The sequence below is a fragment of the Fundulus heteroclitus genome, unplaced genomic scaffold (genome assembly GCF_011125445.2).
Source record: "Fundulus heteroclitus isolate FHET01 unplaced genomic scaffold, MU-UCD_Fhet_4.1 scaffold_61, whole genome shotgun sequence".
Classification (NCBI taxonomy): Eukaryota; Metazoa; Chordata; class Actinopteri; order Cyprinodontiformes; family Fundulidae; genus Fundulus; species Fundulus heteroclitus.
This window is the reverse complement of record NW_023397044.1, coordinates 1,293,468-1,365,289: the sequence shown is the minus strand read 5'-3', so window position 1 is coordinate 1,365,289 and position 71,822 is coordinate 1,293,468. Positions and strand designations below refer to the sequence as shown.

The following is a 71,822-nucleotide window of genomic DNA, read 5'->3' as shown; positions in this document are numbered from 1 at the left end:
GATGTACAACAGTTCCACAAACATTTCAGTGGGTCGGAGCGAGCCAAGGATCTGACCGGACCGGTTCGAATCGCTTTGTGATTGTCTGAATGCTAAATGCTGTTTGTGTTTGTGCAGCATGGCGGTCAAGTCGGGAGAGGAGCGGCTGAAGGAGATGGAGGCTGAGATGGCTCTGTGAGTATAACTACCTTACTGTTGCCATTCAGATCTGGCTTTCTGACATGGACCGGTGTTTCATCATTGGCTCGTAGTAAATGCTCTAACACCTTACAGGGTTCTGTGTCCTGCAGCCAAGCAGTGTGTTGCTTGGGTTGTCCCGGTGTGTTACTGATTTCCTCAACGGCAGAGACACACATGATGTGCAGTGATGGCCTAGAACATTAGCAGGGACACGTGTCTTACAGATATTGTAATTTAAAATAAATAACTGTGTAGCCATCAGCAGGGGTGCTGGGTGCCATTAGGCAGGACAGGAAATACCCCCTCCCCGTGAGCATGTGCGTCCGACGTAAACGTGATGTATTTCTGTGTTGGTGATTGGCGGAAAGACGTCGGCAAGGAATATTGTTTGGGCCGCTGATACAACTTTTCTGTTAAAAAAATGAATCAAAGATCTCAAACTTGTTGCTGTAACTGATCACTGTCTCTCCCCTGTCTAGAGAAAGAAACACAAACCAAATGTTTGTGTGTTTTGAAACCAAACAGCATCCGCCTAAACACACAGTAGATCGATTTATTTACTTGTGCAACAAGGTAAGAATTGCCAAATATCACCCCGTCTAGTTAACAGGTCTGCTTGAACGAAGCAGTGCCGGGTTATGTTTAAACAACACACAGTGTTATTCACAAAGACTGCAAATAATTGCGCTCATTATTAGTCATTATCATCCCAAAAGCAGCTGCAATGTGCCACAGCGCTGCGCAGTGCGCACCAATGGCAGGGCGCTATGTGGAGAACATTCAGGCAGATGAAAACAATAGCAATGAGCTTCTATGTTCAGTGAACTTCTTTAAATTAATAGAATAAAACATAACCAGGACCTGTGGAAGCAGCCTGACAAGGTTATCGTTTCATCTTCTGAACGCAATCTCAGTCAGAAACGGCGCCACATAATCTCTGCAGAAACCCAGGATGTACGAAACAGCTTTATTGGACAACTTCTGCTATTTGATGTTATATTTTATTAAATACATTATTTGGTATTATAAAAGAAAAACAGCTGTTTACAACAGCTGAATTAATGTCAACATTAATTCAGCAACAACACAGCAAAGCAAAAGAAAAACCTGTGATATTGTTTTTAATTTTTTTGAATTTGATAAAATATCACAGCTGCTTTACATCGGCAAACAAAGCACCCTGTTTATCATTGTTCTACCGGTTTGTGTGTCAGTGACTGTACTCGTGTCAAACGCATCAGCTGAGTGGAGCTTGTTCAGCCTCCATTGACCAAAAACCTCCCTCTGGTCACCAAACAGCAGCTTAATCAGCGCTTCACATCCACAAACTCCTGCCTGACAGCCCAGTGCCTGACTGCTTTGCCAAAGATGGAAAGAAGGCTTATTATGAAAGATTCTGAGGAGATTTGGACTTGGTAATATAGTTCACAGCTTCATAAGTCACTTCCCACATCAATTAAAAGGCCACATACTTGCAAATGGCACAACCTTACATTAGCACATGTATTTTCTCGCTGTCTTGACGTTTCTGTTGTTTTATATGATCTGAATTGGCTCTGCCCTCTCTGTTGCTCCGCATCTATAAACCTTGCTTACTGGGATGACGTCAGCTACTCTGCTTGTTAACCGCTCAATGGTTAATAAGAAATCAGTTATTGAAATGAGTAAATGCTTGTGTTCATTTCCTTGTTTTTTTCCGTCAAAGTAAACTTTATTGTTAGCCATCTTATTTGAATTTGGTGCGTCTGCAGGATTATATTTGGAAGTGGCGCACAAAGCACTCACACCAACACTACTCCTACGATTAAATGCGTGAAGCGCATAAAAAACATTACATCGAAACGTGATGCAATGTTTTGGTCAGGTTCTCGTTTTTTCTTTGGTCAGACTGAAATTTTACAGGAAGAATGCAGTGCTAAAGATTGACAACCCAGAGTCATTCTCTGTTTGACTGTTTGGGCTTGAAAAAAATGATTTGTCTTCCTGAACTGTGCCAGTAGTGAGTCATCCTGATACAATCTATTTGAGGAACTGGTTCTAATCCAAAGAACTATCCTTACCCATAATCGTGGTCAAGATCACTGATGAATAAGCAACGTGAGCCAAGTATTGTCCAAGAGTAACTTCTTCCAGAAACACAAGAACAGTTTGGTTTTGGTCTGGGGAATCTGTGTGTCCCAAAGTGATAACTACTCAGCTTAAAGATCCCAACACAATTGTTAACCTGTGGGTAATTTCAGAGTTTGCAGATCCTATGAAGAAAGATTGACTGTAAAACTATCTTTGAATAGAGGTGGTGATTTGAACTTGCAAACTCTGCATTCTTTGAATTTTTTTAATCATTCTTCAGTAAACTAGATTATGAAGAAAAAGTCTTTGATGAGATTAGTTTTCCTTTTGGTAAATGGCAGACGTTCAATAACAATATAAATGTCCTTTCCTGATTCTGTTCTTTCATTGTGACTTCTGTAGTTTTGAGCAGGAGGTTCTTGGTGGGTCGATACCAGTATCAGGAAGTCCTCCTCTCATCGAGCCTCTACCAGTAGCCTTGGCTGTCCCAGCGGTGCCGATGGTTCGACCCATTATAGGGACCAACACCTACAGACAGGTTTGTACCTGGGTTGTGTCAGATATTTACATCTCTGGTATGTTTAGGATTCACTGCTGGTGGAAGCTGTTCAGTCACAGGTAGCACAAAAACAAAGCAATTATAGATGTGACATCAATTGATTTTATTTATTAACCGAACATCAAAAATTTAATGACATTCTAAAACACTAAATATCCATTTTTTAATCAAACTAAAACATCCCAATATGTCCTTTAACAGGTTCTCTGTCTTTAATGAAAACTTGAATTCTTTGTAGACATCAGCTTTCAACATTGTTATTTAGCAGTTTATAGACTTGGGGTCTCATTTGTAAAGTGTATGTTATGTATCAGCAACACAAGCATGAATAACACTGCAGTTTTTAATGCTGATGATGATGTCGATCTTAAAATCTGGATATGGAGTGAAATTGAACTTCTGAGAGGAATCATGATGCAATTCGGCTGCAATTCATCACTTTACCATCTGTGTCTGCAATTTCTCCTGTCTCAAAAATGAACGTACGCCTGGGTCAGATCCCAACTTTTGCGTGGAAAGTGACGTGTTTAAGGCCCCATTTTGTGCTTACGCAAGCTTTATAAATGAGACCCCAGCTCTCCGAAGAATCATAACGCCGAAGAATCACTGTCAAAAAGAAAAACCCTCCAATGTGTGAGTTTCCTGCTTAGAAAAACACCACCTGCTCTACCCAACATCCAACCCTATGGATTTTTTTCCTTCAGATGATTTTTCTGGTCCAGACACGGATGTTGACCCTTTGTCTGCCATTGTTCTTTGACATCAGGTTGTGCAGTTTTCTTTTTACATGGCACAGTGCTTTGAGGTTTCTGCTTTAACACCTTGCTGAGTTCCTCTGTATGCCATTTTACAACCTGAACAGTGGCTGCTTTTAGATGCAGATTCAGAGGCATCGTTTGGCAGACTCTGTGCTGATTTTATGTTTCCATTGTCTCAGCTCTTATTGGGTACATGTTTCTTGGGAATCAGTCATCTACAAATGGTTCTTTAATTTCTCCAAGCTCTTTTATTTATAGACTTTTTGATAATTGTACTTTTTTTAAAACTATAAAGTAAAACTGACTGAACATCATCCGAAATAGTGATTCTATATTTTTTTATGAACTGTTAAACATACTGTATAAGCTGGCAGCTCAAACTAAATAAAGCCACGTTTTTTAATAAAAGTTTTTAAAAATAACTTTGTTTAAAGCATTCTCCTTGTCCTGTCTCTCCCACATTCTTTCAGGTCCAGCAGACATTAGAGGCCAGAGCAGCTAGTTTTGTTGGTCCTCCACCACCGGCGTTTGTGGGACCAGGTTAGTAAATAAAGATTTGTTAAAAATCATTAAGTCAATAAAGATGGTTAAAACAGTTGAAGCTGTAGACGTTCTACCCATATATATATATATATATATATATATATATGCGCCTACTTGGTGCATATACATTGTATACATTTGTACATACATACATACATGTGGGCTGACTTATGTTCAGGTGGTGATAGCAGCAGAAGTCACTACATCAGGATTATTGCAGGGGTTGTAGGACAATGTATTAAATAGATTATTGCACCTTGGTTATTGCACATTAATTATTACAGTTATGGTCACAGTTGCAGTTACAGTGCAGCATTGTAAAATCTGATAGCAGCAGGAATAAATGACCTGCGGTAGCGCTCCTTTTTACAGACAGGATGTCTAAGTCTTGCACTGAAGGAGCTGCTCAGCTCCTCTACAGTCTGGTGCAGGGGGTGGAAGGTGTTGTCCATGATGGATGTGAACTTGGACAACACCCTCCTCTCAGCCACTTCCTCCACTGAGTCCAGAGTGCAGCCTAGGACAGAAGTGGCCTTCCTCACCAGCTTGTTCAGTATCTTTCTGTCCCGCTCTGCACTGCCAGGAGCCCAGCAGACGACAGCGTAGAGGAGGGCTGAGGCCACCACAGAGTCATAGAAAGTTTTTAGCAGAGGCCGGCTCACTCCAAAGAACCTCAGCCTCCTCAGGAGGTGGAGCCGGCTCTGGCCCTTCTTATACAGGGCGTCGGTGTTATGTGTCCAGTCCAGCTTATTGTTGACGTGAACACCCAGGTATTTGAAACTCTCCACGGTTTCTATGTCCTGCCCCTGGATGTTCACAGGTGAGTGAGGTGGAGGTCTTCTCCTGAAGTCAATCACCATCTCCTTGGTCTTACTGGTGTTTAAGCACAGATGGTTCTTCTCACACCAGTCCACAAAGTCCATGATGACCGACCGGTACTCCACCTCGTTCCCCTCAGACACACAGCCCACAATGGCCGAGTCGTCAGAGAACTTCTGAAGGTGGCAGCTGTCCGTGTTGTAGGTGAAGTCCGAGGTGTAAAGGGTGAAGAGAAACGGAGATAGAACGGTGCCCTGGGGGGCCCCGGTGCTGCAAAGTGCCACCTCTGACTGACAGCCGTGCAGCCGCACGTACTGAGGGCGGTCAGTGAGGTAGTCCATGGTCCAGTCAGCCAGATGTTTGTCCACCCCAGCGTCCTCCAGCTTCCCCCTCAGTAGCACCGGTCTGATGGTGTTGAAAGCGCTGGAGAAGTCAAAGAACATGACTCTCACAGCGCTCCCAGTGGTCTCCAGGTGGGTTAGCGCCCGCTGCAGCAGGTAGATGATGGCATCCTCTACTCCGATGTTGGGCTGGTAGGCAAACTGCAGCGGGTCCAGGGTGGGGCTCACCACGGTGCGCAGGTGTGCTAGGATGAGGCGCTCCATGGTCTTCATCAGGTGGGAGGTCAGGGAGACTGGTCTGAAGTCGGCCGGTTCCCTGGCGTGCGGCGTTTTGGGAACTGGTACCACACAGGAGGTCTTCCACAGGGTGGGCACCACCCCCAGGCTGAGGCTCAGGTTGTAGATGTAGCTGAGGACCTCACAGAGCTCATCTGCACAGGTCCTCAGTAGCCTGGGGGGGGATGCCGTCCGGTCCTGAGGCTTTCCTTTGTTTCAGCCTCGTCAGCTGTCCTCTCACCTGCATTGGTGTGACTGTGAGGGGGGAGGAAGGTAGGGCTGAAGGTGTGGATGGGTCAGTCGTTGATCGGAGTGGCGGTGGGGGGGATGGTAGGTCTCTGGAGCGCTGGTGGTTGGAGACATGTGGAAGTTGAGGTCAAGGAGGGGGCCAGTGTGGGGGGAGTCGAACCGAGTGAAGAATGTGTTCAACTCATCTGCAGACTTGGTGTCTCCGTCTGCAGCCCTGCTGGTCCTCTGCCCGAAGCCGGAGATGTTCTTCAGACCTCTCCACACATCCCTGACGTTGTTCTGTGCCAGCTGCTCCTCCATCTTCTTCCCATAATCCTTCTTTGCTGCCCTGATCTTCCACTGGAGCTCCCGCTGGACTCTACGCTGCTCCTCTCTGTCCCCTGAGTAGAAAGCCCTCTTCTTCTGGTTCAGGAGGACTTTCAGCTCAGGGGTCACCCAGCGGGGGTTGTTTGGAAAGCATCGTAGCCGTCGTGTTGGCACAATGCTCTCCACACAGAAGTTCATGTAGTCAGTGATGCATTCAGTCAGGCTGTTGATGTCCTCTCCATGAGAGCTTTGGAACATGCTCCAGTCTGTGGTTCTGAAACAGTCCTTCAGTTTCTCACTGGCTTCGTCTGACCAAACTTTCACTGACTTCTTCTGTGCCTTTTGTCTCCTCACCAGTGGAATGTAATGGGGGAGCAGATGGACGAGGTTGTGGTCTGAGCGTCCCAGAGGGGGGAGGGGGGCGGAGGTGTAAGCGTCCTTAACGTTAGCATAAAAAAGGTCCAGCGTTTTATTGTCCCTTGTTTTACACGTGACGTACTGGGTGAGCGTGGGGAGGGTGGAACGGAGGGAGGCATGGTTGAAATCCCCTGTGATCAGCAGGAGAGTGCGGGGGTGCTGTGTTTGCAGATTGTTTACAGCGGCGTGGATCCGCTCACACGCGGCGGCGGCGTCCGCGGAGGGAGGGATGTAAACACAGAGCATGATCACGTGGCCGAACTCTCTCGGCAAGTAATAAGGTCTTAAACTCACTGCGAGAAGTTCAACATCCGAGCAGCATATCTGCTGCTTCACGTGAACATGCGCCGCGTTACACCACCTCTCATTCACAAACACCGCCAGCCCTCCCCCTCTCTTTTTTCCGCTCCCCGCAAAAGTTCTGTCCGCGCGGATAAGTTTAAAGCCGTCCGTGGAGATCACTGAGTCCGGGACAGATCCATCTAACCACGTCTCTGTGAAGCACATAATGCTAGCGTCTCTGTACTTACTCTGGAAACGGGTTAGTGCTGTGAGTTCCTCGGTCTTGTTCCGTAAAGATCTAACGTTTCCAGTGACAACCGATGGTAAATAACCTTTCCTCCGCTTCGTCCTCCCGCCCCGACATCCTCTCCGCCTCCTCCGTATTTCTGCGGGGATGTATAGTTTCTCAGCGTGGTGATGAACGGGGCCGCAGCGCGAGGAGTCACGTAGTCCTAGAAGCTGGTTCCTCGTGTAGATCAAGGGACGCTCGGAGTTGCGGACAAAGGGATCTCCACTCGCGGCATCGAAATGTGCCGAAAGTAACAAAAATATAATCACTAGAGTCCCAAAAGTTGGTTTCTTCAGGGCATCTAGGCTCAGAATACCCGATGCGGTATTCAAAAATATACAAGCAATCCAGAAAACACAATAAAAAGGAGAAAGTAGGAAAAGAAGGGATACCGCCGATGTGACTGGCTGCTGCCTGCGCAGCGCCATCTTGGCTTAAATAGCCTAAAGCTCTCATCATGCTGAACCTCTCACGCTGATGTTCAGAAAACGGTCTTGGGAAGGATGAACAGCTTATCTGGCTCTCTCTTGTCCCCATTTGATAGTTTTACTGGTTAAAGTTGTATAATATACACACTTTTTTTTTTAGTTAGACTCACATTGTCTACCCTCATAACTGGATTACTACTATTGTTACTTTTTGTCCTATTTTTACTTTCAAGATTAACAAAAGCAAGATCAATGCCAGGTATATTGGCAGCATTATACAAAGACTTCAATTGATAGAACAGAGGGTTACTTGGCTGGAGGTAAATATTGAGATCAACACAGGCTTTGGAAATGAAACAACCCTACCGATGTCCCAAAACAACCAACAGCCTTCGAACACCTCAGCAAGCAGCTCACCCAAGTTGAAAAATAAATGTAATCTTTTGGACCTGAGTAGACGTCTAACGGGGCAGACTCCTCACTTAGGTGATACAGTGTGGTCAGCACTAAACCGAGACATCCCCTCGTCAACACCAGCACCAAAGAAAAAACAACAAGCAGCCGGGGCTGACATGATTCCATCTTCCTTAACTCCGGTACCAAGGACTAATCAGCCAGCTTGAGCCATAATACTTCCCGTCATGTCTCCAACTAGAAACCCGCTAAATTTAGCTGGAATTCCTTTGAAAAACAGGTTTGCTGCTCTTCAGCATGAGCCTGCAACGGACACCTCCAAACATCAACAAGAAGCATGAGACAAGATCAACACAACCATCTGTTAAAGTGACCCAGAAACCAAAATCTTTGCCAAATGTTATTGTTGAGGATGCAGTAGTTAATGGAATTGATCATTTCTGCAGTATAAAGACAACAAAGATAATCTGCTTCCCAAATGACACAGTGTCTGATATAACTGAAAATATACCCCCATTAACCACTGATCAGCAGAACGCTGAGGATCTTATAATTATTGGAGCTAATGACCTGGCCAAACAAAAAATTACTTACCTAACCCTAGCCCTTTAAGCAAGACAAGCACAAAGCCAGCAGATGCATTCTGTTCCAAAACAAACCAATAAACAGCTGTCTCCCAGAACCCCAGCTGGAAATGGAGCTGAAAGGAGATGGGGGGGGGGGTGAGGCCCTCTCCCACCCTCCTCACCCCCTACTCTGCATTTTTACCTGATACAACTTAATATTTGTTACTGGACTCACAACCAGTGTTTTTATGTTTTCATGATGTAAACCACCTTGCTGCTGAAATGTACTGTACAAATAAACATGACTTGACAACATTGTTGGCAGCAGTCTGTTGCAATTTAGACCAGTTTGAAGGAAAGTTATAGTTTCACACTTTTCTTTGTCACTCACTATTGCTGGCAGAGGGAGCAAATTATTTCAGTGTATCTGCCCTTTATAGACATCAGTGGTTTCAATTGTGCTGTTGACATGAAGTCAGCTGATCATTTAGTGCCAAGGTAAAATCCAATGAAATTGGGTTTCTGTTATAAAGTCCACTTTTTAATTCTAATATTGTTCTTTGTAATAAATTCATCTGTGTCTGATCAGTCAGATCAGTCCAGTCTGGCTGTGACTTGAACTTTCTGAGCTGCTGCTGTGAGAATCTTGGTCAACGCGTGCCTACATAGAGTAAAAATGTATCTTTTATCCTTTCTGTGCTTTTCACAAGTGCTGCCATCTAGGCATCCAAATAACATGTCACTCAAATCGTGCAAGAATATTCAGAATCATGATGTACCAACTGAACAGGTCCCAATACGTACATGCAATAGATCTAAACATGCCAGAATGTCAGGCATAAGGTTGGAAAAATAAACCACATGAACACAAAGGGAAGTGTTTTCGAAAGACGCAAGTGTGCAAGAACAAGCAGCAGCATGGGTAGGTGGACAGACTGACAGCTTGCAGTATGAAGTGTGTTTCCACTCTACTTGATGCTGTTCGTACATCACTTCTGGGCTTCCGGTTCAGTTAATAATGGGTGCGCTCAATGATTGCTTATAGTATTCTATCACAAAAGTTTTGGGGCGGGCGTCAAGAAGTTATTACGTAGCATGTGTCAATTATAAATGCACCAATGTGTTATACTAAGAATACGGCACATTTTACATGACCATGTTGCATACTTTTGTTTGACTGTAAATTATTGTAGGAATATAATCTGTAATTGTTGTTTAAACACCAAAAATGGATGTGCCTTGAAATAATTTTTTTTAGCTGTGTAGTTATGTGTGATTCAGATGCTGTGTTGTGGAAATGGTTTCAGGGGTTTCCTCATTGTGAATTCTGTCTTTCTCAGTTCCTCCAGTTCGTCCTCCTCCACCTCCCATCATGAGACCAGCCTTTGTCCCACATATTCTACAGAGACCAGGTAGGGTCACCACTACATTTCTCATTTCCAGGTCAGGTTATGTCATTGTTTCTGTGTGGGGCTTTACTCTGAAAAGTGTAAGCAAAATTACAAAACCAAAGTCTGATTGTATCATGACTGTCAATATAAAGAGCAGCCTGCCCAGCATTACCATCAGTATTGTGTGTTTATGTGGCTGTGAATCATAATGCGTGATTGTTAGATAAAGATGAAATAACAGTGATGAGAGAGGGAGTGTGTGGAACTTTGAGGATTCGACACATCATGCACTTCAGAGAAGTTGAAGCTGATTAAAGTTTAAATATCCATCTTAAAATATACATTAGCAATTAAAATGGTTACTGAAGACTGCAGTAAATGATTTTATGCTGCATCAAGTTATTACTTTGTACTGTACACTTTCATCCATCCATCGTCTTCCGCTTATCCGGGGTCGGGTCGCGTCGTGAGGGTAGCAGCTTCAGTAGGGAGGCCCAGACGTCCCTCTCCCCAACCACTTGGGCCAGCTCCTCCGGGGGAATCCCAAGACATTCCCAGGCCAGCTGAGAAACGTAGTCCCTCCAGTGTGTCCTGGGCCTCCTCCCGGTGGGACGTGCCCAGAACACCTCACCATGGAGGCGTCCAGGAGGCATCCTAACCAGATGCCCGAGCCACCTCAACTGGCTCCTCTGGACGTGGAGGAGCAGCGGGTCTACTCTGAGTCCTCCCCGGATGACTGAGCTCCTCACCCTGCCCCTAAGGGAGAGCCCAGACACACTACAGAGAAAACTCATTTCAGCCGCTTGTATCCGGGATCTCGTTCTTTTGGTCACGACCCAAACCTCGTGACCATAGATGAGGGTAGGAACGTATGTCGACCGGTAAATCGAGTGCTTCACCTTTTGGCTCAGCTTTCTCTTCACCACAACGGACCGGTACAGCGCCCGCTTCACAGCAGACGCCGCACCAATCCGCCTGTCGATCTCCCGCTCGGGAGATACTGTACACTTACTCTTTTAAAAAACGTGTTGAAAAGTTGTCTTGCTGTGTCTGTGTGTTATTTTATCTGTGTATTCTGTCCCAGTGTCTATCTCAAAAAGAAATTCAATAACTTATGGTGACGATAAAGATTCTTGATTCTTACACTACCTAATAAACGGCAAAAGTATTTGCTCACCTGTCCAAATTATTGTAATCAGGTGTTCCAATCACTTCCATGGCCACAGGTGTATAAAATCAAGCACCTATGCATGCAGACAGTTTTTACAAACAATTGTGAAAGAATGGGTCGCTCTCAGGAACTCCAGCGTGGAACTGTGATCGGATGCCACCTGTGCAACAAATCCTTTCGTGAAATTTCCTCACTCCAAAATATTTCACGTTTTCAGCTGTATCATAAGAAAATGGAAGTGTTTGGGAACGACAGCAACTCAGCCACGAAGTGGTAGGCCACGTAAACTGACGGAGCGGGGTCAGCAGATGCCGAAGTACATAGTGCTTCAGCATAGAGGTCACCACCTTTCTGCAGTGTCTATCACTACATACCTGTAAACTTGATGTGGCCTTCAGATTGGCTCAAGAACAGTGCACAGAGAACTTTATGGAATGAGTTTCCATGGTCAAGCAGCAGCATCCAAGCATACATCACCAAGTGCAATGCAAAGCGTCGGATGCAGTGGTGTAAAGCACGGCGCCATTTAATGCCAGAGCAGCAGAGACACATTTGCTGGAGTGACGAATTGTGGTTCTCCATCTGGAAGTCTGATGGATGAGTTTGGGTTTGGCAATTGCCAGGAGAACGGTGCTTGTCTGACTTCATTGTGCCAAATGTAAAGTTTGATGGAGGGGGATTATGGTGTGGGGACCTGAATGAAGTTGATTGGTGTCAAAAACACCAATCAAAAAAAATTGGTGTCAATTAACTCGACTCCGTTTGTGCTGGTTTGTGCACCAAAAATTTTCATTTGTGCTCCTATCATTCTAAAGATATGAAGAAAAATGTTCTCCAGGGGTCATCAGAGGTCAACCACTCCCGTGGCCCTGCTCACATTTGCAAAAATAAACTAGAATCGTTCAACTTCTGAATAAGTTGAAGAAGGCGCCCGCCTGGTGGTGCGCGTAACCGTCAAAGGCAAAGCTTTCTTAGTTCCTTGGTCGTAGGCTCTCATCGCTTGGGGATTTTAAATCAAATCTTCTGAATGAAAAGGATTTGTCTTCATCAAAACCTGCCGATCGGGAAAACTTTGTGTCTGCAGAGCTGCAAACTGCGTATATCGATCTGAGACGCAGCTAATGAGCTAATTGGCGACAGCCGACAGTCAACATTTGCCATTCATTTGCTTTGGTAGTCCTAAACCACTACTGACGTAATACACTTTTTGGCCACAAGCGTAATTTTGGGGGCGTTGTTTCCACTTCTTCTCTTAGAGCCGTTTCTAATAGAAGAAAATGCAAAAACGGTCCAAACAAAAGGTTGTAACGTTTACATTTGTAACCTCTGCCTTACATAAACATTAGAATTAAATCTTAATAAATAAAAGTATAGACAATTATTTCAGTAACTCAATTCAGTAAGTGAAATGCACTACATACAGGGGTTGGACAATGAAACTGAAACACCTCTCATTTTAGTGTGGGAGGTTTCATGGCTAAATTGGACCAGCCTGGTGGCCAATCATCATTAATTGCACATTGAACCAATAAGAGCAGAGTGTGAAGGTCCAATTAGCAGGGTAAGAGCACAGTTTTGCTCAAAATATTGCAATGCACACAACATTATGGGTGACATGGGTGAGTTCAAAGGAGAACAAATTGTTGGTGCACATCTTGCTGGATGTGTCAAAACTTTCTTCAATTGAATAAAAACAAAACTAAAGTAATAATATTTGGACCAATAGAGGAGAGATCAAAAGTTAGCACACAGCTTCAGTTGCTTCAGCTAGAAACCACTGATCAGGCCCGAAATCTGGGTGTAGTGATGGACTCAGACCTGAACCTCCAAAAGCATTTACAGACAGTGACAAGGTCGGCTTTCTATCACCTGAGGAACATTTCCAGGATTAAAGGACTAATGTCTCAAAAGGATCTGGAAAAACTAATCCATGCGTTTATATTTAGTAGAATTGATTACTGCAACGGTGTTTTCACAGGTCTGCCTAAAAAGTGGACCAGACAGCTGCAGCTGATCCAGAACGCTGCTGCCCGCGTCCTCACCAAGACTAAGAAAGTAGAGAACATAACCCCAGTTCTAAAGTCCTTACACTGGCTCCCTGTATCTCAGAGAATAGACTTTAAAATACTTCTGTTAGTTTATAAATCCCTAAATGGCTTAGCACCTAAATACATCACAGACTTGTTATCAGTGTATCAACTTTCCAGACCAGTAAGGTCTTCTGGATCCAGCCTGCTCTGCATACCTAGAACCAGAACCAAACACGGAGAAGCAGCATTTAGTTCCTATGCTCCGCTTATCTGGAACAAACTTCCAGAAAATTGTAAAAGTGCGGAAAGCCTGAGTTCTTTTAAATCAAGATTAAAAACACATTTGTTTAAAATTGCCTTTGACTGTTCCAGTTAAACTGTTTTACTGTTTTTAATGTTCTTCTTTGTTTCTACATTCTATCTCTACTTGCTTTTATTCTATTTTCTATCTACATTTTATTCCTACTTGCGTTTATTTTGCTATATTTTAATCATGTAAAGCACTTTGTATTGTCTCTGTACTGAATTGTGCTATATAAATAAATTTCCCTTGCCTTGCCTTGCATCTGTGACCAAGACAGCAAGTGTTTGTGATGTATCAAGAGCCACGGTGTCCAGGGTAATGTCAGCATACCACCAAGAAGGACGAACCACATCTAACAGGATTAACTGTGGACGCATGAGGAAGCTGTCTGAAAGGGATGTTCGGGTGCTAACCCGGATTGTATCCAAAAAACATAAAACCACATAACTCTACTTATAACTATCTGAAATATAAACTAAAGGTCACCAATCAGTTCTAAAACATCTTTAGATGAACCCTTGTTGAGCCCTGGAGAACCAGCGTACCAGATTAGCGCCTTACAAAGAGTTTACAATCATTCTGTTACATTTTATCTGAGTGTCTTTTACTCAGGTGAGCAGCAACTCGTGGTCTTGTCTTACTTTTTATTGATTATTTTTTTAACCTGGACACGAACATTTATTACAGGATCAGCCCGATCCAAATAAACTGAATCATTTAACACACTTACCATAACACAGCAGCTCCCCATCACCGTTTATGACAATGAACTTCCACTTCTTCTTCTGTTTTAAAAGTGGTGCGCCCTTCTTCTTCTTCGTGTTTTAATGGGTGCTGACCACATCCAAAAGAATCATTACCGCCCGTCTAGTGGTGCGCTCTGTTTCTCATCTTTTATATTATCAGCAGCGCAACCAGCTACCGTAACACCTGTTTCTGCGCGCAACAGCTCTACCGTAATAACAGTCAACGCGCAACATTTTCCCCTCGGTAAAATCGGGGACATTTCCGGGGACAGGTTTAGCCGGGGACAGGTGGTCCAAAACGGGGACAGTGCCCGGAAATCGGGGACGTCTGGTCACCCTAGTAAAGATAGCCAGTGTGGTGTTAGCTTTAGCCTAGCACGCATTCCCCTCCGCGGTTACGCCGGCTTTGTTTACGTTCCGGTCGCTGGCTGAGTTGCACTTCCGCCCGGCCGGGAGAAGTCGTCAGGATCCAGTGTTCTGGAGATCTCTAGGATGACGGGAATCTCGGCGATAAATGTATCACTGTTATAGCTCCGAAGGTCCAGAAACTCATGTGTGCTATAGCGCAGCAACGCGGTGCAGTTTTGGAAGAAAAAGTCAGGTGAAAAATAGATTAAAAAAAACTTGAGGAAAACTTTGTCGTTTTTTTGATGTGAGACGCTGCAGAGCTGAAAAGTCCATATTGCGCCTGCTAATGAGCAGTAGTTCTTGCTGTTGCAATTTTTCCATCATTCATTCATTTATATCAGTTGTTCAAATTATTTGTTACTTGTAAAAATAAAAATAAAAAAAAAATAAAAAAAAAATATTGGGTACCCCCAAGCGGGTTGCGAACCTGCGACCTTTGGTGCACCAGCCCAACACCTAAACAGCTGTACCAAAAAAAAGTGACATGCTAAACTCTGCATTATGGAGATGTCAACTGTGTCTAGGAAGTGGTTTTGAGAAGTGTTTGTCACCAAGGTAACTTTAAATGGCGTCAATGGCGTCAAACGTGCGTCTCGACGCGGGGTATAGCCTTTACCTGACTCCGCCAGATGTATTTGCTCTGCATATCCATCTGGAAACCTTCCGTTGAAGTAATTTTGGGAAGGGGCGAAAATACTGGTTAGCTGATTGGCCTATGTTGGTGATAGACGGGCCAAATAAACCAATCAGATCAACGAAGCATATGACGTACTCATCAACATGCTTCGTCGTCGCTCGTAACAGAGCAACGACGAAAACACAACCACAAGCCAAGCTACTCTTGCTGCTGCAGGTAAAGGCTCGTTAGCTCAGCAGAGAAATACTCTGTAATTCCGATAAAACTTGCTCGATAGCCGCGCTAACGCTAGTTTCATCGGCTGAAGCCGCCATATTCTTTAGACTGAACTGTCGCGTCTTCTCGTTGCGTCACTCCTCAACCCGCCTCAAAGCCAACGCTGATTGGACGTTCGTTTGGTGAACGGCTCCAAATTTTCTTTAACGGAGGGTAGCCAGACTGATCTGCGAGTGAAACCTTGAAAGCTCGCGAGATCAGGATGGTCTCACGAGGCTAGTATAGCCTACGGTTCGGGCTGTATTAACGGTGACGGAAGATTAAAAAGGAATAATAATAAAGAACCCCTAATTTGGTGTCAACCAACTGTGCTACGTTTGTGCTGGTTTGTGCAGCAAATATTTTCGTAAGTGCCCCTATCATTATTTTCCAAGTTAAAATTAAATTATTCATATTCATAGGTTAGCAACTTACAATTTATATGAAGTTCACAGTTTCAGCATGAAAACATGTTCACTGACCTTTGATGACCTCTACAAACTATTATTATCATTAATGAAAATGATAGCAGTACAAATAAATTTTTTTGCTATGCAGATATATATATTAGGGCTGGGCAAATTAACGCGTTAATTCCGCGTTAATTCATTAGACTATTAACTGCGATATTTACTTTATCGCGCATTAACGCATGTTGCTCACATGCTTTTATTTTGTGAAGGTCTGTTGCTGCGGTGTAGGGGTTTGAATCAGAACAGCAGGTGCCGATAATGCGCCAATAACCTTGCTGTCAGCCCAGCCTGGGATTCAAACAGGAAGAAAGGTGCTGGCAGGAAAAAGGAAAATGCGGAAAAAAACAAAGCTGACATGGGGAAGGCAGTGTTTCCCGCAGGAATTTGCTTAGGCGAGGCGGTGAGTTGGCGGCAGGAACAAGTTTTGCGCGGATGACTGCTGGCGGAGCGGGGGGCTCTGCATTGACGCCGTCGGTGAAGTCGCTTCTCGCTTCAAAGTATCCATGTATTTTTGCCTGTTTTTTCCCCTGCCATTGACTATATGCACGCGAGAAAGCAACAACAAAAAAAACGCGTGTTAACGTCAAATAAACATGCAGGCATATCGAGTTAGCAAGCATTTCAGCTTAAAGTTCTTCCAGCAATGAATATGACAGAAACAAGTTAGTTGTAACCACTGCCAAGTTAAACTTTCTTATCACCGGAGCACCTTGAGCTTAACATAACACTTAAATGCCAAACACACTGAGTCATTGAATTGTTTGGTGATGTCTACAGAGAGCCTAACTAATGTAATGGCAAAGTGGATAGCTACTGTAGACCTTTTTTTGTGCTTCACACTTTGGTATTGAACATAAAATGGTAATGCTGCTCCCTGCTGTTACCTCAGAAATTGCCTGTTTTTTGGTAGATTTTTTTCCCCATAAAGAGAATTTCCTGTCAGTGGCAATAAGCTTTAATTTATTATTATTGCTATTTTTTGTTTTACATGTTTAAGTTGAGCTTTACACTAAATATGTGTTACTGATAAGTGCTACAAATGTTACAACACTTTTGTTCATATGGCAGCAGAACATTAAAATAAAAGTGCTCCTTACAGCACTTTTGAATTAATTCTTGGAGTTTGCGCATACAATGCGATTAATCATGATTAATCAGGCAAATTATGCGATTAATCGCGATTAAAAATTTTAATCGTTGCCCAGCTATATATATATATATATATATATATATATATATATATATATATATATATATATATATATATATATATATATATATATATTAAAATTAGGGCTGTCAAAATAACGCAGTCATTTTGATTAATTAACTAAAAAAAAAACGGATTAAAAAAAAATAACGCAAATTAATGGTATAAGGTAGTTCACTGCTATTGTTTTCATCCGGGTTTTTCGCGCCTGCGCGCCGGACTGGAAGGCAGAACGCGAACACAGCAGCAGACGCAAACAGAGCGAACAACGGTGTTATGCCGAAACGTGCATCCCTGCCGAGATATGCATCCCCAGTCGCGGGAGCGCGCCTCGCTCTGTATAGCTGAATATCGACAAAGAAAACGGATTAAAATGTGACCAACGGAGTTACTTGTTCTTATATCAGTGATATCAAAACGTTTGAATATACCTCTTGTGTGAAAAAACTGTGTTTATTTGGCAGATTCGTTTACAAAAGTATGGGTGTAATGAACACCATTAAATCCAAAGTTGTTATCTGAGGTACGGCTGATTTATTTGTTGTGGTCTCTTGTCATTCACATACAACAATAAACCGTGAGAACCGACGTGAGTTTTGAAACTGCAAAGCTTTGTCTTAAACGGAAGATCAAACGTGCGTCTACAGTAAACAGCACAGCGTTCATAGACCAGTGTGATGCATTCGTGACTGTCAGAAAGCTATGGTGCATTCAGGAGCATGGGACATTTCAAACTTACAAGGAAAGAGGCATAAAACGGAATAGAACTTAACTCATACAATAATGTATTTTTCCAGATAATAGCGTGACCTTTCTAACAATACTGAATGCTTTATACTTGTATTTATGATTTTTTTTTATTGTGCACACCTGCTAGCTTTTTATTCTTTTTCATTATGTCCCCTATATTTTCATTGTGTCCCCTACGTTACTGTGTGCCACATATGCCACAACGACACGTTAAAACGTCTGAAGGCATGAAATGTGAATAAGAGTTTTTGAACTTTAATGTATCTAATGCTGATTATTCATTGAATCATTTGAATTTAAATATTTAAAATACTTTCACAGCAAAAATGATATGCAATTAATTTAGATTAATTAATTACAGAGTATGTAATTAATTAGATTAATTGTTTTAATCGATTGACAGCCCTAATTAAAATGTATAACATTTTTGTACTGGTATCATTTTAATGATATTAATAGTTTGTATAGGTCATCAAAGGTCAGTGAACATCTGTTCATGCTGAAACTGTGAACTTCATATAAATTATAAATTGCTAACCAATGAATATGAATAATTTAATTTTAACCTGGAAAAAATGATAGCGACACAAACGAAAATTTTTGCTGCACAAGCCAGCACAAACGTAGCACAAACGTTTAACACCAATTTTGTCTGATTTCATAAAAGTGGGGGGGCTGGTTGACCTTTGAAATCTGGAAACATTTCTATATATCTTTAAAATGATAGCGGCACAAACGAAAGTTTTTGCTGCACAAACCAGCACAAACGTTTGACACCAATTTTGTCTGATTTGAAGAGGGTGGGGGGGGGGGGCAACTTCACTCAGGTGGTGTGGAGTTGTTAAGGGGGCTAAACCCAGCTCCTGGGCTAAACCCAGGAGCTGGGTTTAGCCCCCTTAGTTCTAGTGAAAGGAACTCTGAATGCTTCAGTAAATCAAGACATAGGGGTGGGCGATATGAAGAAAATCTAATATCTTTGTGCTACATCAGATACATGATATATATCACGGTATGTTCAAATAACCAAATGATGTTTTTAGCTACATAGTGCCTAAAGTTGCATTGGTATATCTCATATTAACGTGTCAATTTTTTTTGTTTGAAAAATTGATTGCAAAATAAAAATGAATATAAAATGTTATAATTTAGCCATTTTTTTTAACCACATAGAAGCTTTTCACAAATTACAATATTGTCACATTAGAGCTCTTTCGTGATCAACTCTTGACCTTAAAAAACAGAATACATTTTTAAATCTGAAACATGTGCATGTCTCTCCTTAGCGGGACTCCTACTCTAAAATTGAACATACTATACAACTCTCAAAAAAAAAAAAAAAGATTTATGTCTTTTTCATGTAATTGGGCTACATCAGTTGTATCTAAACTTAAGTAATCTAAAAGAAAGTATTGCTGTAATTTGATTCTTTTAGTAATGCTTGTAAGTTGTTATAATGTCAGGTTTTGCACAGGCGTAATGTAGCCTCGTGCATGAAACACTACACAACTATAAGGACTGTAACCCCCCATCCCCCATACAATAATGACATATGGACTGTCCTCACACACACACACACACACACACACACACACACACACACACACACACACACACATACCATGGACTGTTCCCCTCACACACATACACAATTTGTATACAATCTGTATAGATTCTGTAAATCTTATCTGCCATTATTTATCTTGTATTATAAACCTGCTAATACATATATAATCCTTTTCCTAACATTCCTGTATATTCTGTATAATCTGTGCATATAGCGCCCATATTTATATTTATACACAACATTTTACAGTCACCTACTATTACTTTTTACTTATACATACACTTATAAATAATATTTATATCCTGGATAGCACTTCTAGATTGATGCAAACCACATTTCGTTGCTTTGTACTTGAGACAGTGCAATGACAATAAAGTTGAATTCTATTCTATGTGCGGTGTTGCTTACAGAAGTCAAGTGAATGCTCAGGGAGTTTGTGTGTATGCTCAGACACATGAACAATGCGGTACCGCGCACGTGACGTCACCGTCTCAAGAGCAACGCCCCTTTTGCCGCTTAGGTAGGCATACAGGAGAGAACGCACGGATAACAGATATGACCGACTTTACAGCCGTTAAACTTTCCCAAGACGATGTCCCAGACGCACGGATTACTGGTCGCACTGTCGAAGAACACTCCAACCTTCAGCTCAAACGATGGCTTGAGGTTCGAGGGCTTAAAAAGACTGGAAAACTGGCCGAGTTGATGAACGGTAAGCTTTGTTTTTTTTTTTCTGCGCGGCGATCATGGCAGCGTCGGCCGTTTTTTTTTTTTTTTTTTTTTTTTTGTTGTTTGCAATCACCGTCCAGGAATGGGTATATGTTTAATGTTTGTCTCATTTGAAATGTTTTTGAGTAAGCCTGGTAGCAGGCTATCATGTTAGCGCCTGCTACCATGATAGCCTATATGCTGTCATGGTAGCAGGCGCTACTTTATTAACATGTCGGCCACCAAAATACTCTTACCTTGACTTGATGTCGCTGGAATTGGGTCAGGATGTTCTTCGGTTGTGCCCTTTCCTCCGACAAAATGCTTGCTACATATGTACTTGAATTTGGTAACTTTTTCCGGGTTGAACTGTTGTGTAGGCCGACCGCCCTGGTGTTCCAAGCGTACACATTTCTCCTTGGCAGTCTTGAAGAAAACATCCTTCATATACGGCCGATCAGCGTACCTCGAGTCGCTGTTGCACGTTCCATAGCAACAATGTTTAAAAACCATGGTCTTAGATTTGGAAAAAGCAGTCGTTTACCGAGTAAAACCTAGGCTAACGCACGTCTCTTACAGCGAAACAACGGCGGACTATGCAAGCTTGCCCTACTGCGTACCACGTGATGTGACGTCATCGTGACGTTGTGTTTCTAAAAATAGCTTGCGCGCGGTACCGCATTAGGGGGAACATTGCTCCTATGACATCCACTCATAGGGGTTTCTTCAACAAGTTGCTGTAGATGGTGATGGCTGCAGGCAGGAAGGATCTCCTGTAGTGATCTGTCTTAATGAGTTGGATCAGTCTTGGTTTGGCAGTTGTCAGGAGAATAGTTTAGTCTGATTGAACTGGGTCAAGTGCTAAGTTTGGTGCAGGAGGAGTTACAGGATGGGACTTGCCCCCCTCACTGAGAAACTCTTAATGCTGGAAAATAACAAGACAGTTTGTGTCATTTTGTTCTCTCAACTTTGTGGATGGCCCCTCCTGTTCCAGTATTACTGCACACCAATGCACAAAGCTAGGACAATAAGGACATAAATGAGTGAGTTTGGTTGGAAGAGCTTGTCAGGCCTGCACTGAATCCTGATGTCGGTTTAATAAAACACTGTTGGGGTGAATTAGAGCAGGCAGGCCTTCCTGTTAAAAATCAGTTTCCAACCGCACAAAATGTTTTGCAGGAAGAGGAGTTAAATATTCCTATATTATCATGATAAACCCTATGTCATGTAAGTTGATGTGTGTAACAATGAGGGACCCAGTACTTTCAACACTATAGTGCATTTATATTGACTATATAGTATATACACTTTTGTGGGAAATCCTGCATCAGTGTAGTGTAGAATGGAGGTGAGCAGCAGGTGGCTCTGCAGAGCTGTTAATGAATACTCTGGATCAATGAGAAACAGTTCAGTTATTTTCCTCTGTAGCCCAGTGTTACACATTCCTTATGTCAGTTCAGGAATGATTTATCAGGAGTGTTTCACTTAGAGCTTCCAGAGCCACTGCACAAAGAGAGATCCAGATCACAGGCTACGACTAAAGCTAGAGTCCACACCTTGTGAAACTCCCCCAAACCCTTTAACAGCCTTTGCTTAATGTTGCACTCAAGGCTGCAGTTATGTCTGTTATTGGTGCGCCGTTTGAACTAGGGCTGCAACTAACGATTGTTTTAATAATCGATTCATTGGTTGATTATTTTTACAATAAATCAGCGAATTGCATGGAAAAAAAAAAGTTTCATTTCCGTTTTTTATTTTTTTTCCAAAATTGAACATTTGGACTGACAAAGCAAATAAGCGCACAAAACATAAGTTGCTACTTAGGTGTTCTGTTACAATATTATTAGGTAATAAATGATTTAGCTTCAAATAAAGACGTTTATGTTGACTAGATTGCTAGTCAATGATTTAATAGTCAATGTTTTCTACATGAACAGGAATTTAACGCAACAAAACTGAGGCTGTAAAACTGGTGTGTCACATGCAGTTCGTGTTGGATTAATTAATCCTTTACCATTTTATACACTTATGGTCTTGTTGCTCTCTGCTTGTGAACATATTTGTGTGGAGATAAAATGTGCTCATTTGACCCTTGGGGAGAGGAGGTGGCTCATGACTGCTTCATCCACAAAGGAGCATCATGTGCTAGCCAGAAAGGGTTGATTGATTATGATTGGAAGACAGTGGAAAAGAAGCCCAGATAAGGAGTGGACTGTCTCTTATCTCAAATGTAATGTCTTGTGACAATGTAACTGCATCCTGCTGGCATGAAATAAAAAGGCCTGCAAGGAGACGTACCGATGGAGTTGAGCAGAGAAACCTTGGAAATACACTTTGGTGTTCTATTAGATTTCTAATGGCTCTCTGTCTCCCCTTTTGCAAAAGCCTGTAAATTTACACTATCTGCCTGGTGCATCTAGGGAAATATCTGGGCATAAAAATGCAGCCAGTGCAAAACCACCACTTCTGAGAATCAAATAAACCACCAGGTCATTTCATAGACTGTTTCAGCACAAGCTGCATTTTATGTAAATACTACATGCTACATTTGTCCTTATGCATATTTTTACAGCGCCTAGATGTGGTGGATGGAGCTCCAGCGCTGTGCAGCACAGAACATTTTTAATTTCCTCCTGCTCTCTCAACAGCAACAGCCAGAGTTCTCCACCATCTCAGAACCAACTGCTGCACCTGTTGGGTTTTTTTTCCACACGAAGAAGCACAAAACCTCTGCGGTTCTGTCCGTCTGTTTTCTTCCGCTTATCCGGGGTCGGGTCGCGAGGGGTCGCGACCTCTACGGTTGTTTTATGGAATTATCAAATCTGCTAATGTCAAAGAGTTTCTATTTTGAATAAAGCTTGGTGCGAGTAAATGCATGTCATGGTCAGATTATTTGATTTTCAGCACATATCAACTGTGCATTCGGAATATTTTCTTTTAATCCGAATCCATTTTAATCACATCTGGGAAAGTTATGCACGTAAACGGGGTCCTGTCATTAACATTAACGGCATCAACAGCTAACAAGCTGCATTAGACGAGCTACCAGACTGACGTTCAAGCGGCACCTGAAGATTGACTTAGGCTGCGCAGAACTCCGCTCACAGCCCCGAGCCCAGCACTGTTCCCATTTCCTCACTTTGAAAATGAACAAACGTTAGATATTGTAACGACTTACCCTGCTGTTTAGCTCTTTTCACCCTCATCAATGACTCCATGCTATTTTAGGTCCTGTGTCCCTGTGGTGCTATTGTCATTTGTAGAACTTACTACAAAAAAGCAGTATTTTTTTGTAGTAAAAATTTGCCTCCACTCTGCCTCACTGCGTTTACGTCACTCTGCAGCCAGTCAGCTAGCATTTCTTCTTCTTGTTGAGTTATTGGTGGTTAGCAAATATCTTTTCAGTGTGCATTATCGCCACCAACTGGTAAGGAGTGTGCGTCAGCTAGCATTGACGACGGCCTGCATGAGGTAAACAGCTCCACGACATGGCGAGTGATGCATTAATCACGTGACACAATAACGAAATTCGTTGGCAACGCTTTTAACTGTTGATTTTTATTGATTTTATCGATTCCTTGTTGCAGCCCTAGTTTGAACACACTTTTTTCTTCCACAACTTGTACAACTTGCTTCTTTAGCAACACCCGAACTTGGGGAGCATCAGCAGGGTCTGTCACTACCCGATCTGTACCGGTAGCACGATCCGTACCATCAGCTCATTTGCGCACGCACGAACAGAATACCTTCTGGTAGAAAATAATTTGTTTTTCTTACTTTTTTATTCTTTTGTATTTTTTCGAGGCGGGGGTATCTTTATGTATATCTTTGTGTTTGCGTAAGTATTACATATTTTACAAATAAATACAGAAAGATATATATATATATATATATATATATATATATATATATATATATATATATATATATATAAATAAATAAATAATATTAGGTTTTTATATATATAAATATAAATAAATATTAGGTTTTTTTAATTGCAAAAATGTTTCCCAGTTGTGGTTAGGGAAATAAGAATATATACACCATTTCTTAAAGTACATAAAAAACCCGAGCTATAAACACATTTAGGAGTATAGAAACGTATTTTATTTCGAATATTCTTAAGGGTTTTTGATCAATTATTTGATTTGCATATGTATTTGTGTATTTTGTACTTAATAAATGCATTTTAAAAAAGTATGCCTTGGCTTTATGCGTTCTTTGTTCTATTCCCTGTTCGGTTTTTGTAAAAAAAAAAAAAATGATGCGGGTCATTTTATGACGGGGTCTTCTCTTTTTCATGATTTGTACACCAGAGGGCGCTAAACTCGTAATCGATATTTTTAACTTTCTAATAAAACTAATTTTTAGTACAAGATTATTTGTATAACAAAATTCACCTTATAATTAAGGATGAAAATATTTTTCCCAGTCCTGTTTGAACAAATAATAAAACTAATAGAGTACATTCAGACAAAACGTTATGGAATTATATATTCCCGGACTTCTGAGCATATCCGATGATGACATCAGGCAATACAATGGAGAATGTAAAACGCATCAATTTCTTCCAGAAAAATCTTAAATCATTAAAGAATGCTAAACCATATTGTATAGAAAATATTTAAGTATAGAAATAAGTATTTTCAGTTATGTATCTAAAAAGCTTTCTTTTACACGTTTCATTTAAGCTTACTAACCTCTCGTCTGCTGTTAAGGTGGTCAGAGAATGCCAGTGATGCGAGGTCCTCCAGTAGCACCTCCTATGCCACGCCCTCCTCCACCACCCCCCATGATGGTTCCTCCAACAATGCAGGGCCCAATACCTCAGGGGTCTGCACCGCCCATTCAGCACATGTCAGCTGTGCCTCGGGTCAGAGTTCAAGTAAAGAATAATTTTTAAGATAAAAATCTTCGTGTTTGACATTTTCTAGAAGGGCAATGTTTCCTCCCCTAGCTTGTCTTGTGTCAGCAGTTAGTGTTTAAGGAGAGAGAATTTTTGTTGTAGTCTTCTTACCAGAAGGCAAGCATATGGATGTTTTTTTGTCATTACCATGTTTGTTGGTGTATATCTCTCAGGTTGGTGATATGGTCACTGTCCCAATGGTACCCGCTCCTCCTCCAAGACCAGTAAACCCGTCTTTGGTCAAACCAACACCATCAATCATCCAGGCAGCACCAACTGTGTACACGGCTCCTCCAGTCTCTGTTGTCCAGAGAAAACCTGATGTTCAGGCCCAGAGACAAGCCAGAATGGTGTTTAATTCTTTGTAATACTCTGATCAGAAGCTGCTATGTACTTTAGAAAAACAGCAGTGCTGCTGCTTCACTTTGTGAGTTTATGAACCAGTTTATGTGTTATGTGGCTCTTTCAGGAAGAACTCGCAGCAAGAGTGGCGAAGCAGCAGGCTGCCGTAATGGCAGCAGGTCTGCTTGACAAGAAGGAGAGTGATGAGAGCAGCTCTGTCATTGGCCCAAGCATGCCAGAGCCAGAACCCACACACACTGAAGTGACAGTAGGTGGCTCTGTCCTCTCATCACAGAACAGTTCCCTGGGTGGGTCTGGGAGAGAGAAAATTATTACTGTTCTGACTTTGTGTACGTAGCTCTGTGCAGGCAGTAGCAAGATTGTATCTCAGCCTCTGAAATATGGAAGAGATAACAAATATGGAAGGTCCAAAATAATTGGGTTAAGCTATTGCATAATCAAAGGTTGAAAGATTACTATCCTGGCAGCACAGTCAGCCTGCTCCCTCTGTTCATTTCAGGTGATGAGAATACACACATATGTTTGTTTGTTTTCAGCCCATGGAAAGTGTTACAGAGGACAAAAAAAAAGCAAGAAGTGAAAAGGTGAAGAAGTGCATCCGTATTGCTGCAGGAACAACCTGGGAGGACCCCAGTCTTTTGGAGTGGGAGTCAGGTACAAACGCAGCTGGGTACAGAGAACAGCTTGTCTGCAGACTGGAAATGGTTCTGTAATGTAGATTCTGGCATACCTTCCCTCTTTTATAACCAACTTAAACATGGTTATAGTACTGATGTGTTAGTTAATAGTTTGAACCACATTAATCATTGCTAATGCTGTTCTTCTGGAAAACTTGTATTAAAAGCTCCTCAGAAAGAGCAGCGTGTTGAGGATATGTCTGTACTTGTGTGTATGACTATGTAATGTTGGCCCTGTTTTGTTGCAGATGATTTCCGTATATTCTGTGGAGATCTTGGTAATGAGGTCAATGATGACATCCTAGCCAGAGCCTTCAGCAGATACCCATCTTTCCTCAAAGCAAAAGTAGGACTTGTTTAACTTCTACAACCACTTTGGCTAAATGTGACTAATTGGCAAGAAAGGTTGTCTGGCAATCCAAACTTTGAGTTCAGTTAAATTTTTCCCCCACCACATGTCACACTCTGAAATCTGTACCCCTACGTGTGAATATTTAACATTTGTGTGCACAAATGGGTGAATGTGACTATGGCATATCTATGAACACCAATTTATTCCCCAAATATTCTATATATGTAATCTGCATTATTTCCATCAGGTTGTCAGGGATAAACGGACTGGAAAAACAAAAGGCTACGGCTTCGTCAGCTTTAAAGATCCAAATGACTATGTTAGAGCCATGAGAGAAATGAACGGTCAGTCTTCATCCGTCACAACAGAGCCTGTAGTTTGCTTCTGATGATTTTTTATTTTTAATTTTTATTTTTTTACATGATACGCTTTACTTGTATGTGCCATGTTTGTGTTAATACCCATGTTAAGTCAGGATGTAAATATGATTTCCTCTTTCACTCTGTCCATACAGGGAAGTATGTTGGAAGTCGTCCTATCAAACTGAGGAAAAGTATGTGGAAAGACCGCAATATTGATGTGGTCCGGAAGAAACAGAAAGAGAAGAAGAAGCTTGGCCTCAGATAGTGTGTGTGTGTGTGTGTGTGTGTGTGTGTGTGTGGGGAGGGGGGGTGGTGGTGGCTGTGTGTCAGTACAGGTTAGGGTTAGAGTGGCTCAAAAAGGAAATCTCTCTCATTCTTTGTGGAGCAACTGTATGACTTGCTGATTGTTTTAAGCGCTCAAATAAAGCTGTTGTTGTCTTCACTGTCTTAATGTTGTGGCCAGACACCACCATCAGTTTCCATGGTTGGGTACATTTTCTTTTAATCCAGTTCATACAACCACAATCATGTTATTACAGTCAGGTTCCGATTCAATTTGCTGAACAACTTTGCCTTTTTCAACACCAGAACTTTAGGTAAACCATTAATTTGAAGCACACAGCCTAAGTCCATCCCTCCATTTTCTGACCAACTTAATCCCTAATAGGGTCGCAAGTGATTCATTTCAATTGACAACAGTCTCAACATTTGGAGTGCCTTAGCCAGTATCTCCACCTACATGCCATCAACAATCTGTAGAGGGTGCTACAGACCAGAGTGCTGGGTAAACACCAGGGACGTGCAGAGACCGTTGGAGGGGCAGGTGCTCAAAGTTAAAAGTGGGCACATGGGGCACGGATTTAAAACACGATACAGAAACATACCTTGCTATACATCCGGCTGAAATGTACCAACCCATACTATAAAGAATGTAACATGGAATCAAGGGCGTAGGTTTGATTTGAACTTTGATTTGAACTTTAACCCTAGGGACACTTCATTGCTCTGACATCATTGGTCCTACGCAGTATGCATGCTCCTATTTCTTTATGCTTGACTTGAGCGTCAGGGCGCGTTTCTTCTGTCTAAAGAGAAAAGCAGTATTTCTTACTACATTTATACAAATTTTATAAGCACGACACACACTAGATGCTGTTTGTTAATCTGGTGGCCTAGTGGTTAGAGCATTGATCTTGGGTCCCAGAGGTTCTGAGTTCAACTCCCAGAGACTACCATTCTGGGTCCCTGAGCAAGACACTTAACCCCGACTGCTCCCCTGGCGCCGCACAGTGGCAGCCCACTGCTCACCAAGGGGATGGGTAAAGATGCAGAAGTGAATTTCTCCATTGTGAGATCAATAAAGTTCTATTATTATTATAAATTATAAAGCAGCGCCCGATCTGATGAACGTTGAATTGAGACTTTTTTCCCACTTTGAAAAAGTTTGCAATTGAACTTACCAGCAACAGAGACCTATCAATTTTTACCATCTGCAACATTCCAAACACATTTCTTACATCATATATCTGAAGAGTAGATAACAGCTTCTCCTTACCTACATCTTCTCAGACAATTAAATTATTTCCCTAACAATAGTGAGTTGTCGATGTTTAAATGTGCAGTAAATCTTAATACATAAGGAGCATGGAGGACCCAATACTGTACTTTGAGTAAGATTGGTGACACCAAAACTGAATTGTTTCATGAGTGGTTGTCCATTTCATCACTCAAATGAGAACCACATACTATTGGTATATACTAGTAAGACTAATAAAGAACAGCAGATAAAACTTTAAGATATGTTAAGGCCTATATTAAATTAATTTTACGACCATATCAACAGATTAAATACTTTTTACTTTTTTGGTGTACCAAATTACCCTCGTAATGAAGTAATATTTTATGGATTAAGTCCCTGATGATAAGAATGTCTAGCTCCGCCCCTGGTTTGCACTAATTTACTAATAGACAGTGTGGAAATCTTTGTACAATAAAAGCAATGTAAATAGTGTTCCTCGGTTGTATTTGTCGTAATTCTAATTCTAGAAGTAGAAATAGTGAAATAAATAGCACTATCATTTTGTGAAATCCTAATTACGCTATTATAAATAAGTAAAAGTCTAAACAAAATATAGCAGTTGTTTAGGCAGCATATAGTGTTGTTGTGCTGTATATCATATAAAAGAAATATCACCTGCTATTTATACCTGAACTGCATCAGAGGGTCAACAAAAACATTAAACAATAATAGCAACGAAATATTGGTAAAAGGGAAACCCTCACCTTTTCTTTTTCAGGCAGCTGTGGCTAAGAATCAGAATTTTTAATAGTCTACAGTCTTTGCTTTTCCATCTTTCCAGCCGGCTTCAGAACTCCAGCCTGGCACAAAATATTTAGTTTTATAAAACAGATTAGGTTTCTGCTGATAAATGCATTATACTTCAGAATTAGATGCTATTTTGAGATGCTAACGTTGGTTACTTACATTTCTCAAGTTCCATAAATCAAAACTCTCTCGCCTGCTTCTTTACAGAACTGCACTCAGCAGCTTTCACCTATTTTACTGCAGATAATTAGTTTCTTAACTGGGACTAGTTCCGTAGCCTAGTATTAATTGTGGTAACCACAGTATTCCTGTATGACTGAAAACTGAAATCTCCGCTCCAAGCAAGCACGCACACGGACAGACTAGAAAACAGCCAATCAGAAAGAGGGAAGGCGGGATTTAAAGCAGTATAACCAATGACAGTGGAGTTAAACAGCACAGAGCACAGTCAAGTGTGCTGCAGATTTAAAGGGGCAGGACCACTGAGCTATATAATACACTGGAGTGCTGATTTTGCCGAAAAAACTGAAGTCACTAGGCCGCCATCTTGCCTACTCCCTAGCTCTTCACAGAATATCCATAGGATTTGGTTGCACAACAAGCAGTTTTCTGGCTGAGTGAAAATATGTATCACAGGTAATTCTACAGTCAGTTGGATGTACTAACACTATTACTACTAGGTAAGTAGGTTCTGAAATATTTTAGAGGGATGCAGAATAAATATTTATAGAGATGTAGATATATAGATGAGAAGAATGGATAAGAGATAGGAGATAATAAGAGTGTATAAGAGAGATGATAAATATAGATATGAATATAGAATATATAATATATATGAAGATATATAATAATATAAGAATTCTATCTATATATATATAATCTCCTATATATTATATTTAATATATATATAGATATATATATATTATATATATATTTATATATATATATATGTAATGTGTATACTATATTTATTATTATATATATATATATATATAGATGTTATATAGTATGTGTATATGTATATATGTATATATATATATATATATGTATACACATATGTAAATATATTTTTTTGTACATTGTTATTTATATATTTATAAATGTTAAACATATTATTTAAATGAATAAAATGCAAAATATTTCAGCACATGACTTTCTCAGTACTTGATATTTTTAGAACATAACAAAAGTATATGGCATTTGAAATTTTAAAAGTTTTAAGCTCCCCCGAACATGAGAAAATCCTCGTTATTCGATGCTGTAGCGCACATATTCCCTAGTTACTGGGGGGAAATAGGGAGTACCAATATGGCGGCTGGTGGCTTCAAAGCGACTCGTTCAAACAGACGGTGATTAGCACTCCAGTGTATTATATAGCTCAGTGGGCAGGACAGACTGGCCAGCGTGAGGCAGCGGAGCTGGGAGCTGCGAGAGGAAAAGTAGGGCAGAGTGAGGGTATGTTATGTGGATCATGTAACCAGCCACGGTAGATCTAAATTATTATTCTTTTGGACATGCACCATGCACACACACACCAACAAACACGCACACATAAAAAAAAAAAAAAAAAAAAAATGAAAAAAGGGCACTTTGGGCACCAAGGGGAAAAGGGGCAGGTGCTCAAGCCCCCTCCGCCCCCCCCTCTGCACGTCCCTGGTAAACACCCTTGCGACCTCAGATGCAGGAACTGGATGGAGAAAGGATTGAACCTGATGGATTTACGTGAACTGTTCTGACCAAAGCCTTATGAACATCTCACATGTTATAAATAGGGCTGTCAATCGATTACAAAAATGTATCTAATTAATTACATACTCTAATTAATTAATCTAAAGTAATCGCATATAATTTTTGCTGTGAAAGTATTTTAAATATTTATATTCAAACGATTCAATGAATAATCAGCATTAGATACATTAAAGTTCAAAAACTCTTATTCACATTCCATCCTTCAGTCCTTCAGACGTTTTAATGTGTCGTGGCATATGTGGCACACAGTAACGTAGGGGACATAATGAAAAAGAATAAAAAGCTAGCAGATGTGCACAATCAAAAAAGAAATCATAAATACAAGTATAAAGCATTCAGTATTGTTAGAAAGGTCACGCTATTATCTGGAAAAATACATTATTGTATGAGTTAAGTTCTATTCCGTTTTATGCCTCTTTCCTTGTAAGTTTGAAATGTCCCATGCTCCTGAATGCACCATAGCTTTCTGACAGTCGCGAATGCATCACACTGGTCTGTGAACGCTGTGCTGTTTACTGTAGACGCACGTTTGATCTTCCGTTTAAGACAAAGCTTTGCAGTTTCAAAACTCACGTCGGTTCTCACGGTTTATTGCTGTATGTGAATGACAAGAGACCACAACAAATAAATCAGCCGTACCTCAGATAACAACTTTGGATTTAATGGTGTTCATTACACCCGCACTTTTGTAAACGAATCTGCCAAATAAACACCGTTTTTTCACACGAGGTATATTCAAACGTTTTGATATCACTGATATAAGAACAAGTAACTCCGTTGGTCACATTTTAATCCGTTTTCTTTGTCGATATTCAGCTGTACAGAGCGAGGCGCGCTCCCGCGACTGGGGATGCATATCTCGGCAGGGATGCACGTTTCGGCATAACACCGTCGTTCGCTCTGTTTGCGTCTGCCGCTGTGCTCGCGTTCTGCCTTCCAGTCCGGCGCGCAGGTGCGAAAAACCCGGATGAAAACAATAGCAGTGAACTACCCTATACGATTAATTAGGCCCGAGCAGCGAAGTGCTGCGAAGGCCTATTGTATCTGTAGTGTTAATTATTATTATTAGGCCCAAGCAGCTAAGCGCTGCGAAGGCCTATTGTAACTGCAGATTTTATAATTAGGCCCGAGCAGCGAAGCGCTGCAAAGGCCTATTGTTTCTGTGTTGTTTGTTCTTCTTATTATTAGGCCCGAGCAGCTAAGTGCTGCGAAGGCCTATTGTATCTGTAGTGTTAATTAGGCCCGAGCAGCGAAGCGCTGCGAAGGCCTATTGTATCTGTAGTGTTAATTAGGCCCGAGCAGCGAAGCGCTGCGATGGCCTATTGTATCTGTAGTGTTTAATTATTATTATTATTAGGCCCGAGCAGCGAAGTGCTGCGAAGGCCTATTGTATCTGTAGTGTTTAATTATTATTATTAATCTGCCACCCCAAAGAGGGGCCTTTTTGAGGGCTTTATCATATTCAAAAACTCACCAAACTTGGCAGATGCATGAAGACTGCTTAAAAATTTTGTATTTTAAGGTCGTCACAAAAATCAAAAGAAAAATGCCTCAACGGCGCCACCTAGCAATTTTCAAAGGACCCTTTGCTATTCACTTACTTCATCGTAGAGACATGAGATTTGGTACAGTGGTAGAGCTCACCAAGACGCTCAGAATTTACAATTAATGTCATAGTGCAAATATCACAGGAAGTCGGCCATTTTAGATTGAAGGTCTGATTTTGACCCCAATTTTGACGTGTACAGCATTGGTATTTGATCGAACTCCTCCTAGAGATTTTGAGCGAGCGGCTTGAAACTCGGTCAGTCTGATCATAAGGCATGGCCAATTAAAAGTTATCAAAACGGTGAGTTTTTGAGCTTGTTGAAGGGGCATTAGCAGGGGTCAAAGTTCACCTACTTGCCACAAAAAATAAAACTGTTATATCTCCTACACAGAAACACACAGAGGCACCAAACTTTCTGTGATTGATCATCATCGGGTCTTCTTTAATATCCAATGGTCAAATGATGACATCACTTAGGCCATGCTTCCTGACAACAGGAAGTGTCATGTTTTGCTGTAAACGGTCGCTATGTTACCCCTCTGAGCTAATCAACATGAAACTGTGTCCAGAGACAGAAGACATGTTGTTGTGTTGTGGATTCCAGCCCCAAGTGGATTCGATGGAGCAGGAGAGCGTGGCGGCGTGGTGAAGTCACCTCAAACACCGCTGCCATACGTTTGGCTCTGAATTCCACTTTTTTGGGCCGAGCTGCTTAAAACTCACTTGGATGCATCCTTATCCACCCCCCAACAGGAATCCATAACAAACTTTGGTGGGCGTGACCTAATGCCTCAACGGCGCCACCTAGCAATTTTCAAAGGACCCTTTGCTATTCACTTACTTCATCGTAGAGACATGAGATTTGGTACAGTGGTAGAGCTCACCAAGACGCTCAGAATTTACAATTAATGTCATAGTGTAAATATCACAGGAAGTCGGCCATTTTAGATTGAAGGTCTGATTTTGACCCCATTTTTGACGTTTACAGCATTGGCATTTGATCAAACTCCTCCTAGAGATTTTTAGCGAGCGGCTTGAAACTCGGGCAGTCTGATCATAAGGCATGGCCAATTAAAAGTTATCAAAATGGGGAGTTTTTGAGCATGCTGAAGGGGCGTGAGCAGGGGTCAAAGTTCACCTACTCGCCATGAAACACAAAACTGTTATATTTCATACACAAAAACTCACAGAGCCACCAAACTTTGAGTAGTTGATCACCACTAGGTCTCCTACAATATCCAATGGTCAAATGATGACATTGCTTAGGCCACGCCCCCTGACAACAGGAAGTGTCATGTTTTATTGTTAACAGTCGCTATGTTACCCCTCTGAGCTAATCAACATGAAACTGTGTCCACAGACAGAAGACATGTTGCTGTGTTGTGGATTCCAGGCCCAACTGGATTCCATGTAGCAGTGCGGCGTGGCGAAACGCCGCTGCCATATGTCCAGACTTCCATAGGATATTGACAAATTTAATAAAAAGTAACTTAAAATTACCTTAAAAGGAAAACATTTTTAAAAGTCAAAAGGCTTATTTAATGCTTTGAGAACATCTCTTCTATTCGGCTACAAAATCGACCAAAACAGGATGATCTTTTAAGCTATAAGACCATTTTTAAGATGTCAATACATAGATTTTAAGCTGGTGGGTCGCTACTGCCTCCGGTAGCCAAATGCATCGCTGCATCAACTGATCTGCACCAGATTTTTTGCGAGTCGTGGGGGAGCGCTGCTCAATGCCTTCGTGTGTATTGCCCGGTGGACAGGCGGGGAAAATGCGTGACAGCTTCTGCCGTGGCTGGCGGCCGGCGGTGGGCGAACCCCTGCGGTGGCCAATAGGCCGGAGCGGAGCACAATAAAGATTTAAAAAGAATTGTAAAATATTTTTCTGGAGCTTGACTCAAATTAAAACAATGTTTATAATTATTGGTAAACATTTGTATACTCTGTTTATCTTGTTTTTAAGTATTTTATATTTACAATAAAATGCATAATTTATTTTTTAGACTAGTTCCATATGTAAGGTTGCAAGAAATCTTGTAACTATACTGAATTTGCAGCTTAAGAAGATTGGGTTTGACAGACAACACCAACTGTCCCCTCAATCCAGTGCACACAATACCACAACAGACCTCATCACGCTCTACAGTACATCAAGAAAACTAAATCAACTAAAACAAGTTCACGAGTGAACATGAAATAAAGTTAATCCATATTTGTGTGTCAGGGTGTCTAAGCACTCTCCAGAATTTGACATCTCAGCAGAGCCTGTAATAATTATAGAAAGTAACGTTATAGTTGTTCTGCCTTTTGTTAAGACAGCAAGGAATTCATGTCGTGAATACATTACATAAATAAGATATTAATTAATTCTTAGTCAGTGGAAATCCATGGTAAAAACAGTTAGAAACGTTTTGGGTTCATATTTAATCAGAGTGAGACATCACAACTTTGCTAGATCTCTATGTGAATTACGTGAGATAGTGAGTGCTCTCACCTTAAAAAAAGATCTTTGACGTATTTTGCTCTGGTAAAAAGCTGCTTTTCAGCTATGAAGCTAGGGAAACTGCTAATGTTGAAGTTGAATTTGTTCTACACGCTTCTGCCTTGGAAAAATATTTGTCTTTTTACAAAAACAATGTTTAAAGCCAGATTTGGGACCAAAGGTTATTCAGACAACGCAAGAAAAGGAAGCTTTGTGTGGGGAACTTTTGTCCTAGCTGTCTAGCAGCATATGGCCCAAGGACAGCACAATAGTTTTATTGAAGTATAATTTTGGAGAAGTAGAAACAAGTATTAACATAGCTCTCAACTCACGCATTGACCGTGTGACACACGCATTTCACTAACTTCACACGCAACACATGGCATTTCACACGCAAACATTGCATTTTTCACGCATAAAAATCACAAAGCCCATCTGGGCTGCGAGCTGTTTCGGCTTCTTTCACAACTTGTGGCCATCAGTAATTCCTGCTGCAGTTCATGTTAACAGAGCAGCAGGAAGAGTAATCAGAGTTATGAATAATTTTAGTCTTAACCAGTGGTAAAAGTGAGCCGGTGTTATGCTCAAAAGTGCATGCCTGCCGAGATGTGCATCCCCTGTCGCGGGAGCGCGCCTCGCTCTGTACAAATGAATATCGACGGAAAACGAATTAAAATACGACCAACGGAGCGACTTGTTCTTATATCAATTATATAAAAACGTTTAAATGTACTTCTAGTGTGAAAAAAGCTGTGTGTATTTGGCAGATTCGTTTACAAAAGTACGGGTGTTATGAACAACATTAAATCCAAAGTTTTTATCTGCGGTACGGCTGATTTATTTGTTGTGGTCTCTTGTCATTCACACAAAACAATAAACCGTGAGAGCCGACCTGAGTTTTGAAACTGCAAAGCTTTTTCTTAAGCGGAAGATCAAACGTGCAGACACGGAGTGGGACCAATGTGATGCATTTGTGAGCGTCAGAAAGCTATGGTGCATTCAGGAGCATGGGACATTTCAAACTTACAAGCAAAGAGGCATAAAACGGAATAGAACTTAACTCATACAATAATCTATTTATCCAGAAACAGTGTGGGCTTTCTTACAATACTGAATGCTCTATAATTGTATTTCTGTTATGTTTTGATTCTGCACATCTGCTAGCTTTTTATTCTGAAAAATCTATAATATTACAGCAGCAAATTATCAAAGTTTTTCAAAAGCCTGTTTAAAAGCTCCAAATGGGGCTTCAGATCATAGAGCGACAATTGTGCTGTCATTGTTTTACAGGGCAGAATTTGCATTTGCTGACCCTTGTCCTTTAAGTACAGATGGATATACAGGAATACAGTCATACAAGTGTCAACTCCTCTGAGATAGCAGGGGATGCGTTTTTTGGCAATGGGGCTGCCAAAAAACGCATCCCCCTATGTTTTTAATCTAAAAATTGTCCCACACACCTGAAATTCACACTAGTAGTTCGGAACACACGTGTAAACACGTAGAAAATGTTACATCAACTACAAGTGTATATTTCTATGAAACAGCAGGGGATGCGTTTTTTGGCAACGGTGATGCAAAACTGGAGAACAGTAGACTGTAGAACAGTAGAACTAGGTAGAGTGAGAAATATAGGCCCTGATGTCCTCCAGTAGCTTAAGCCTATAGCAGCATAACTATAAAGGTAGCTCAGGGTAACATGAGCCACTCTAACTATAAGCTTTGTCAAAAAGGAAGGTCTCAGAAGCCAGCTTCTAGTGGAGGAGTTCAAGTATTTTGGAGTCTTGTTCACGAATGAGGGGAAGATGGAGCGGGAGATCGACAGGCGGATTGGTGCGACGTCTGCTGTGAAGCGGGCACTGTACCGATCCGTTGTGGTGAAGAGAGAGCTGAGCCAAAAGGCGAAGCTCTCCATTTACCGGCCGATCTACGTTCCTACCCTCATTTATGGTCACGTGCTTTGGGTCATGACCGAAGAAACGAGATCCCTGATACAAGCGGCCGAAATTAGTTTTCTCCGTAGTGTGTCTGGGCTCTCCCTTAGAGATAGGTTGAGGAGCTCAGTCAGCCGGGGAGGACTCAGAGTAGAGCCGCTGCTCCTCCACGTCGAGAGGAGCCAGTTGAGGTGGCTCGGGTATCTGGTCAGGATGCCTCTTGGACGCCTCCCTGGTGAGGTGTTCCGGGCACGTCCCACCGGGAGGAGGTCCATGGGAAGACCCAGGACATGCTGGAGAGACTATGTTTCTAGGCTGGCCTGGGAACACCTTGGGATTCCCCCAGAGGAGCTGGCCCAAGTTGCTGGGGAGAGAGACGTCTGGGCCTCCCTACTGAAGCTGCTACCCCCGCGACCCGACTCCGGATAAGCAGAAGACGATGGATGGATGGAAAAAGGAAAGTTTTAGGATTAGTCTTAAAAGTAGACAGGGTGTCTGCGTCACGGACCAAAACTGGGAGTTGGTTCCACTGGAGAGGAGCATGATAGCTAAAGGATCTGCCTACCATTCTGGTTTTACAGACTTTAGGAACCACCAGCAGACCTGCTTTCTGAGAGTGAAGTGGTCTGTTAGCAATATTCCACGTGTGTATGTTGTGTACAAACTTTAGTAATTTCTAACGTGTTATTTTAGCAATATTCCAATTGCTAAAGTGTTACTTGTACATTATTACTTTTGGGTGTGTATCCACCCATTTAACTGTCAAACTTTCATAAAAGCTGTCTTAATGCAAGAAACGAAACCCTTAAACACATGAAATAATTAACTTTAAATAAAAAGGTTTTGTTAATATTTCACATTAAGCTGGATTAACAGCTAGTAAGATACCTTTGATTAAATTTGTATACTAGTGTTTAAACTAGGGGTGTCAAACGTACGGCCTGCGGGCCGGATCTGGCCCACCAAACGATTTAGTCCGGCCCGGTGGCCAAATGCATTTTCATTATTCAACGGCTGTGTCTCCTCGGTGCATCGACTGATCTGCACCAGATTCTTTGTGAGTCGTGGGGGAGCGATGCCCAACGCATACGTGTGTATCGCATGGTAGACGGGTGAGGAAAATGCATGACAGCTTCTGCGGTGGCTGGCGGCAGGAGGTGCGCGTACCCTAGCGGTGGCCCATAGGCCAGAGCGGCGCTTGGCTGCGAGGGCCGATCATCACCGCTTGCGGTTTTAATTCTCACTCTACTAATTTCTACTGGTCTCCAGTTTTGCATTGCATTGCATTGAAATGACTGTCATTTCAGCTTTTAACTTTTTTTTCTCACTGTTTTTTTTCATAGAAGGTACACCTGGTCTGGCGTTCTGTTAGCTGTGACATCATCCAGGGAAGACAGATCACCCGCTATTACCATCCAATGTAGAAAAGATTACTGGATCAATGTGTGCTTCTGTGCTTTTTTTGTCTGTCTTGTGTCTCTGCTCTGTCTTCTCTAACCCCCAGTCGGTCGAGGCAGATGACCGTTCATACTGAGCCCGGTTCTGCTGGAGGTTTTCCTTCCTGTTAATGAGAAGTTTTTCTTTCCGCTGTCGCTTCATGCTTGTTCAGTATGAGGGATTGCTGCAAAGCCATTGACAAAGCAAACGAATCACCCTGTGGCCCTACGCTTCTCCAGGAGTAAATGATGCTTGTCGGGACTTTGATGCAATCAACTGGTTACCTTAAGTGATTGGTTAAGAAGTTTATTTTTTGAGGACTCTGGCCCAAAGATTACAACTTCGGTCTTGTCAGAATATAGATGCAGGAAATTTAGTCATCCAGCTTTTGATGTCATCAAGACATGACTGCAGTCGAACTAATTAATTGGATTCATCAGGATTTATGGATAAATATAGCTGAGTATCATCAGCATAACAGTGGAAAATAATTCCATGCTGTCTGATAATTTTGCCGATCGGAAGCATATATATAGTAAAGAGAATTGGTCCAAGGACTGAACCCTGTGGTACTCCACAAGTGACCCTAGAGTTTGAGGAAGATTTATTATTAACATGAACAAACTGGAATCTGTGCGACAGATAAGATTTAAACCAGCCTAATGCTTTCCCCTTAATCCCTACAGTATGTTCAAGTCTTTGTAGGAGAATATTGTGATCAACTGTATCAAATGCAGCACTGAGATCTAACAGGACAAGTACAGACACAAGTCCATTATCTGAGGCCATGAGAATATCATTAGTGACCTTCACCAGAGCTGTTTCAGTGCTATGATGAGCTCTGAAGCCTGACTGAAACTCCTCAAGTAGGTCATTGCTTTTCTAAATGTTCACAAAGTTGATTAGCAACTACTTTCTCAAGAATTTTAGATAAGAAAAGAAGATTAGATATAGGTCTGTAGTTTACTAACTCATCTTGATCAAGAGAAGGTTTCTTAAGTAAAGGTTTAATAACAGCTACTTTAAAAACCTGTGGTACATATCCATTTACTAAGGATAGATTAATCATGTCTAAAATAGTGCCACTGATCAAAGGGAATATGTCCTTAAACAACTTGGTTGGGATTGGGTCTAACATACAGGTAGAAGGTTTAGATGAAGCTAAAATTTTAGATAGCTCAGAAAGCTCTACTGCTTCTAAACAGTTCAGACACTGCGCAGGTTCTAAAGATTCCTCCAGTGCTGCCTCACTTACTGAGGACGAGGTAATCATGTTTGGGAGGATGCCAACTATTTTATTTCAATTGCATCAATTTTATTTATGAAGAATCCCATAAAATCGTTACTACTAAGAGCTAAGTGAATGGATGGATCAACAGAGCTGTGGCTCTGGGTAAGTTTGGCAACTGTACTAAAGAAAAATCTGGGATTATTTTTATTCTCTTCAATTAATGATGAAAAATATGCTGCTCTACCTCTGCGAAGGGTCTTGTTATACAACAATAGACTGTCCCTCCAGATTAAGTAGGATTCCTCTTGGTGTGTAGAGCGCCATTTTCTCTCCAATTTCCTAACATTGTGCTTCAAGGAACGCAGCTCTGAATTAAACCAGGGAGCCAGCTTCATGTGAATAATCACCTTCTTTTTCAAGGGAGATACATTGTCTAATGCAGAACGCAATGAGGAAGTCACACTGTTAGCAAAGGTATCGATTTGTGAATGGGAAGAAATAGCATTGCTGCTATCTACAGGGCATTTCTGCAATAATGAGGATATTAAAAAGGGGACAGACTCTTTAAGTTTTGATACAGCATTATCCGATAAAGATCTACTATAATGGAACCCTCTTTTGGGGGTGGAGAACTCAGTTAGATTAAACTCAAATGTCATAAAAAAAATGATCAGACAGGACAGGGTTGTGAGAGAATACTGTTAATTCTTCACAGTCAATGCCATATGTCAGAACAAGGTCTAAAGTATGGAGCCGATAGTGCGTCGGTTTATGCACATTTTGAGCAAAACCAATTGAATCTAGGATAGTTTTAAAGGCTACACTAAGGTTATCACATTCAGTGTCAACATGGATGTTAAAAACACCCACTATGATAACCTTGTCAGTGTTTATCACCAAATCAGATAAGAAATCTGACAACTGATCCAAAAACTGAGTGTAAGGGCCTGGTTGACGATACAAAACAACAAACAGAAGAGGTTTTATTGCTTTGCAGTTTGGATGAGGGAAACTGAGGGTTAAATGTTCAAAAGAACTGTAATTATTAATTGGCCTGGGACTAATTAATAAATCAGACTGAAAGATAGTTGGCACTCCTCCTCCTCTTCCCACAGATCTGGGAATGTGGAAATTTGAATAACTGGAGGGGGTTGACTCATTTATACTAACGTAGTCCTCTTGTAGCCAGGTTTCTGTGAGACAAAACAAATCAATCTGATTATCAGAAATCAATTCATTAACTAACAAAGTCTTTGGAGGGAGAGACCTTATATTTAATAGACCACATTTAATTCTTTTATTTTTTGGTTCAAAGTGATCCGTATGGATTTGTATTAGATTTTTACGATTTGTTCCTTTTAGATCAGTTTTTGATCTGTTAAGTTTTGGCCGTGAGAAAGACACCGTCTCAATAGGATAATGGGTGGGTAACAGTACAGAAGCTGCCGCGAGGTGTGTTAAACTACGGCTCTGCTTCCTGGTCTGGACCCTGGGTTGTCAGCATTTAGGAGAACTAATAAATCCGGCCAGATTCCTAGAAAGAAGAGCTGCACCATCCAAAGTGGGATGAATGCCATCTCTCCTGATCAGACCAGGTTTTCCCCAGAAACTTCACCAGTTATCAATATAGCCCACGTCGTTTTCTGGACACCACCTAGACAACCAGCGGTTTAATGACGACATGCGGCTAAACATGTCATCACTGGTCAGATCAGGCAGGGGACCAGAGAGAATTACAGAGTCCGACATTGTTTTAGCAAACTCACACACCGAAGCAACACCAACTTTGGTGACCTCCGATAGGCGTGACCGGGTGTCATTACCGCCAACGTGAATATACGCGGTATTTACGCTTTTCCGTAGCCAGTAGTTTTAGGTAGGATTCTATGTCGCCCGTTCTGGCCCCTGGTAGGCATTTAACTATGGTCCCTGGTTTCTTTAGTGCCACATTTCTTATTATGGAGCTGCCAATAATTAAGGTCGGCTCCTCAGTGAGACTGTCGCTGAGTGGTGAAAATCTATTAGAAACGCAGACGGACTGGTGATGATCAGGGGGCTGGGATCTAGAGCTATGCTTTCTACGAACCGTCACCCAGCCAGCCTCGTTACCAGGCTGGTCGGGAGCGGCTATCAGCTGGTTTTTCAACAGCACGGGGCCTGGTCTCCAATTTTGACAACCTCGCCTCCAAAGCTACAAAAACACTACATTTATTACATGTACCATTATCACTAAAGGAGGCAGAGGAATAACTGAACATCTGACACAGAGAGCAGCAGATAGGAGACTTAGTCAGAGACGGAGAAGCCATTATGAGGCTAATGCTTGGCTAACGCTAGGCTAAAGCTAGGCTAGCGCCCTGTTATCACGCCAAAGAACAAACCGTGTGGAACACGAGGAGTTCCCAAACGTGATGAGCAGCCACACAAAATGTTTTAAAAGTGCTTATGTTTGGAAACAGATGTTACAGCAAAGAGGTTTAAAGATAAAAGCGAGAGAGCCTGGAGCAAAAATCCGTCGTTCACACAGTAACAACAGGAAGTGACACAATACGCAGTGCTCTCAACTCTCATGCATTGACCGTGTGACACACGCATTTCACTGACTTCACACGCTCACACGCAACACATGGCATTTCACACGCAAACATGGCATTTCTCACGCATAAAAATCACAAAGCCCGTCTGGGCTGCGGACGACAAAACTCTGCCGTCTGCTGAGCTGTTTCGGCTTCATTCACAACTTGTGGCCATCAGTATTTCCTGCTGCAGTACAGAGCAGCAGGAAGAGTGATCAGAGTTATGAATAATTTTAGTCTTAACAGTGGTAAAAGTAAGCTGGTAAGGTCCTGTATCGCGTACACCGGAGGGGAGGGGGCGGGGGTAGAGCTGCTGCCAGATGACCGGTTCATTCAGAACCAGTTAACTGGTTCTGAATGATCCAGCGTGCAGCCATAATTATGGCTGCACGCTGGATCATAAAACAGTTCTGCTAACCAGATGCAGTTTAAAACGCCACTTGGTCAGTTTATAAGTTTCGTTTTTATTAATTCTGCATTTTTTAACTACATGCACCGTATTTCTGTGCCTCCGCGCTTGCTCCTCTCCCCCCCACCCCCCCTTTCCCTCGGACCAAGTGCTTTTATCACCATTCACCATTCAAAACGTGAATCACTATGTTTAATTCCCTCACATCGGTAGCAACGTGTGCCAGTTAAAGTCAATAGGAGAGTTGTAGCTGTGTTTCATGCTCTGATTCTCATAGAATCAGTGGCGCTTCGGTGGGCTGCTGCCTCGCACTTTAATTCAGGTGCGCACTTTTAAGGGTCATTTTAAAGAACTTGTAACATCATTGGCTTCATCTCAGACCTGTCAGTACCCCTGTTCCCTTTATAGGAGCCCTTTACAGTATTTGGTTATGCATTTTCCCCACTGTTTATCTGTCGCACGCAACGCAACAACGGGGGTAAAATCCACCCACCGCACCGCCGCACAGACGAGAGCAATAGAAATTTGTCTGGTCAGCTCGGCGACTGACTGAGAAACCTGTCACTGTGAAAGGTGATAATGGTTATAAACTGTAACAGTCTAGAAGTGCATTGAGCTGAAAAGAGGGAGACATCAGCAGCTGGATCGTGCGTAAAGACGCAGCGCGAACCTCTGTATGCTTCAGTGTTGCTGCTGATGGTAACATGTTGACCATAAAGGCTTGATGAAACTCAGCCTGAATCATCAATCAGGTTATAGATTTACAATGATAAACAAACCCATAGATGAATGTGTAACAGTGTAATAATTCGGTCAATAACTTAAAACTACTTAATTTTATTCAGTATTATTTGAACAATTGTGTATTTTTTATGTTTTAATCCATTAACTGAACAATAAAGTATTAATACGTCTCTTTCTCTTTTTAACAAAAGTAATACATGTCTACTTCGTTGTCTGGTGGGATAAAAATGAGATGGAGTTGACTCCACCGGCTCTTCCAGGGTCCCGTTAGCCCCGCCCCCAAACAAGCCCCGCCCCAAATTAGCATAATCTCACTCTTAATCTCACTCTTAACTTTTGATAAAAGTTGAGAGGTCTGCAATACGCCTTACAGCAAACAGGACTTTTGAGGACTCTGGTCCAAAGATTACAATCTGTATAATCTGACCCAATCTGTATAATATGATTGAATTTGACTTTGTAAAGTGCCTTGAGATGACATGTTTCATGAACTGGCGCTATATAAATAAAATTGAATTGAATTGAATTTGATGCTTACGATGCTGCTTATGACAGCTAGTGCAGATTAAAGTAAGTAAAAAAGTATACATTAAGGACAAACATACTCTTGACATAGAGAGAATTCTTGCTGACTATTTAATAATCATGAGACTTGAAGAATTTTTTTTTAGCTATTGGTAATCATATTGCCATATTATGAGGTTTGAAAAAGGGGTGTAATAAATCAGAAATTACTCAACATACAGACCTAAAATGCAACAAGACTTCGTATCAAATTACTCGTCATTGTGACTTTGAGGAAGACCGGGATGATCTGTACAGTTAGAGTTTGTAATAATAACTGGTGTAAAAGAAAGATTTACATGGAGAATGTTTTGATATCCAATTATATGATAGAACTGTTATATAACATCAGTTCTATCCCAAAAATGTAGCACTGCTATCTTTGTAAAATTAACTGTACAGCAATCTAATCACGAGGCAACAGCTAGTATATTTTTGAATCAGATAATTCATTAGCCTACCTTCCATAAGATTGCCGCTGCATGAATGAAGGACTTCCCCTGGAAACCGCAACACAATAGCACTCTGGCTGTGTCAGTAGTGCCGGTTGATGTAGTCAGGATCCATGCAGAGTGAACGTCAGATTTGCTTTGGCTTGAATGGACATCAGCCTTGATGGATACCAGGTCATTGATGTTGCTATTTATTAACACCGTTGCCAACTTTTCCACTGTGGAGGTACGCCTCGGTAGATTTGCATTGCTGAGCCATCCGCACCAAGTGACAACACAAAATGGTTAAAAATACCCTCATATGTTATAGGAGGCCACTTCTTCATATCATCCTCTCAGTCATGAATAGTTTGAAGGTATTGCACTGACATGCCACTTTGATTGCTCTACAATGTTTGGAAATGTTGCCGTGACAGTTTACCAGTTCAGAAAAGTGAATGGTAGTTGGTCTAAGGTGTATAGTGTGGAATCATATCATGTGTTGTGTTTGAGAATGTTTGTGGTAAGGGGAGTGGGCTCTTATGGAAACAGTATCCCTTTATACTCAGGGCAGCTGCAGGAGGTCAGTTTATATGGCGCTCATAGACAACCTCTTATCAGGCACCAAATTAGGAGCCCAAGGAGAAGGGGAGTGTAGGGTGCATCTGGAAGTTATCTGCAGCAGATGTACAGAGTTTAGGCATAAAAGCGGGTTTGAGGGTAAAGAGATCAGATCGCAGTGGCGGGACTTTCCGCAGTATTGTTGTAAGTGTTGATCTTCAAAGATATCTTTATACTTGGTGCCATATATTAAATGTTTGGTTCATTTAAATGGTCAAAATGGTGTTTGCCCACAACAAAATCCAGAAATATGTAGACATTTGACATTGCGACTGACTGTGGCTCAATGGGTTGGGTAGTTGTCTTGCAGTTAGAAGGTTGTGGGTTTGATTCCCCCTGTCACATGGTGGTGTGACAGGGGGAAAAAAATATTTTTGACAGATTGGTCAAAAAGAATTTCCTTTATAAGGGAACCAGTTGATTGCATCAAAGTCTTGACGAGCAGCATTCACTCCTGGAGAAGCGTAGAGTTACAGGGAGAGTCGTCTGCATTGTCCATGGCTTTGCAGCAATCCCTCATACTAAGCAAGCATGAAGCGACAGCGGAAAAACTCCCCATTAACGGGAAGGGAAAAACCTCCAGCAGAACCGGGCTTAGTATGAACGGTCATCTGCCTCGACCGACTGGGGGTTACAGAAGACAAAGCAGAGACACAACACGAGAGACAAAAAAGTACAGAAGCACACACTGATCTAGTATTCACATTCAGGAAAACGAGCATCCAAGTGATCAAATGAAAAGAATAATTTCACTGGTGTTTATGTCATCAAATGATCCTGGGATCCTCATCAGCTTGTAACGCTTGGGTTGTGTTTAAGGGAGGAGAGGAGGTGGCAGACTTGTCAGGACGGTTATAAACTCACAACCACACTGATACTGGGAATTGCACAGTGTTGTCCTTTAATAAACACTCTCTTCACCAACCTTACAAAGCCCGGTTGAACGGCTGCTATATTATCAAACATGAAAATGAGCAGAGTCCAAGCAACCCGTAACGTTACTATAAGTTAGGGAGCTAACATGTCCGTCTCAGTTCGTGTGTCCATCTGTAGCACGTTTCTCCTACGCTCTCTACAGAGAAGCAGTGGCGCACACTTGTGACATCATTAGCGATACTAAAGTATCTTAAAAAGACACTACACAATTACAGCTGTTACAAGTTCTTTGACACGGTCACTCTACTGCACATCCTTCTCATCCTTCAAGTATTGAGAATGCAGCTTTTCAATCTTTGCTCTTGCAAAGCAGTGTCCTTCCATCACAGTCAGGTTGATTCTTTGGAAAGAAACATAGAGTTGTGCCAGTTCCCCCAAAACATCTCCCAGAGCTGTAATTTTGACCTTTGACTTACTCAACTTTTTGTAGCAGGAATTTGCCACTGGGTCCCTGTTATCAGTGGATTCTCTTTTGCAGTATTCCTCAAGCACAGTTTAGTTGCTCACTTCATTCAGAGGCCTGAATGACAGTGTATCTTCATCGAGAATCTTTGCTAGGTCCTCCATTTTGCCCCTCTTCACAGTGGACCAAGAGAAAGTGGAATATACAGTTCTAAGGAGAGTTTCCACATGTCACATCAAAGGCACATCTTTCCAGGCATCATCAATGCTCAAGTCCTCTCTATAGGCCACACAATGTTGTTCGGTTACGTGTGGTATTTGTCTTTTTGATAATGCTGCGACTTCATTGTGCTTTCCCAGCATTACTGAGGCGCCAACAGATGTCAGCATCACCATATTCTGCAAGTCCATTCCATGGCTGGAGTAGAACGGGGTGATTGCCTGCACAATATCAGCAGCAGTGCATGCTGTTAGCTGGATAATGCCACCAAACACAGTTTTATAGTTGACATAATTTTCCTCCCTGTATTTAATATCCAAGACTAACATTTTGTGCACTGTTATGTCTGTGCTCTCATCTACTATTAGAGTATGCCAGGGTGCATTTTTAACACTGCGCATAGTTTCATTCTGCACATTGACTGAGTTCAGGAATTCAAAGGCATTATTTTTGCTTCACCAGCTTTCTGATACACTCCCATACTTTGTCATGTGATCATGGATTTGCTGAACCGACAGTATTGATGCATTTATTTTGATGGCAAGTAGAATGTCATCGATAAGAACTTTAACTTGCGCAGTGCCAGACTTCTTTTTTGTAACAGTTCGTTCCTTTTTTCTCTATCTTTGGAGCTCTCCTGTAATGTACTTATCTCCATTCCCATCTTGCATCTTTGTACAATTTCAACAGCATTCAAATGAGTTTTATGCTGAATGTGACATTTAAGGTAGTCCAACTTCCATATAGTCCACACTTTTGCCTCTGAAAACTCGCTTGCTACTTTAGCTTCGCAGCATACTTTTCAGCGCAGCCCTTTCTCACTTGAAAAAGAAAAAAACTCACCCAGTTTCACCTCTCGTTGTTCTGTTTGTACATGCTCCAACAGCCATTCCATTTCAAATGTACCACATTTCTTATTTGCTTTCCCTTGATGAGCGGAGGCTCCACAGCCAGGTCATTTTGCTGTAATAAGAGTGCGGATAGCAGGATTTACCTCCATCATATACCGGCATCATATCATTGGCTGGACAAAGACCACTTGAGTCCGTAGAACACCATCTCACCAGAATTGCTAAATGATACAAAACTACTAAGCAGCATAGATTTGGTTTGCGCACTGAATCCAGATGCAGTGCGCGATTGCGCACACGCGCAGCTATGGGGTGCCGAATGTAAAATTTCAGATAAAATTCTATAGCTGATATATTTTGATTATTTAGCTCACTTTTCTCACATTTAACTCCCTTTTCTCACATTTAAGACAGAAATTCACAATAAACAAGATCTTATATGCAATTGTCAACAATATGTTTATAAAGTAAAATAAATAGTTAAATGTTTGACTCAAAATGTGTTTTTAATACGTTTTCAAGAACATATGGAAGTGAGCCACAATAGAGTCAGTTAGCTTTTGTTTTAGTTGACAAAGATATAGAGCAAAAATACTGATTGAAAAGATTACTCCAACAACATTGTGAAATACAAGTTTTTGAAGTGAAATTATTGCTGTTGCTATTAAGCTTCTTTAAGGTAAAACATTTTGAAGCATGTGTTTAAACTGTACTTACTTTTCTTTCCATAGGGCATTATTTTTCTTTTATATTCTTTAAAGTTGATTGTAAAATAGATAAATGCTTTGAGCGCAATAGTGCCCAGATTTCTAACAACGACTTTTGTCATATGTAAAAGGATTTTCTCATGTTCAATTTTGAGATCCATGTATTCATCTTTTTAATAATCATAGATTATGTTCTAGTTAGGTCATTATCTTGAGATAGAGAACTTCCTTTCAAAAGGATCTTTCAGAGCACTTGTTAAAGGTACTTTTAATGTATGTTCTTCTGTGAGTTGATGTAACATTGCAATATAATGTTATTTTTCTTAAGGAAAGAACGAGTTGGTTTGATCACAAACCATTGCACTTTATTTTGTAATGGGTTTTTACCAAAGATTCATTAAAAGTTTTCATGTTGCACATAAGCATAGGCACTTTATTTTTCATCTCATTTGACCATATCATCATTGTCAAACAGTACATAACTTGGGTCTCAGTGTTCAGTAACAGAGAACTATAGGAGTCTTGCTGTTATAAATATAAAAATTATGTCTTGAATATGAGGAGCAGTGGTGGGGTTTACAGAACATGTCATTTAAACATTTTGTCCTACATGACAGATTACAAGGCAAATGTGAAGTTAAATTTCTTGTTATTGTCCTAATATATTTAGTAGCGTATATTTGCTGTCACACACAACAAGAATCACACAAAATATAAAACCTGTTACCAAAATTAAAAAAATTATGTACATCACGATGAAACATTTAAGTACACGGGAGTCAGTGAAAACAGAGGTCTGTTTTTTATTCCTCCATCTGTATTGCTTTGACTGCTTTTCCTTTATTGGTTGTGGGGTCTGCAGCTGCCTAATTCTGATTGTGTCAGAAAGTAACAGGTTCATTCTGGACAGGCTCACAAGGTCATTTGCTCCACAAACTCTTTTTTACAAGAAAATGTCACACGTGTCACAGGTTTCTGTGCATACAAGCTCTTAAAAATAAGCATAACTCAATTGTTTCATCATGTGTGGACGGTGCATGAAGAAAGTTTTCCGTCATCAGAAGGTATGATAGTTCGAACTGTCTCATCACATGTGAATGGTCCTCTGAAGACGTTGGACTGTGCAAGTTTCTGCCGCTTGCTTAGAAACCTGTTTGAGATGATCTTGTTCACCAAAATGCAGTGGAAGGGTTCACAGGTGTCAAAGTCCAGTCCTCAAGGGCCGGTGTCCTGCAACTTTTAGATATGTCACTGGTCCGACATGCCTGAGTCAAATAATCAGGTAATTACCAGGACCCTGAAGAACCTGACTGCAAACTGAGGAGCTAATTGTGCCATTTGATTCAGGTGTGTGGGACCAAGGAAACCTCTAAAAGTTTCAGGACACGCCCTCGAGGACTGGAGCTTGACACCCCAGGTATACATAATGTAGGGCCGGCCACTTGGAGCAATTGCATCTCTAATCTTACAAATGATGTTCCATAAGTGAACCACCTTTTAGAGTTGTTCCTGAAAGACAAGAAAATAAACAAGTTCTTAAAGTACATACTCCATATTTAAAAGCATGTATCATATAGTATTTATCTTTTACATTCAAACATACCTCAGTGATATTTAAACAGGTGAGCAGAATTGGCTGCTTATCCAAGAAGTCACCAGTAAAGTAATATGTATTCTTCAGTTTTTGAAAAAGGTGCATCCAGTACTGTGCACGACGTTTCCTTAAGAAATCCCACCAGCTGTTGATGTGCTGGCTGTGGGTGCTGGATCCCACAATGAAGTAGTTTTCAGGATAGCTGTCATCAAGACGCAAAAATCTTTGAATGTCTTTCATTGTACCATTCTCTGTCTCCATGTCTATATGAATTCTGGCTGTGGTACCCTCTCTGTTACTGCTGGAACAAAATATCCAGCAGTAACTTTTGTATAGCACCACCCATGTATTCAGCTTTAGAGATGCCAACCTGTAAACACAGCAGAGATTTTGTTATTGTTTTTTCAAGTTTTTTATTTTAAACAAAATGTAAAAATAACATGATTTATTCTTTCTAAAAATTGAGCATGTTACTTATGCTAAATGTGAGAAGCTAAATATTCCAAATTCAAAGTTTTTAAACATTTAAATTTTGAGTGTCAGATCAAATGCACAGGCATTCTAAGATGTAAAAGGGAACATTCATTGTCTGGCTGTATTTTTAATGTAGCTATCTTAATACTGGTCCTCCTACCTTAATGTTTTTGTTTATGGGAATTTTAAAAAGTACTTTTACAGAATTCCCATCAGAAGGAGAATAGCTGCTGTTTAAAATTGTGATTTAAGGTTAGACTGGATCAATGTTAAAATTGCTTAAACCTAGACTGCAATGGAACAGTGTTGTTGATTAAGATTTGTTTTCTTTTCTGAGTAAGTTTAAAGACATCAGAAAAAACAAATGGAACAACAAATAAACTGAGAACAATGGTGCCTTGCTACCAGGAGCTTTCATTGATAAATTCTGATATTAACTTTTGAATTTGCAGCAATGATAATCAATTATCAGTTTTTGCTTTTCCCCTTATTAAAGCATGTCAGTAGTTGACTGGGTTTATTAATGAAGTTCATATAAATAGTTGTCCTTCACTGGCTTGTGAATTGTACCATTAGAAAGCTCTGTATTCATATCTTTGTTTTGACACAATAAAATATGGATAAATGTAGCTTTATCTAGCCTCACTTTCATTGTGTAGAATACACATACTTTTAATTAGTCTTACAAGTGTCGGATTCAAATTTATTTTAATCATATTTGATTAAAATACATAAAGGCATAGATAGGTACATTTGCAGTCACAGGCCCTGTTTACAGAGTACTTAAACGGTGCAATTCCCATGCCGCACCACTAGTAGCGCTGTGATTTCTGAAGCTACGCGTTAAATTGCCCAGAAGAAGAAAACAGCGGCTGGCGGAGGACTGTTTCGGCAGTGTCACTCATAGACATATATAAAGAGTAGACCCCGCATCGACCGCTCTCGCCTATAGGCGCTGACGAGATTTAGGGGCGCCATCTTGGGGCGGTCGACAACTCCGCTAAGTCTAATGTGTTAACCAGGTGCAGAATCAATTTTAATCAACTATAACTCGTTTAATGTTGAACTAATTTTCACATTTGTTTTGCTTAAAACTTTAAAACTATAGCTATTATAACAAATGGTCCAATGCGTTTAAATAATCTTAGTGGGGTTAAAAGTAATAGAATATTCTGACATGATGTATGTATGTTTCAAAACACAGCCACGCACACATTTTTTATAATTTTTGTATTGCTATATAAACAAACACATTTGTACATGTACATATACTTCCCAAAAAGAACCCGTGATGGGCGAAATCTGTAAAGTAGTAACCTTTATTTATTTTTTTACAATTATTATATACAATGAAATACACTATAGTATATTGAAACCATAGAACAAAACCTTTTTACCGGCCCAAGCATTTGTTTAACAAATGAAAGTACTATATAAACGTTTTTTTATTATTATTTACAAATAAGCTGTAAAATAATAATTTTAATCAATACGAACTGAAGGCGATCAGCGCGGCCCACCGCGACCCGAGTCATTGGATTAGAACGGGAGAAAATGAAAAATTAATATAAAAAAATACAAAGTACAGTAGGACAAATAGTGACTCGTGTGTATTTCACTGCTCTTTTGACTGAGGCGCTGCATCCGTGACTCCGCTCTGTAGCGTTTTTTTCTTCTAAAGCCCGCGGTGCAGGTGAGGTTTTTTTTCGGGAGAAGAACACATTTTTATCGGTAGTTGTCACTATTTTTTCTTCTGGGCAAAAAGATTCTTATAAACCGACACGCCACCTGATGAGAACTGTAATGAACGGCTCATCAATGCAAATCCGTGAAGCAGCGAGACGTGAAAGGTGAACCGCAATATAGCGAGGGTTCACTATATATATATATATATATATATATATATATATATATATATATATATATATATATATATATATATATATGCTGTTTATTCACTAATGTCTAACAACAACTTTGTATCCCCTATAGAAAACTTACATTCTGATCAAAAATATAAACAATGTCTTTTCATCTTGCTTGTGAAAGTTATCCCTCGAGCCCTGACATAAATAGTCCCTCGATTTAAACAAAAATGAGCCGCACAGTGCTGAGGCATCATTAGTGTGTCAGCTTGAATCAGCAGGATTAGGTATCAAGTCGACCGCCCCAAGGTGGCGCCCGTAATTCCTGCGCAGCGACAGTCAATGCTTACCTGACTCCGCCAGATAGATTTGCTCCGCATATCCATCTGGAAACCTTCCGTTGAAGTAATTTTGGGAAGGGGCGAAAATACTGGTTAGCTGATTGGCCTATGTTGGTGATAGACGGGCCAAATAAACCAATCAGATTCGTCGTCGCTCTGTTACGAGCGACGACGAAAACACAACCACAAGCCAAGCTACTCTTGCTGCTGCAGGTAAAGGCTCGTTAGCTCAGCAAAGAAATACTCTGTAATGCCGATAAAACTTGCTCGATAGCCACGCTAACGCTAGTTTCATCGGCTGAAGCCGCCATGCTGTTAAGACTGAACTGACGCGCTTCCCGTTGCGTCACACCTCAACCCGCCTCAAAGCCAACGCTGATTGGACGTTCGTTTGGTGAACGGCTCCAAATTTTCTTCAACGGAGAGTAGCCAGACTGATCTGCGAGTGAAACCTTGAAAACTCGCGAGATCAGGATGGTCTCACGAGGCTAAGTCAATGCGGGGTCTACTCTTATATTATGTCTATGGTGTCACTCATATATAGCTGTGTCTCAATCCGGCGGCTGCGTCCTTCGAAGGACGCATTTTAAGGCCGGTGACGTCACAACGATGCGCGGAGGCTGTCCCATTTGGCAAAAATTCTGAGGATGCTTAAAACATAGACATAATATAAGAGTAGACGCGTCATTGGGCGGGTTCTGCCTCTGCTGCGATGCGTCAGAGCGTCCGCCATCTTAAATGTGGCAAATCTGCAGTTACTCAGTCACTTAAACAGTATCAGAGGGACTTTAATCTCTGAATATACTTTGTATTCATAGTATTTTTTTTTGTAATATTACAAGTTTATTTTCGTATCCCTTTAGCTACATTCTCCTGAATTTATTCTCCTAAAGAATAAAAATATTTAAAATAATCTAACCTGGCCCTATTACTCCAGGAGTAAAATAATTCTGCAAACTGTATGTATTCTGGAAATGTTCCCCCTTAATTCTCATGATATGATGTTTTTATCATAACATTATCACTTTTGTGTTTGTTTGTTTATTTTTACTTTATTGACCTAGGACTTTTTTCTCTCATTTTATTAATTTTACCTCTTTAATACTCCCCCAAAAAGTCTGTTCCTAAAGGTTCACAAGTGACACGGTTTTATGAAATAATGAAGACAACAATGTTTAGATTTAACAAATCAATCCTCATAACATATACACACACACACACAAATATATATATATATATATATATATATATATATATATATATATATATATATGTGTGTGTGTGTGTGTGTGTGTGTATTTATTGCAGCACAGGAATGAGGCATCTTCTCTGATCCACGTTCACAATAACAGAACTCAACTTTTTTCTGCCACATACAATATGGCGGTGACGTTGACGTGCGAACCTGCGCCCTATGACGCGTCTACGTATATGATGTCTATGGCTTAAAATGCAGCCTTCAAATGCGTCCTCCTTTTCCCCGAATTCTGAGGATGCACCGCGACCATCCTTACTGGCCTTGCCTGCCATAAGATTTCCCAAGGTGCTTTGCTCGCTTTTTTTTTTAGTAGTTTAAGAAGAAGAAAGAAGGCGGATTTTCATCAAGACTAAAGGAAAGCAGCAGCAGCGCTGGCAGTAGTGCTGAGTACAGCTATGTAAGTAGTTTGTTTTTATTTTTTTAACTGAACATTATTAAAATACATGACGGTAACGGAGCCACCGGAATTTGTAAGACCAGCTATAGCTAAAGCTTAGAGCTAATCTGTTGATACGAGACTTTTAGCAACATTAAAAGACTGAATAAAAATGTCACAATTTTTTATTTTAACCTACATATTATTGTAACTGTGCTGATAGCCATGTCCCTCACAAATCCGATCAATTTATTCTCATACAGTTTATTACAAGTGATTAGAACTGTCAAAGCTTAATGCAGCTGAAGAAATAAAATCAGTCCAGCTGTGCTGGGCTGTCAATACTGCAAACGTTTTGTTTGAATACTTAATAACGTATAGTTAATTTACAGTACAGTATAATAAGGTTTAAAGTATAATTCACTTGAAGAACAATACCAGCGTAATTATACAGAACAGTCATTTTGCCTGTTGACATAACAGAAATATGCTTTACATGTCGTTTTGTTCTAGGGAGCAGGGAGCATACAGAGGAGTTGATAAAACTCCGTGGGCAAAATAACCACCTCTTTACCGGGGCCAAAAATACTGCCGCAGTCGGATGGAGGTAAGAGTTGAGACATAATTCCATATACATGTTGCATTTATATGTAAAAGTCACACAAGTTCAAAGAAGTCCTGTTCAAACACCAACGTACAAATATAATCTTTTGATCACATCAAATGATGCCCAGATATTACTTTTTTTTTTATAAATCTTATAGTTGTGATAGTAGGGATCCTTGTGTGTTTATCTCTTCTCGTTTCTCTTGTTTAGAACAATCCTGCAAAAAAACGGGTCTGGAGGGTGAAGTTGAGCCACAACAGGCCAAAAAAAAGTGGGACAACTTGGAAAAAAAATACAAAGTATGTTCAGGTTTGGCTAATGTAATGAAATACACACACACACACATACATATATATATATATATATATATATATATATATATATATAAACACTCCTTTTTTCTAGCTTCAAAGAAACACTACAGAAAATTGCATCTGTTGACACAAATTGTTTTCCTCTACTTTAGGAATGCAAAGATCCAGGGACAGGGCAGGGGCTCAGTGGGAAGCCTACTGCTGCCACCTGGCCATGGTTTATCCTCAGGTTCTGTGTTGCTGTTATTGTTAAATTAAATTATTAAATTGTTTATAAAAGTTATTGTTGTTTGTGTGTTCTTAAAGTCTTTTAACCTTTTACATCATCTGTTTCATCACTTCTTTACAACAGTTAAGTAAACTTAGAACAACTTCTCAGTGATAACATCTATTTATTTTTAGGGAAACAAGTATTTACAATAAACTATCAAAAACATTTTAACTATTTACAGAAGATATAAAATAAATATTACTAAAGAACATATATATATATATATACACAATTTTGACTGAGCAGGAGTCTCTGGTGGTGCTGCTGGACTGGATGGGATGCCACACAGATGACCTTGGAGTCTTCTGACTGCAAGTGGGACATCATCTGGGGGGGTGGGGGATGCCTCTCTCCACTGTTCACCACATCGTCCATCAGGGTTTGCAGGGCTGACCCAATCGACGGCTGCCATGTTTCTAAAAATGTTTAAGACGACGCAGAAAATGACTTTACTACAACTGTTTTCATAACCCTTACATGAGAAAAGCTAAAAAGTGATTATACTTGCCATCTAAATGTAATCGTGGTCGGGTAGACCCTCCTCCAGGGCAGACACCTCGGCAGACAGCTGGTCCCGCCAGGGAGCACCACTGACTGCCTCCAACACGTTCTCCCCCTCCTCATCCTCTGGCATGTCGTCCTGCACTTCATCGTATGGGGCCATGATGTCACCGGCTCCTAGGCAGATGTTGTGCATTTAAGTTGATGCTGCAGTACATCAGCCTTGTCTGGATAGAGACATGAAGATTAAGAACAACAGGATTAGATGATAGCAATGTCATTTTAGCTGATATAATTCTAGTGAATGTTAACCCCTTAACGCCTGGTGTTGCTAATTTGTGACCAAACAATTCTGGCCTTTACTTATTTTACTTCATCAACTTTTTTTTTTTACGTTTTTATATTTAGATTTATATTTCCTGTATTATTTTTTCGTTATATAATTACAAATAAAATCAGGCAGTAAGGGGATAACAATTTAGACAAATAATGATTTATTTCTCAATATTAGTTTGGCTTCTCAACACAACATTAGTGATAGTGAAAGTAGTGATTTAAGTCAGTTATTTACAGGGTTTGTACACATTTCACTATTCAATTCAATTACTAAAGTTACAAACATAAGCCTATATCAAGTCTTACAAATAAATATAACATTTTATATTTAAACATATTCATCAATCTGCTGACAAGCGTTTGTTTAATAACTGGTATATTATGATCATTAGCAGGCCCCTGTGGGTGAAAATAATAGCAGGTAAATGTTACCTCTCCACTGCGCTCCTCCAGCCTGAGAAAAATTCGTCGCCGGTTTTACTGCCGCCGAAGCCGGCTAAACCGACTCTCCTCCACCAATAACAAGTAAATAAAAAAAAAAATTCAATATCCATTTTTTTGCGTCGTTTATCGGCGCTGGTGCTGTTTTCGCCGGGCTTGGGGTAGACGTGATGACGTCGTGTCGCAACCAGGAAGTGCTCCAAAGGCTAGACCGTCCCATTTACCAACGGCTGAGGATCCTCCGGAGCATCCTCCGATGGCTGGGTCCTCCTAAGGCTGAGTAGGCTGGGTCATTCGAAGGACGCAGCCGCCGAATTGAGACACCGTAGACGCGTCATAGGGCGCAGGTTCGCACGTCAACGTCACCGCCATATTGTATGTGGCAGAAAAAAGTTGAGTTCTGTTATTGTGAACGTGGATCAGAGAAGATGCCTCATTCCTGTGCTGCAATAAATACACACACACACACACACACGCACACACACACACACACACACACACACACACACATATATATATATATATATATATATATATATATATATATATATATATATATATATATATATATATATATATATATATATATATTTGCATGTGTATGTGTTATGAATATAAGGATCAATTTGTTAAATCTAAACATTGTGGTCTTCATTATTTCATTAAACCGTGTCACATGTGAACCTTTAGGAACAGACTTTTTGGGGGAGTATTAAAGAGGTAAAATTAATAATATGAGAAAAAAAGTACTAGGTAAATAAAGTAAAAATAAACAAACACAAAAGTGATAATGTTATGATAAAAACATCATATTATGAGAATTAAGGGGGAACATTTCCAGAATAATCACAGTTTGCAGAATTATTTCACTCCTGGAGTAATAGGGCCAGGTTAGATTATTTTAAATATTTTTATTCTTTAGGAGAATAAATTCAGGAGAATGAAGCTAAAGGGATACGAAAATAAACTTGTAATATTACAAAAAATACTATGAATACAAAGTATATTCAGAGATTAAAGTCCCTCTGATACTGTTTAAGTGACTGAGTAACTGCAGATTTGCCACATTTAAGATGGCGGACGCTCTGACGCATCTCAGCATAGGCAGAACCCGCCCAATGAGTCAAAAGCCTTAAAGAAATCCAGAAATAAAATAAAACTGTCACTATCAATAAAGTTCCGATAATCAATCATATCAAAAATCAGTCTAGTATGATGATGGATATTTCTTCCCTTTAAAAAGGCTGACTGGCACTCATTAATAATCGAACCTAATCCACTGTTTAAGCGATTGGCATAAACAAGAGCTAAAATTTTGTAGTCTGTACATAAAAGAGTGATCGGTCTCCAATTGTCCAGTGATAAAGGATCTTTGTTGGCTTTGGGGATCAGAGTAATCAAACCTCGCTTCATAGTGGGAGAAAGATTATTGTTTGAAATGCATTCCAGCAGGGCCTCAAATAATAGTTTTCGTAAATCTTTCCAAAAGAAAGTATAAAATTCCGTAGTTAACCCGTCTAGGCCTGGAGATTTACCCTTTGCCATTTTTTGTATTGCTACGTCAAGCTCTTCAATTCTTAAGTCATCTTCCATAACATTTTTAAAATCAAGATTAATTTTTTTAACAGAATCCTGAATTTCATCGAAAAAAGACTGGCAGTTGGATTCCGAATACTTAGAACAATAAAGATTGCTATAAAAATGTTTAACTGTGGCATGTATTAAATCCAGGTCTTCAGTGATATTACCATTAATAATTAGTTTCTGAATCTTCTTTTTGGACTGTCTCTGCTTCTCAAGATTGAAAAAATATGAAGAGTTCTTTTCCCCGTCTTCAATCCACCGAGCCCTGGAGCGAATGAAAGCCCCCCTAGCTTTATCTAGAAAAACATCATCTAGTTGAGATTTGAAGACATCAAGCTGACTCAGCTCCTCAGACGATAAAACTGGTTTTGAACATAGAGAATTAATATTGCCAATAAGTTGGGATTGTTTCTGTCTCCTCAGTTTTGAAGCAAGTTTGCCTGCCTTTATCGCTGTAGTCCTGACATTAAATTTGAACCATTCCCACTTATTTAAGGGCGACAGATCCATTATTGAGATATCCTGAAGAAGTTTCAGAACTTCTGCACAAAACGTTTTATTATTCAGTAGATCACTATTAAATTTCCAAGTTCAATTCAATTCAATTCAATTTTATTTATATAGCGCCAAATCATGAAACATGTCATCTCAAGGCACTTTACAAAGTCAAGTTCAATCATATTATACAGATTGGGTCAGATTATACAGATTGGTCAAAAATTTCCTATATAAGGAAACCAGTTGATTGCATCAAAGTCCCGACAAGCAGCATTCACTCCTGGGGAACCGTAGATCCACAGGGAGAGTCATCTGCATTGTACATGGCTTTGCTGCAATCCCTCATACTGAGCAAGCATGAAGCGACAGTGGGAAGAAAAACCACCCATTAACGGGAAAAAAAAACCTCCGGCAGAACCGGGCTCAGTATGAACGGTCATCTGCCTCGACCGACTGGGGTTACAGAAGACAGAGCAGAGACACAACAAGAGAAACAAAAAAGCACAGAAGCACACATTGATCTAGTAATCTGTTCTACATTAGATGGTAGTAGCAGGTGAGTCGTCTTCTCTGGATGATGTCAAAGTTAACAGAACGCCAGACCAGGTGTACCTACTATGAAGAGAAAAGAGAGAGAACAGAAAGTTAAAGCAGAAATGACAACACATAATGCATAATTGAAGAACAGTAGAACTCAATATAGTGAGAAAATTAGATCCTGATATACTCCAGTAACCTAAGCCTATAGCAGTAAAACTATAAAGGTAGCTGAGAGTAACATGAGTCACTAGTTATAATTTTTGTCAAAAAGAAAAGTTTTAAGCCTAGTCTTAAAAGTAGACAGGGTGTCTGCCTCACGGACCAAAACTGGGAGTTGGTTCCACAGGAGAGGAGCCTGATAGCTAAAGGATCTGCCTCCCATTCTACTTTTAGAGACTCTAGGAACCACCAGCAGACCTGCAGTCTGAGAGCGAAGTGCTCTGTTAGGAACATACGGGGTAATCAGAGCTCTGATATATGATGGAGCTTGATTATTAAGGGCTTTATACGTTAGAAGAAGAATTTTAAATTCTATTCTTGATTTAACAGGAAGCCAATGAAGGGAAGCTAAAATTGGAGAAATATGATCCCTCTTGTTGATTTTCATCAGAACTCTTGCTGCAGCATTTTGGATCAGCTGAAGGCTTTGAACTGCATTTTGTGGACTTCCTGATAGTAAAGAATTACAATAGTCCAGCCTTGAAGTAACAAATGCATGGACCAGTTTTTCAGCATCACTCCTGGACAGAATGTTTCTAATTTTGGCGATATTCCGGAGGTGAAAAAAGGAAACTCTGGAAACCTGTTTAATATGGGATTTAAATGACATGTCTTGGTCAAAAATAACACCAAGATTTTTTACTTTATTACCAGAGGCCAGGTTAATGCCACCCAGATTAAGTGATTGGTTAAGAAGTTTATTTTTTGAGGACTCTGGCCCAAAGATTAAAACTTCGGTCTTGTCAGAATTTAGATGCAGGAAATTTAAAGTCATCCAGCTTTTGATGTCCTCAAGACATGACTGCAGTCGAAGTAATTGATTGGATTCATCAGGATTTATGGATAAATATAGCTGAGTATCATCAGCATAACAGTGGAAATTAATCCCATGCTGTCTGATAATTTTGCCAATCGGAAGCATATATATAGTAAAGAGAATTGGTCCAAGGACTGAACCCTGTGGTACTCCACAGGTGACCCTAGAGTTTGAGGAAGATTTATTATTAACATGAACAAATTGGAATCTGTCTGACAGATAAGATTTAAACCAGCCTAATGCTTTCCCCTTAATCCCTACAGTATGTTCAAGTCTTTGTAGGAGAATATTGTGATCAACTGTATCAAACGCAGCACTGAGATCTAACAGGACAAGTATAGACACAAGTCCATTATCTGAGGCCATGAGAATATCATTAGTGACCTTCACCAGAGCTGTTTCAGTGCTATGATGAGCTCTGAAGCCTGACTGAAACTCCTCAAGTAGGTCATTACTTTGTAAATGTTCACAAAGTTGATTAGCAACTACTTTCTCAAGAATTTTAGATAAGAAAAGAAGATTAGATATAGGTCTGTAATTTACTAACTCATCTTGATCAAGAGAAGGTTTCTTAAGTAAAGGTTTAATAACAGCTACTTTCAAAACCTGTGGTACATATCCATTTACTAAGGATAGATTAATCATGTCTAAAATAGTGCCACTGATCAAAGGGAATATCTCCTTAAACAACTTGGTTGGGATTGGGTCTAACATACAGGTAGAAGGTTTAGATGAAGCTAAAATTTTAGATAGCTCAGAAAGCTCTACTGCTTCTAAACAGTTCAAACACAGCGCAGATTCTAAAGATTCCTCCAATGCTGCCTCACTTACTGAGGACGAGGTAATCATGTTTGGGAGGATGCCAATTATTTTATTTTTAATGGCATCAATTTTATTTATGAAGAATCCCATAAAATCATTACTACTAAGAGCTAAGGGAATGGATGGATCAACAGAGCTGTGGCTCTGGGTAAGTTTGGCAACTGTACTAAAGAGAAATCTAGGATTATTTTTATTCTCTTCAATTAATGATGAAAAATATGCTGCTCTAACTCTGCGGAGGGTCTTGTTATACAACAATAGTCTGTCCCTCCAGATTAAGTAGGATTCCTCTTGGTGTGTAGAGCGCCATTTTCTCTCCAATTTCCTAACATTGTGCTTCAAGGAACGCAGCTCTGAATTAAACCAAGGAGCCAGCTTCCTGTGAATAATCACCTTCTTTTTCAAGGGAGCTACATTGTCTAATGCAGAACGCAATGAGGAAGTCACATTGTTAGCAAAGGTATCGATTTGTGAATGGGAAGAAACAGCAATGCTGCCATCTACAGGGCATTTCTGCAATACTGAGGATATTAAGAAGGGGACAGACTCTTTAAGTTTTGATACAGCATTATCCGATAAAAATCTACTATAATGGAACCCTCTTTTGGGGGTGGAGAATTCAGTTAGATTAAACTCAAATGTTATTAAAAAATGATCAGACAGGACAGGGTTGTGAGAGAATACTGTTAATTCTTCACAATCAATGCCATATGTCAGAACAAGGTCTAAAGTATGGAGCTGAGAGTGCGTCGGTTTATGCACATTTTGAACAAAACCAATTGAATCTAGGATAGTTTTAAAGGCTACACTAAGGTTATCACATTCAGTGTCAACATGGATGTTAAAATCACCCACTATAATAACCTTATCAGTATTTAACACCAAATCAGATAAGAAATCTGACAACTCATCCAAAAACTGAGTGTAAGGGCCTGGTGGACGATACAAAACAACAAACAGAAGAGGTTTTATTGCTTTGCAGTTTGGATGAGGGAAACTGAGGGTTAAATGTTCAAAAGAACTGTAATTATTAGTTGGCCTGGGACTAATTAATAAATCAGACTGAAAGATAGTTGGCACTCCTCCTCCTCTTCCCACAGATCTGGGAATGTGGAAATTTGAATAACTGGAGGGGGTTGACTCATTTATACTAACGTAGTCCTCTTGTAGCCAGGTTTCTGTGAGACAAAACAAATCAATCTGATTATCAGAAATCAATTCATTAACTAACAAAGTCTTTGGAGGGAGAGACCTTATATTTAATAGACCACATTTTATTATTTTATTTTTAGGTTCAAGGTGAACCATATTGACTTTTATTAGGTTTTTATGATTTGTTCCTTTTAGATCAGTTTTTGATCTGTTAAGTTTTGGCCGTGGGAAAGACACCGTCTCAATAGGATAATGGGTGGGTAACAGTACAGAAGCTGCAGAGAGGTGTGTTAAACTACGGCTCTGCTTCCTGGTCTGGACCCTGGGTTGTCAGCATTTAGGAGAACTAATAAATCCGGCCAGATTCCTAGAAAGAAGAGCTGCACCATCCAAAGTAGGATGGATGCCGTCTCTCCGGATCAGACCAGGTTTTCCCCAGAAAGTTCTCCAGTTATCAATGTAGCCCACGTCGTTTTCTGGACACCACCTAGACAACCAGCGGTTGAATGATGACATGCGGCTAAACATGTCATCACTGGTCAGATCAGGCAGGGGACCAGAGAGAATTACAGAGTCCGACATAGTTTTAGCAAACTCACAAACCGAAGCAACACCAACTTTGGTGACCTCTGATCGGCGTGACCGGGTGTCATTACCGCCAGCGTGAATAACAATTTTGCGGTATTTACGCTTATCCTTAGCCAGTAGTTTTAGGTAGGATTCTATGTCGCCTGTTCTGGCCCCTGGTAGGCATTTAACTATGGTCCCTGGTTTCTTTAGTGCCACATTTCTCATTATGGAGCTGCCAATAATTAAGGTCGGCTCCTCGGCGAGATTGTCGCTCAGAGGGGAAAATTTATTAGAAACGCAGATGGGTTGGTGGTGATCTGGGGTCTGTAATCTAGAGCTATGCTTCCTACGAACTGTCACCCAGCCAGCCTGGTTACCCGGCTGCTCGGGTGCTACTGCTTTAGGTTCACTACGTGAAGTTACTCTATGCGGCTCCGCGCTAGCAAAAGAGCGGCTATCAGCTGGTTTTTCAACAGCACGGAGCCGGGTCTCCAATTCTGACACCCTCGCCTCCAAAGCTACAAAAACACTACATTTATTACATGTACCATCATCACTAAAAGAGGCAGAGGAATAACTGAACATCTGACACAGAGAGCAGCAGATAGGAGACTTAGTCAGAGCCGGAGAAGCCATTATGAGGCTAAGGCTTGGCTAGCGCTAGGCTAAAGCTAGGCTAACGCCCTATTATCACGCCAAAGAACAAACCGTGTGAAACACGAGGAGTTCCCAAACGTGATGAGCAGCCACAGACAATGTTTTAAAAGTGCTTATGTTTGGAAACAGATGTTACAGCAAAGAGGTTTAAAGATAAAAAGCGAGAGAGCCTGGAGCAAAGCTCCGTCGTTCACACAGCAACAACAGGAAGTGACGCAATACGCCTTACCGCAAACAGGAAGTCCGCCAACCAGCCTTTAGTTAAATTTGAAGGTGGTTTGGATTTACTTAAGGAGAGAAACAAGGTGACTGAACAATGATCTGTTAGAGGAGCGGCTGAGATTTCACAGCTTGTAATATTATTTAACATATTATGAGGGATTAACCAGTAATCTAGCCTAGAGCTCTGGCCATTTCCAGAAGGATTGAACCAGGAGTATTGTCTGGTATCAGGATTTCTAATCCTCCAGCAGTCTGTCAAATTTGTATTAGAGGTCAAGTTTACAAAAATATCGTCGTATATATGGTGCTGCCCCCGAGAGGGGAGACGATCAATCGATCCATCTGGAGTTACATTGAAATCTCCACCCAAAACAACCTGATCAGTGGCATATTTTGTTTTCCATTGTTTTATCATTTCTCCGATGTCAGCAAAAAATATACTATTCGTCGCTTTAATATTATATCCATATACACACACCAGAATTATCTTATTTCCATCAATCTCCACTATTACAGTTACCCAGTGGCCATTTGTATCACTGATATGCTCCAACAAAGAACCTGGGAATTTATGAAACATAATCATAACCCCAGCAGAATGTGAAGTACCATGACTGAAATAAATATGGTCACCCCATTGAAGTTTCCAGAATTTAGCCTCCTCATTGGATGAATGAGTTTCCTGCAGAAAAAAACAATTTGCCTTTTGCTCTTTGCAATAAAGAAAAGTAGCCTTACGTTTGACATTATTTTTCAACCCCCTAGCATTAAGTGAAAGTAAAGACAACATGAAATAAACACAGTAGTTGTGCAAAAACTAAGCTCAGGAACGATGAGCAGGAATGAGATAACAGCCAATAACAATTATAAGGAAAAGTGCAATAGCCCTTTAAACAAATACGAACATATTATGCCATACCAGTGGCAGTAAAGGAGCACAGCGGAGTACTTAGTCAGGGTCCACTCTTCGATTATCGATCAGGGCGAAACCTTCCTTCAAATAGGCACGTTTGCCACGGCTCCTGGCTTCCTGAACCAGGGGCCACAGTTTAGCCCGGGCGATCCTGTCCTCCTTGGAAAAGTCCTCTCTGAAGCTGATGTGCATTTCTTTACAAACGTTAGCATCTTTGGATTTTTTCCAGACCTCATCTCGCATGGTTCGTAACCCGAACTGGATGATGACGGCTCTGGGAAGGTTGTTAGCCGAAGCGGCGTCGGCTTTTTTCCCCAATCTGTGAACGGTGTCGACCGTATCCCGCAGCCGATCCACGGAGACAGGAATGATCCTCGTGAGGATCCCGATGATGGAATTCCGTATGTTTTCATCATCTTTCTCAGGCAGTCCAGTCACTCTCAGGTTCCAGCGTCTCTTGTAACGAGCATGGTCCTCACAGGAGATCCTCAGCGCTGTGTTTTCTTTTTTGAGAAGGTTCACCGTAGCTTGAAGCTCTGCTATGGCTTTCTTATTTACATCAATGGCGACAGTATTAGCTTCAATACGTTTTTCAATACTTCTCAAAATTTCAGTCTGATTATCCATCTTTGTATTAAGCTCTCCTATCGCTCGAAGAATAGCGTTCGCTGTGTCTTCCTTACATTCAGTCTCCTGTAGCTTCATTTTCTTTTTAGTTTTGTTCTTAATAGGTGTATGCTCCCGGTTTACCTTTTGATCTTTACAAGAAGGATCAGTCGCGGCCCCGGCCAACTCCATTTCTTCAATAACATCATCATCACAAGCCTCTTGAAGAGCCGACCGGCTGTAGTCGTGGTCAGACATGCTTGCCTCCGTATACAAATTCACAGACGGTGAAAAAAGCAACAGGAAGGCTGAATTCGTTTCAAAAAGTTGTTAAACTAAGGACAAAAACCCCAAGGCGCTCTAAGACAGGGGCTAAAGCACAAAACAAGGTTAAATTTTGGCTAAAAAAGACTGTATGCTAGAGCCTGCAAAAACACCACCTCTCACTCCGCCATCTTGGGACCTCCTCTTGCACAGGCAGCAAACTGTTGTAAATAAACCCACAGCTATAGAGTTCCGGGGTATGACGTTGTTACGGGACCGGAAACCGGGGGCACCGCCATCTTGGCAGTATTCGGCAGATTGGCAGACTGTGGTGGTGAAGAAGGCTAAAGATGGTTGATAACTGTTGTGCACCAGGTTGCACAAATAAACGAGGGAAAGGGAAAGGTTCGTCGTTTTACCGCATTCCTAAAGATGTGGAGAGGCGAGCTAGGTGGATCAGTGCCATTAAAAGAGCCAGGAGCAGGCAAAACAAGACTCAAAGATGGGACCCCCCAGCCGTTGGATTCCGCTTGTGCAGCGATCACTTCGTATCAGGTAAGTTACCGAATATAAAGCTTACTAACAAAAGTATCTTCATTATTTAATAGGCTATAATATTGGTTTCTGATCAGTTTCATACTAGCTAGTTGAATTATAGCATGCAATTCGTGGGGCTACCGATGTCATATTTTGTAAGCTAGTGCTAACGTAGTAAACAAAACCCAGTTCAATACTGAAATGTTTCTATTTATTTTATAGGGAGAAAGAGTGATAATCCCTTTAGTCCGGACTTTGTTCCATCTATTTTCAACTACGTGCCATCTCCAGAGAAGAGGAAAAGAAAAATGAGACTGGAGGTTTTCAACAGACGACAGAAAGCAAAGCTACAGAAGATAGAGCAGACAAAGCTATCTGCAAAAGCCATCCCTCCCAGGTGAATATATGAAAGTTCCTTAACCTGTTAAACCCCACTTGCATGGACTTGGTAAAATTATAAACCAAAAAGTTTTTTGTTGAAGAAGCCGTTTATATAGGAAACGGATGGCACTATGTGTCATTTTGTAAAAGAAAAGAAAGGGTGAAACATGCCTCATGCAACAAAAGTAAAAATAACCCTTTTTTTCCCCCAGCCTTCTTATTGGTGGCTGTTATAAACAGACAAACACATCATTCAACAGTGGCTTTTAAAAAAGAGGAAGAAGTTGCTTTTTAAAATACAGTATAATAATTAAAGGCTACCATTTTGTAGAATATTCTTGTACTTCACTTTTTTCCCCATGTTCTAGTGGCTCCCGTGGAGGCTCTGACATAAAATAACAAAGTAAATATGAAATTAATGCAAAAATACATACTGTAGAAAGTGATAGAAACATCTAACATGGACAGTATTTACGTATTTAATTTGTCTATTTTTTGTCAACCCTGTCTCCTGGCTTTAGCAGACTTTGAGGTGTTACCTGTCTTTTTAATTAATGACTCAAATTCAGCATAACCTTCCATTAAAAGCTCGTGTTCTGCTTGGGAGAAAAACTGTGGGTGTTCTTTGGCCATGCTGAACAGCCAATAGCAGCGTTGCTGATCATTGTTTCTACTATCGAAACATTTACCCTTTTAAACAAACGCATGAACGCGCAGGTTTCTCAGATAACTCAATCCAGCGATACTAATCATAAACAACAGGTTTGTTCGAAGAACCCAATTAGCCGGATCATGATTAGCCGGATGAAATCATCTTGGATGTGTCATTTGATCTCGGATGTTTTAAGCAACGTACGAAGAACGGACCCCAGTAGTGTATACATATACTCTTTATATACTACTTTTGTGTTTTCACCAGAGCATCAACCGATTGTCCCCAAGACAGCAACAAGGACCCTACTGCAGACCAAACTCCCACCACAGAGCCTTTTGAATCTACCCATGAGGAACCTGAAAATGATGTCCAGCCTGTTCTCCATGAGGATGATCCAGCAACTCCACCATGCAGCACTGAAACCTGTGGTAAACGCATCCAATCTCTTGAGCAAGAATGCCAAGCTTTAAGGACTGAGAATATGTTGTTGAAAGAAAAAATTAATAGGACTACACTGAATGAGAGGAGCTTGCATAACGATGATAAAAGAGTTAATACTCTCACTGGTTTATCAACATATTCAATTCTCATGACAATTTTTCATATTGTGGCTCCTTTTCTCAAACTTAAATCTGGTTTAACATGTTTTCAGCAGTACATGTTAACTTTATTAAAGCTCAGAATGAACTTGTCCTTTGAATTTTTGGCTTTTTATTTTGGCATTGACTCAACCACTGTTTCAAAGCTCTTCAAACATTGTATTAGTGTGATGCATTGTAGATTGGTGCCAAGTCTTGTGTTGTGGCCTGACAGAGAATACTTAAGAAAATCTCTTCCATATGCATTTCGAAACAGTAGCTTTGAAAAGACAGTTTGCATAATAGATTGTTTTGAAATATTTCTAGAGAAACCCAGTAGATTGCTAGCCAGTGCTCAGTGTTACTCATCATACAAATCACACCACACAATCAAATATTTAATTGCAATTTGCCCTCAAGGTTCCATTTGTTTCATTTCCACTGGATGGGGAGGTCGCACAAGTGATAAGTTCATCACAGAACAAAGTAACTTTTTATCTTATTTGCACCCAGGGGACGTAGTTTTAGCAGACAGAGGTTTCCTGGTTAAAGAGTCCATTCAGAGATGCCAAGCTGAATTAAAGATTCCAGCATTTACTCGGGGAAAGAAACAATTAGATCCAGTTGATTTGGAGAACACCAGATGTCTAGCCTCTCTTAGGATACATATTGAAAGAGTAATAGGAGTTCTACGTCAAAAATACACTGTCTTGCAAAGCACTGTCCCTATAAGTTTCACAGACATAGACAGAGAAAATGATGTGACCTACCTTGACAAGATTGTGAGCATATGTTGTGCACTTATAAATGTGTCTGAATCTGTGGTGCCCTTCCAGTGATGGGGATGTACAGTAAAATGATGTGACTGGCTACAGATGTGCTCAACCAGCAAATAAACCTTTGTGACTCTCACTTCTTGCTTACTTGTTGTGACATTACTTTTCATCATTTTGATCACTCACTATTTTGATGCGATCACATTCTGTTTCTCTTTACAGATCAAGTTTTACATCCACCCATTCTAACTGAGTTTCCACTCAACCAGATATTTGTTCTGGTGTGTTTGATATGAATGACCTACCTGTGTTTCATATCCCTGATTGCTACAGATACTTAATACTAATGATGGGGAAGAGAACAATACTGGTTTAACAACTGTTTATTCAGAAATAAGAGTACAGTATCAGCTACTACTATTTACACATTTCACTGGTTTTTTTGTTTTTTGGGCATTGATTACTTTTCGGCAGCTGGGACATACCCACTGTTTTGGGACCCTTTTCATGGGAAGGCAGGTTTGGTGAAACTTTTTAACTGAACAAAAACCCGATGCACAGACCAACATGTTCCCTGCTTCTGGCTCACGGCAGTAGCACCACTGTTGTTGACTATGATCAGCTGCTGCTGCTGGTTTTGGCGCAGAAAAGTACTTGGCTAGCAGCTCTGGAATGATACATTTCTTAAAGAAGTCACGGGCACATTCCAATTCTTTGTGAAAGAAATGCACATCAGGTGTGATGCGTTCAACAAATGGTGAAGTGCTTCCCCTTAAAGTCCACAGAATGAAATCACAATATGGTTTGTCAGTAACAAATAGCTGCATCTGCACTTGATGATAGTATGCATGGTCCCGCTTCAGTCTAATTTTTTCTTGCGCATCTTTTTCAAGGCAAAAGTGAGCAACAGAATCTACTGCCTCATTAACAGAAAGGTCCTTTACAGAAAATGGGCACTTAATTTCTATGACACCTGAACCACAGCAGCTGCAGGAAACATATCCATCAGGTGAGGCCCCAATAAATGGGTGCAGGGGTGAAATCCTGAATCCAGCTGTTTCTACCATGACATCCGTGTGTGAGAGGCGATGCTGCATTTCATAGTATTTTCTTGCCAATTCCTCGTGCTGGCATCCCCATCTGAAAAAAAAACACATTAGTTTTGGACAATAGTAATGCCACCCCACGTTTGTACCTCCCTGCACTTTCAAAAGGATATTACTTGGTTTTACACTCCAGCTTTTTTAGAATAGTACTTCCTGGATTTACCCTTCCTGTTATTTTACATACATCACATTCACTTGACCATCTGGAAATTAAAGTTTTACACATAGGAGCAGATACACACTGCATGCCCTATTTTATCCTAACCCTTCTATGCTCTTGAATACCTGGTAGCCTCACTGGTGAAATTATGGGACTTTGGGTAGCATATTTGTCTTATCAGAGACACTGCAGGCTTTCTGACATCTGTCTTTGTGGCTGCTCTGAAGGTAGATCCTGTTACCCTACCACTCCTTTGCTCAAACCAGATTTTGGACTTGGACTGGGCTCTGGTCTCCTCCTCTACAATATCACTCTGAAAACATGACGATCAAAACTGTTACACATAACATTTTAAGTTGGCACAGACTGTACACATGCAGTACATGATAGCTTTTAGATTTCAGTTATTAGCTCCTGTTATTTTAAACAAAATAAATATGTTCTGTACCTGTTCTTTGGTCACAGCTATGTCTACAAATAGTGTTTCTGCTCGATCTTGTAACTCTGCCAGGTTGAGGTCTCTTGCCTGCTTGTCATACAGGATGGTGAGGGGTTCTGGTAGATCCAGCATGACAGCCTTTGGCACATAGGATGCTGCATACTCTTTGACAACAGACAGGACTGCTGGTTTGATGATCTGGTCCTCTTGTGTGCGGCATTGGGAGAGGTTGTTGTAAAGTTTGGCTTGCTCAGCTGTGGTCAGAGGTGGGAAAGCTGGGGGGGCAGAATGACCTTTTGAAGATTGTCCTTTTTTATATTGTTGAGAGTTGTTAAAAATTATGTCCTTGCCCTGCTGATACTCCACTTTCTTTACAGAGTCCTCACTTGGGGTGGCCCATTTGCACTTCTTAGATGTTACAGCTATCGCTTCATTTCTGCCACTGTTATGCTGCCATATGCTGAACAACACAGCTGACACATGGGAACAGCTCTCACCAAGTCCAGCTGTGCAATTGCAGTGGGCTCCCAAGACAACCCCATCATTCTTCACCACCATCCATGGCTTTAACTGCGGGTCATTAAGCCTTTGGGAATGATTAACCTATAAGTTACATGAAATTAAAAATGTCAGCTACCTTGGTTGAGAACATCAAAGATACAAACTAGCTTCAGATAGCCAGACGCACCACGGATAGCTAGCCAAGCTAACATAAACAAACAACCCGGTGTTGTGCGCAATTCTGTTCCCCCGTGAAAATCTGTTCTCCCTGTGTCGGGAGCGCGCTTTACAGCCGTTTTCACGGCGCTTCTAATTGATTTCTCGTATGATCATGTCAAGGTTGTAACATTCAGTTTATTCGGCAGCTGTTTACAAAATTGTAAAATAGTTGTTTCACCGAGAAATCAATCAGAAGCGCCGTGAAAACGGCTGTAAAGCGCGCTCCCGACACAGGGAGAACAGATTTTCACGGGGGGAACAGAATTAACACCGGACCCCTACTAGCCATGCTAACGTTACACTACCGATTAAACTGGGACACTTACCCTTCCAGTGATGATAAAGCAATTTTTTGCTTGAAGATTCCACAGCTGGATGTTCGTTACAAAGCCAGACTGAGTCCATTTGTAACCCTCCAAACTTTTGTAGGCTTTTAGAGAGTCACCCGAGAAGGACGATGGAAAGTTTATCAGATAGTTGTATATATCCGGATACTGCAGATCTGGGACGTCTTTTTCAGCGGAGATACTTGTGAAAAGCACCCCGGGGGCATTGTATGGGTCGGTAATATTTAATCTATTTAATTTTTTAATATAAAGCTCAATATCATTCGAATTAAAGTGAGATGAGTACTCCGACGGTTTGAAAGCTTCGGCGCTGGCGCTGGTCATTTTTACTGCCAAAATGGTGTCCCGAACACTGGTAGTCACGTGGGGTCCGGATCTCTATAGCTGAAAGCCCCCCCTAAGCAATAGTTAAACCTTGTAGTGTGTAAATGGAGAGTACAAAGGCAACGCAAACCTGTTTTCACCGTGTAAACAGAGCCAGAGACTGTACTACAGTAATGCAAGTGTATCCAAAGCAGAGTTGTTAACAGACCTCTCAACTTTTATCAAAAGTTAAGAGTGAGATTATGCTAAATTGGGGGCGGGGCTTGTTTTGGGGCGTGGCTAACCGGACCCTGGAAGAGCCGGAGGAGTCAACTCCATCACATTTTTATCCCACCAGACAGCGAAGTAGACATGTATTACTTGTGTTAAAAAGAGAAAGACACATTAATACTTTATTGTTCAGTTAATGGATTAAGACATAAAAAAAATACACAATTGTTCAAATAATACTGAATAAAATTAAGTAGTTTTAAGTTATTGACCAAATTATTACACTGTTACACATTCATCTATGGGTTGTTTATCATTGTAAATCTATAACCTGATTGGTGATTCAGGCTGAGTTTCATCAAGCCTTT

General features: G+C 40.7%; 3 protein-coding genes and 3 long non-coding RNA genes across 9 annotated transcripts in view; 3 read left to right on the top strand and 3 right to left on the bottom strand.

Annotated features, from left to right (window-relative positions):
• The window catches only part of LOC118561319, a 3,772-nt gene extending 3,661 nt beyond the window's left edge, over nt 1-111 (bottom strand). The window contains exon 1 of the long non-coding RNA XR_004929945.1: nt 1-111. This exon is cut by the window's left edge and continues 197 nt beyond it. This is a non-coding gene — a long non-coding RNA (uncharacterized LOC118561319).
• Nucleotides 1-27,246, top strand: part of rbm42 (RNA binding motif protein 42) — a 27,592-nt gene extending 346 nt beyond the window's left edge. The window contains exons 2-12 of one of the 2 annotated variants that reach the window (XM_036133326.1): nt 118-174; nt 2,653-2,788; nt 4,038-4,107; nt 9,838-9,909; nt 24,863-25,017; nt 25,224-25,400; nt 25,520-25,660; nt 25,950-26,067; nt 26,339-26,436; nt 26,690-26,786; nt 26,957-27,246. In XM_036133326.1, the coding sequence (XP_035989219.1) occupies nt 119-174; nt 2,653-2,788; nt 4,038-4,107; nt 9,838-9,909; nt 24,863-25,017; nt 25,224-25,400; nt 25,520-25,660; nt 25,950-26,067; nt 26,339-26,436; nt 26,690-26,786; nt 26,957-27,069 (1,233 nt within the window). In that variant the 5' untranslated portion in view covers nt 118 and the 3' untranslated portion in view covers nt 27,070-27,246. Of the gene's footprint in view, nt 1-117; nt 175-2,652; nt 2,789-4,037; nt 4,108-9,837; nt 9,910-24,862; nt 25,030-25,223; nt 25,401-25,519; nt 25,661-25,949; nt 26,068-26,338; nt 26,437-26,689; nt 26,787-26,956 lie in introns of both variants that reach the window. The other variant, XM_036133325.1, reaches the window with a different exon arrangement.
• A 26,456-nt stretch (nt 27,247-53,702) lies between these two features.
• On the top strand, nt 53,703-55,091 carry LOC105928090. The gene is made up of 4 exons (XR_004929972.1): nt 53,703-53,908; nt 54,401-54,494; nt 54,705-54,793; nt 54,961-55,091. It is a non-coding gene; the product is annotated as an uncharacterized LOC105928090 (long non-coding RNA).
• A 496-nt stretch (nt 55,092-55,587) lies between these two features.
• On the bottom strand, nt 55,588-56,620 carry LOC118561340. The gene is made up of 2 exons (XR_004929971.1): nt 56,349-56,620; nt 55,588-55,807 (listed from the first exon to the last, which is right to left on the bottom strand). It is a non-coding gene; the product is annotated as an uncharacterized LOC118561340 (long non-coding RNA).
• An 8,846-nt stretch (nt 56,621-65,466) lies between these two features.
• Nucleotides 65,467-68,284, top strand: LOC118561325. The gene is made up of 3 exons (XM_036133348.1): nt 65,467-65,776; nt 65,981-66,155; nt 67,059-68,284. The coding sequence occupies exons 1-3, from the start codon at nt 65,572-65,574 to the stop codon at nt 68,209-68,211; spliced, it is 1,533 nt and encodes a 510-aa protein (XP_035989241.1). The 5' UTR covers nt 65,467-65,571; the 3' UTR covers nt 68,212-68,284.
• A 96-nt stretch (nt 68,285-68,380) lies between these two features.
• On the bottom strand, nt 68,381-71,510 carry LOC118561326. Of its 3 annotated transcripts, none has more exons than XR_004929954.1 (3): nt 70,900-71,510; nt 69,540-70,456; nt 68,381-69,288 (listed from the first exon to the last, which is right to left on the bottom strand). XR_004929954.1 is itself a non-coding variant. In XM_036133350.1 (3 exons), exons 1-3 carry the CDS (start codon nt 71,242-71,244, stop codon nt 69,247-69,249), a joined length of 981 nt encoding a protein of 326 aa, XP_035989243.1. In that variant the 5' UTR covers nt 71,245-71,510; the 3' UTR covers nt 68,381-69,246. The 3 variants fall into 3 exon arrangements, 2 of the variants coding, with proteins under 2 accessions (XP_035989243.1, XP_035989242.1); XM_036133350.1 differs by having other exon boundaries at nt 69,863-70,456; XM_036133349.1 differs by having other exon boundaries at nt 68,381-70,456.
• Between the last annotated feature and the right edge of the window lie 312 nt (nt 71,511-71,822).

Coding starts and splice junctions, on each gene's coding strand:
- LOC118561325 (XM_036133348.1), top strand. CDS start 65,572: ATGGTTGATAACTGTTGTGCACCAGGTTGCACAAATAAACGAGGGAAA. Junction 65,777..65,980: donor CAGCGATCACTTCGTATCAG/GTAAGTTACCGA, acceptor TTTATTTTATAG/GGAGAAAGAGTGATAATCCC. Junction 66,156..67,058: donor GCAAAAGCCATCCCTCCCAG/GTGAATATATGA, acceptor TGTTTTCACCAG/AGCATCAACCGATTGTCCCC.
- LOC118561326 (XM_036133349.1), bottom strand. CDS start 71,244: ATGACCAGCGCCAGCGCCGAAGCTTTCAAACCGTCGGAGTACTCATCT. Junction 70,457..70,899: donor GCTTTATCATCACTGGAAGG/GTAAGTGTCCCA, acceptor TGTAACTTATAG/GTTAATCATTCCCAAAGGCT.